Below are 72,089 nucleotides of genomic sequence, written 5' to 3' on the forward strand. Positions count from 1 at the left end.
CCAGTCACTTATTCAAATCTTGCTGGTCTATCATTGAAGGTGATTTTGTCAAAGCTATGCAAAAAAATTTCGTCTCCAACAAGATGCTTGGTGAGGTAAACAGTACATTTTTAACTTTAGTTCCAAAAGTTGATAATCCTATTACTATTGTTGACTTTCGGCCTATTTCCTGCTGCAATGTCATATACAAATGCATTACAAAGACCTTAGCTGTTAGAATGAAACATGTGCTAAAAGATTTTGTTAGTATGAATCAATATGCGTTTATTTATGGCAGATCTATACAAGATAACATTTTACTTGCCATGAAATCATTAGAAACTATCATAGAGGAAATGGGTCTCCCGGATACTCTTTAAAGATTGATATTAGGAAAGCACATGACACGGTTAGCTGGTGTGCCTCAAAAGAATGGGTTTCCCTTATCAGTTTGTCTCTTGGGTGTTTACTTGTATTTCGTCAGCTAAATTTTCCGTTCTTATTAATGGATCTCCGTATGGATACTTTTCTTAAAGTAGGGGTCTTCATAAAGATTGCCCATTTTCTCCCTACTTATTTGTTTTGGTTATGGAAATTCTCAGTCTTTCTCTGCGTAATCAAGTGACTTTGGGGAATTTTGATTTTCATCCAGATGTAAGTTTACTCAACTCACTACTTATGTTTTGCCAATGATGTATTGGTTTTCTTCAAAGGTACTATGAAAGTTGCTACTTCTATAAAATCTGCTTTGGATAATTCTAACAAAATTTTTGGGCTTGAGATGAACTTAAACAAGACTGCTCTTTTCTTTTCTTCTGTTGATAGTTATGTTTTGGATCATATTAGGCGGTGCTTGGATTTTAGTATGGGAGAGTTACGGATATCTGGGGGTACCTCTTCTTTCATCTATAATATCTTTTAATGATTGTTTGCCTTTGATTTCTAAGGTCACTAAACGAGTAAAGTTATGGAAATCTAAGCGCTTATCATATGGTGGTATATTACTTTTGATTAAGGTGGTGCTGAGTGGCATGATTTTTTTTTTTATATCTTGTTTCATTTTACCAAAGCGAGCTATAAAGGAACTAAACTCTATCTGTAAAATTTTTCTTTGGGATGGTGCTGAAATGGGGAACAAATATCATCCCATTAGTTGGAATGTAGTTTGCCACCCTTATGATGAAGGGGGTCTAGGGGTTAGGGATGTGGAAATCACTAATGCTGCCGCCAATTTATGACATATGTGGGACTTGGTTAGTGGTAAAGTTACTGCTTGGACTGAATGGATTCATGCGAACATCATCAAGAACATAAATTTCAGGTCTCTTAATGTTTCCCAAGATGCTTCTTGGTGTTGGAGGAGGGTTTTGGAGCAACGTGAAATGGCTAGAGATTTTTTCATGCATATTATTGAAAGTGAGGAAAATACTAATTTCGTAACTAACTTGTGACACCCAAAAGGTAAATTAGTTGATTTGGTTAGATGCAATTGATGAGCTATGTTATAGTTATGACTGTAAAGTGGCAGATTTTCTAGATGGTGATGATAGGTATTCCCTTGATACTATGAAGGAGGATCTGCAACATACTATTTTGAATCTTAAAGGGGTGGATTTTGATCTGTCTAATCCAGATTTGGTTATTTGGAAGCCTAGCAGTTCTGGGGAGTATACTATGAAAGACACTTAAAGAGCTCTAACTGGAGATAGGGATGATGTTCAGTGGAAGAGTCTTGTGTGGTTTAAATCCCATATACCAACACATTATTTTATCTTTTGGTTATGTCTGCATGCTATGCTGAAGACAATGGATAAGATGGTGAAGTAGGGACTATTACAAGATGCTACATGTGTGTTGTGTGAGGAAGAGCCTGAAACTGAAGATCATCTATTTCACTCTTGCTCCTTTTCTGCTGGAATTTGGTTGAGCTTGCTTCTAAAAATGGGATTTATAGATGTACTTGCAGTAGCTAGAATGATGAAATCAATTTGTGTGTGCAAGCTTTTGTTGGTCTTTCTTTTATTTCTAAAGCGAAGAAACTTATTCTCAAAAACTTTATCTATTACTTGTGGAGAGAAATAAATTCTAGAGTCTTTGCTAGCAAATACTCTTTTGCTGGCCAAGTTAGCTTCTCAATTCTAGAGGATGTAAGGATCAGAGTAAGTTCTATTCAGGGCAAGGTGGAAGATAATACCTATTCTAGAAGCTTTATGGACAGACTCAGATTTAATTGTCAATTTATTCCTCCTTCTATAATTATATATTGTTGTTGGGTTTTTCCAGACCCCGATGTGATTATGATGAATATTGATGGGTCAAAGAAGCTTCTTTCAGGTGTTGGGGTGTATTCTAAGGAGTAGTTCTGGTATTGTTTTGGCTGCAACAAAAGGTGGCGGTCCTCCTATTTATGAAAATGCGCATGAATTGCAAGGAGTGGCGTTGGGTTTGAACCTAGATATTGCGAAAAGAATGAAGAGGATTCACTTGGCTATGGACTCTATGTTTATCTATAATTTGCTTGTGCAGAAAAATTGTAAACCCCCCTGAAGTTTGATTCAGATATGGCGAAGGGCGTAGAAGCTAAGAACTTGGTTTGATGTTCTGAATATTTCTCATGTCTTTCGTGAGACTAATAGAGCTTCTGATAATCTAGCAAGCTTTCATCCCCCTATTAAATGGGTTAATGTCAGTGTGGAGAAATTTTCTCCGGAGTTGTGTGCTATAATTAGGGAAAATAGGGTGGGGGAATTGTATACACGTAGTTAGTTTTTTTTTTTCTTTTTGTTTTGAAGTTCTTGTTCCCTAGGGTGGATGGGAGATCCCTTTAACCCCAACTGTCTGATCAAAACAAAAAGCTTCCAACCATAATCCTGGCCTCTGATAATTAATTTGTTTTGTTTTATTTGAATTACATTAATTTTAAAATTAAATTTATAAAATATTCAGGGCTTAGATTTAAACAGACAAACAAAAATAAAAACTTGTAGAATTTACTCCATGCTTGAATTCATATTCTCTGACAAAGAATTATAGTGGGAATTTCCTGATATAGCTGGAAACTATTCGTAGCCAGTAGCGGATCCACATGTTGCTTGGGGGTGGCCCCAAGATTTTCAAAACCTCGTATAACTACACTGTTTGCACAAATTTTCTAACTTCGTGTATCTGGCCCCTCCAAAACAATTACTTAGCAAAGATTTCTATGTTACACGTTAATTATTTTCCTAACTTCCTTTTCAAATTTAGGATTTGTCGGTTTTTAGATTTGTTTATCAACTTGAGTTTAACTTTACGTTTAAGCAGAATATCTTAAGCAGAATACCAGTCCCCTTATGCCTTGTGTTTAAAATCAATACAAATCGAATATTCATTTTAGCATTAAACCTAAATCGAATCCTAATACAAAATCAATCATAACAACTATTCATGGTATCATTTTTCGCTATGTGTATCGACAAAACTTGTTTTTTTTTAAAGAAAACTTAGGCAGAGCCTAAGGATTTGGATTGCTAATAATGCAAGTGTGGTCATTGTTTAGACAAACATTAGACCCACTGCTAAGGTTCTTACAAGTTATAGCCAAATTCGAATCTTGGAGATTTTGGGTTCTATGTAACAGTTTAAGACCCAGTAAAACAAAAGTTACAGGTTTGATATGTAATAGGGATTCTTCATTCGATGTCTGTTTTTCCTTGTGGTAGTTTCTACTGAATCTTCCTTTGATTGCTTGGATGTAGAGAGTGTTGAAGTGCTCCAGGATTTCACTTGTTTCAGCATGTATTTCTATGTTCATGTGCTGCTTTTGATCTGCCCATTGAAAGGCTAAGTCTGCTCCTCCTGTGGCTCCTTATGCTCCCCACTGTCCTGTGTGTCCTCTGCTATCAACATAGTTGCCTGCAAAATCAGTAATAGTTAGGGCAGAGAAAAACTGATAAGTGTTGGGGTCCTGAATAGTACAGATTTTGATTAAGAAACCAAACCTCTGCTTGTGTTGTTGGATCCCAACATGAGTTCCAGGAGTAGCTATGTGAGATTCATTCTCAATGATATGCCCCTGAGTATTCAAGGCATGGCAATCTAACTTGTGAATTCTGTTATAATCACAGAGATGTTGTTGAATGCTGAGAGTAGTATTCTTAGCATTTGGAGAGATGTTTTGGAAAACTAGATCACATATAGCCTTCCAAATGAACCAACAAGTGGTTGCATAGATGCAGACATTATGACTGATGTTTGCATTGTGAAACCAGTCATTAAACCAGTCCATGAAAACAGTATGGTGATCAAATAAGCCATGATTTCCACCTAACATTTGCTGCCAGACTTCAGTGGCTGTAGGGAAGTTGAGGAACATGTGTGTCATAGTTTCCTCCCCACAGTTGCATAATTTGCATATGGGATCAATATAGTGGAGAATGCTTGCAGTTTTGGCATTAGTTGGCAGAATTTCATGAGCACATTTCCAGAGAAAATTTTTGACAGCAGGTGCCACTTCCAAATTCCATATAGCTCTCCAGTCTCTTATTGTTTGATCTTTTCTATAGAGATTCTCTATTTTGGCTTTGTATAAAGCTTTAACAGAAAATTTTCCTGTGATGTTGAGATTCCAGTGAATATTGTCTTCTTCTATGGGGTGAATATCAAGATTAATGATGACTTGAGCAGTGTCAGAGCTAAATATTTGTTGTATGATCTGAATATTCCATTCCCTTTGATCTGTCATTAGGTGAGCTAGCAGTTGGATATCATTGGGGCAGTTTGCAGGTTTGATGAGTTTGTCAGTTGAAGTAGGTATCCAGAAGTCCTCCCAAATTTTTATTGTGTTGCCATTTCCTATTCTCCATTCACAGTGTTGCTGAATGTTCTGAATACCTTCTAAAACCCCTTTCCATATCCAGGAGTCTCCATCTTTAGATTTGGTGTTCATGCTGAGAACATTTCTTCCCATTAAATATTTGGCATCCATCAGTTGGTACCAGAGAGAATCCTTGTCCTGCTCCAATCCCCATCCTATTTTTTGTTATCATGGCACTGTTGAAAAGCTCCATATTCATAAAACCTAATCCACCAAGCTCCTTAGGTTTGCAAATGGCTGTCCAGGCTTTTGGGTAGTAGCCTGTGTGGTTTTCCAAGTTCTTTCCCCAGAAGAAATCTCTTTGTAGTTTGTTCATATCTTGACAGGTTTGCTTTGGAATTCTGAAACAATTCATTTGATAGATGCTCGCTGTAGAGGTGACAGATTTTATTATAACTTCTCTTCCAGCTGGGTTCAGTGGGGAATTCTTCCATCTAGACAAGTCTTTCTTCATCTTATCCACTCCTGGTTTGAAAGATTGGATCTTGTTTCTATGGGTAAATAAAGGAGAGCCTCGATACTTGTCATTTGTAGGAAGAATTTGAACTCCAAGCATCTTGCAGATAATAGGCATAAGAGCTGGATCAGTGTCCTTGCTGAAGAAGACTCCTGATTTGCTGAAGTTGTGAGTTGGCCAGAAGTATATCCAAAAATGTTGAGGATATCCTTGAGATTCTGTGCTTCAATAGTGTTTTCCCTACAGAAAACCATACGATCATCAACAAAGAGGAGATGATTTATGGATGGGGCATTTCTACAAACTTTTTCTCCAGAGATGAGACCCAAATCTTCAGCATGAGATAAGGTTCTGGATAGTGCCTCCATGCAGAAAATAAACAGGTAAGGAGACAGGGGGTCTCCTTGCCTGAGTCCTCTAGTAGGTTAAAGAATTTGTCAGGGGAGCCATTTAGAAGGACAACAATAGAAGTAGTGGATATGCATTGCATAATCTTGTTGCTCCATTCAGAGTTGAAGCCAATTTTGACCATAATTGTATGAAGAAACTTCCAGTCCACTCTGTCAAAGGCTTTAGCCATATCAATCTTGATCCCCATACTTCCTTTGTTGCCTTTAAGACCTCTTCTGGTTCTCATGTGATGAATAATTTCATGGGCAATGGCTATATTATCAGCTATTTGTCTTCCAGGTATGAAGGCAGATTGGTAGGGAGATATGATTTTGTTAAGATATGGTTTCATTCTTTGGGCTAGCAGTTTGAATATGATTTTGTAAGTGGTGTTGCAGAGGCTAATGGGTCTGAAATGGCTGGGACTAGTAGGGTTATCAATTGGGTATCAAGGATATGAAGGTTGAGTTCATTTCTTTGAGAAGGTATCCTGACTTGAAGAAATGTTGGACCATTTTAACTAGGTCCTCTCCTATAATGTCCCAATTCGCTTGGAAGAAGTTAGGTGGGAAGCCATCTGGTCCTGGAGCTTTATCTTTGGCCATGCTGAAGAGAATAGCTCTGACCTCACTATCTTCAAGAATTTTATTGAGATTTTTGTTATCTTCAGTGGTTATGACTGTAGGAATGAGGTTAAGGATTTCAGTATTCATATAAGGGGATTCTAAAGTATCCATTTTTGAGAAGTGGTTGGTGAAGCATTGCTTTATGTCTTGGTAGTTTTCAATCCAGTTTCCAGAACTATCTTGGATGGTATCTATCTTGTTCCTTCTTAATCTGCTTTTTGTAGTTCTGTGGAAATAACTTGTATTCTTATCTCCCAATTTGATATATTGGTCTCTGCTTTTGATTTTCCAAAAATTTTCTTCAATGTCTTTCCATTCTCTGAGAATTTTCATTGCAGTTTGTAAGGCTTTACTTCTGTCCTGATTGAAGTAGTTTTCTTGTAGCCAATGCAGATGTTGCTTACATTCTTCAATGTTTGTCTTTATGTTTCCATTAACTTCTTTGTTCCAGATTTTGAGTTTCAGCTTGACCTCTTTGAGTTTTCTAGCAATTAGAAAAGCGCTAGAACCAGATAAGTTCCTCTGCCAACATTCAAAAATGATATCCTTACAATCCTTATGGTCTAGCCAAGGACCAAAGAACTTGAAAGGGATTTTACCAGTACTCCAGTGAGGATTAGTGTTAAGCAAAATGGGATGGTGATCAGAGCCAATAGATAAAAGATTAGTGATAGTAGAGTTTGGATATAGGAGGAGCCAGGACTCAGTGGCTAATCCTCTATCCGATCTCTGCTCAGTGAGAGCAGGCCCACTTCTCTTATTTGTCCAAGTGAAAGGGCAGCCAGTGCTGCCTAAATCATTTAGATCCAAATCAATAATCTTGTTACTAAAAATATTAGCTTCAGCATTTTCCAGTGGTTGGGTACTGTATTTTTCAAAATCATGTAAGATAAAGTTGAAATCACCAATAACCAACCAAGGGAGGGAGTTTTTGGAAGCAGTATACTCCAAACTTTCCAAGAATTTAGTTTACACTGAGTATTATTAGAATTACCATAGTAACCAGTGAAGAGCCAGGGAGGGCCACTAGTAGGATGTATTTTAGCATTGATATGGTTAAATGAACAGTCTAGAATTTCAACATCAATATTGTTCTTCCATATCATTGCTAATCCACCAGCAGTACCACTAGACCCTCCAGGATTAACATGCCAAAATTTTTGGATATTAATCTGTTTCATAGAATTTAAAGTTTACCATGTTTCTGCTTGGTTTCAGATATGAAGCAGATATCAGGATTAAATTTGGTCAGCATATCATTAAGATATTTCTCAGTATATTTTTGCCATAGACCTTGGCAGTTTCAGGCTATTGAAGTAAAGAATTGCCAAAAATAGGATACATGGGGGTATTTAGAGGTTAGTCTCCTAGCTATAGGATCATAGTAGATTATGATGTAACAGTATGAGGAAAGAAAATGTTGGTTGCAGTTTAATCCAAGATAGAATATAGAGAAGGAAATTACCTCAGGGGTTGGTGTTGATGAGCCAGAAGCACCATTAGTCATAAGGGGAATGCTTGAGTCCAGAGGTTCAACATAGTTTTCTGGGTAGTCCTTGAATCTTTTGTTGTTGTCAGTTTCATTGGTTTCCATAGGCTCTGCACCCTGAGTTGATTGCTTCCTTTTTGGCATGACTTTCTGCTTGTCCAAATCCTTAATACTGTCATTATCAGAGGGTGAATCTTCTTCAGTGAAGACGTGAATTGTCTTTCTAGCTTTCCAAGCCTTCTTTTTGAACTGGACAGTTTCAACATCCATTCTTTCCTTGATTTGAGCTAGAGTTATGATGGTTTGGGAAGGGATGATTGGAAAGATACCAGTGGTGTCCAGAGTTTGGTTAACATTAATGTTTGAAGGATTTTTAGCTCTAGCTGCTTCCTTGATCTTTGTTTTATCTTGGTGATTCCTGTAGTTGGTGGAGATTTTCCTTGAGAGCTCAATCTTTCTGTGCCTTATTTGGCTGGCAATGACATCCGGATGTGGGGAGTTGGGATCAGCTCTAGCAGAGGCTCCAAAAGTGAGGTGTTTTGAAGATGAGGGAGCAAATTTAACAATTTTTTTTTTCCAATTCTTTCTGTTTTGCATTCCTCATCTTGATTTCAAAGACTTAAGCAGCATCAGCATCAGAGTATCCTCTATGAATGACATTTCTTCCTTCTTGAACGGATTTTTGGTAGGCAGTTTGGGGTGGTGGGAGAGATTGAGGTGTTTGCAGGATTTTGTGATTTGGATAGTGGGATTTTGAACGTGTGGGTGGGATGGGGAAGGGTGGGGATAGATGATCTAATATTCTACAAAATTTGCAGAATTTGATTACATTGAGAGCATAAGCAAACTCCAGCCAATGAGAGATAGTTGGGGTTTCAAAAGCTTCAATACCAAACTTCAAAGGTTTGGTAACATCAATGGTAAGTTTAACTTCTATTTTTTTTTTCAAATATGTCTCTTCCATAAGGTTTCTTGGCAGTTTGAAAAACTCCAACAGGTTGTAGAATATTTTGGATATCTGGTATCATGTGTGGTGGGATTCTTTTGATGAGCAGCCAAACCATTACCTTAGTAAATCGTTCTTCATGAATTAAGTCTGGGCCTCCAAGGGGGACACCAACAAGAACCATAAGCTTGTCAAAAACTCCTCTGGTGCCTCCATTCCTCAGTGTTGAGTAATCATCTTCATGAGTGAGTCTGAGGATGAAAAAATTCCTTCTTCTATTCCAAATATCTAGTTCAACTCTATCATTAAATTCCCAGTTGTTGATGAATGTACTGATTCTGGATGTTTCATAACAGATATTGCTGCAGAGTTTTCCAATAAAACACCATTTTCAATCTAAAGGTTGCTTGGCTCTAATGTTGTCAGCGTTTAAGAAAACCTTACGATAAAGATCTACTTCAGGAATATTGAGGGTCTTGTTCATCTGATCAACAAGAATTTCAATGGTTGGGTTGGAGGGATTTGATGAGGAAGCCATTTGTGGGTAGTAAACGAATAAGAACCAATAGGTATATTTACCAAAGTGTATTCTAACTAGGCAGGGCCAGCTGTGGTAGTGTGGGGCATCCACCCAAGCTTTAATTTGAAAATGATTCTTGCAAATGTCAGTAATGTTGGTCTTTGGAACATAGATGTGGGTTGTACTCAAGTTAGTCCAAACTGGTTTTGATAAGTACTGATCTGTTAGTGTGGACATCACTTTGTAGTTCAGTTGGTGATAGCTGTTGCTGGCTCTCGTGACTAATGGGTTCTGGCTCATGTACCTGCATACAAGGACAATAAAATTGTTATTTAAAGTGCTTAGAGTCTTACCTTGTCCTTCCCATTGGGGGTAGTAGATGGTAATTGTGTAGTCTTCATAATGACTGAGAACGACTTGTCTAGCTGAATTTTGAAATGTTGACGCAAGTTGGATTTGTTCTTTGTCTTTGATGAAGAGGTTGTCTTTGAATTGGTCCTTGGTATTGCAGTTGAAGTGGTCCTTGTACTTGCGGCTGGAAGGATTTGAGTGGTTAAAAGTGTCTGAGTCATTTCGAAAATCTTGTATTTGAGTGGTTAAAAGTGTCTGAGTCATTTCGAAAGTTTGAGGTAGTTTTTGTATATGGGCTTGTCGGGTGGGAATGTTGCAGATCCATTTACTCAAAATCTGACCCTTTGACGTGAAAAGAGAATTCTTGCCAGGTGTCTGTTGCCGCTTTGCATGAGCCAATGGTGGTTCTTTGCTTGTAGTAGGCCAAATAATGATGCCAGTAGGCTTGATCATGCGCCTCAAGTTGCAAGACCGGAAGTTAATGATGCAAGTCTGGTAACTCCCGAGGATTTTTGATGGTTGTGATTGAGAGGATGTTGCTCTTCTTAAGTTGATTAAAACCGCTGAGATGATAATTTCAATCAGTTTTTTGATCAGTTTTCGCTGAGAGAAAAAAAGTGTTCTTGTGTAATCCTTCTGTTAAACAACATTTCTAGAGTAATATCCGCGTTGAAATCTCCAGGCACAGGGAAGATGGATGCAAATATGCGACCCCAGAGAGATGAGCATGAGAAGCAGAGAGTTGCCGTAGTCGAGCCTCAGATAGAGCAGACTGTTGAAATCCCTCAGATAAAGCAGGTAAAATTCTTTGTAAATCAAGCAGTTCTTGGGTGAGGTTTTAACTTCCATGCATTTAATCAATTTGAGTGCTATTTGCGGCCTGATAATTGAATTTTGTAGGTTGAAACTGCAAGGATAAGTGAAGGTTTTTCTGGTTATAACATGCATGAATTGCATTATACTTCTGATGCAATGTATGGGAGAGCAGGTTCTGGTGGTAGGGTATCTGGTTTTAGAGGTGGGAGAGCAGGCAATGGGGAAAGGGCTGTGTATGCAACTGCCAGGCGAGGGAGACCACCGCAAAAGGTCGAGCAAGGCCGAATTCAGAATGGAGAACTTGTGGGTGTAAAAGATGGGTGGGTTGTTTTTGCTCTGCACCCCACAAGGGGCCGCCGGTGATAAAGGAAGGCATTGTATTGGTAAATGATGAGAGGATTGTCTGTGGGGGGACTCAGCAGGGCTTCTTTTTTGCTCATATACCCGATCCTTCCAAGGATCAGATTCGGATCAAAGCTACAATGCCACCTGAACCAGGTCAGATCACATTTCCCAATTTGTTCATTCTTGCTCCCACTCTCAGGAAGATGGCTCAGGATGTGGCCGAGGTGTCTCAGACTGGTGCTGGAGAAGTCACACATCCGCTTGAAGTTCCTCGAGATGAGCATGTAACTCCTGGAGTTGATTATAGGATTGTGGGTCAAATCTACAGATCTGCAAAGGCTAGTGCAATGCGAGGTGAGGAGCCCCATCTTCCTGTGTTGCCGGCTGATGACACTTTGCCTCCTAAAGCAGATGCAAGGGAAGTAGAGAGGGTGTATAAGGCAGTGATGGCCATAGCTGTGAGAGATGTTGCACTTGAGTCTGGGGGGCCAAAAACAGACTAAACATGTAGGATTTGGCAAGCTGTACATGCTGAATTTAGTAGTACCATACATTCTGAAATCTTTTCTTTTAGTTTGATGCCGAAAAAAATGATGATATCTTGTTTATGGAAATGTTTTATGCATACTTTGGTAATTTGTAGTACTATGTTTAAGTTTTTATTTCTATTTAAAGAAAAAGTAGTGCAATGTAGCTGATTCCTAGTTAAAAGCATGTTAAGAAAGAATCAATTTTCCCAATAGAGAAGATCATGAGTGCTAACAAGGTTCAAGAAATAGTCAGGTTTAAGGAACTTGGTAGGACTAGCAGGCAATAGAGAGCATATGCTTTTGGTAAATTGTAGAAAGATCAAATTAGGAGTAGTGAGTAGAGAAACAAACAGAAAGAGAGTCAAGTACTCACCTCCAGGAAGTTTAGCCAAAATAGCCAAGATAGTACACTGAGACATACCAGGGGAAGGAGGTGTAGAAATCCAGCTGATTCCCCAATGAGCTTTGCAACTAGAGAACCTCAGACTAGCTGGTTGAGATTTCTGTCTCAAAAAAACTACTTCCTTTTCTAGGATAAAAATCTGGCTTTGAGAGCTTGAACAAGGTAATTTAAGTCTAGGCAATGGGAGTTTAGTGGCAAGTTGTTTTTGATAAGAATTTTCCAGTAAGACTGAAATATGCTGAGTTAGGCTAGATTGGGTATGAGTTTTTGTAAAAGAACCCAGAAAAGCTTTTGTGACATAATAATCATGAGATATTCCAGAATGGCATTTGATGGTTTGGGCATTCATTCCTGTGTGATTCTTAGGATTGTAAGTTATGAATTCAGCGATTTGTGTGTTGCAAGTGATTTTTGAGCTTTTTGTGATTTCAGTGGAATTTGTGATTTGTGTTGTGTAATTGATGCAATTGCAGTTGCAAATGTGAGACTTGTGAGTAGTGTTCATGTATTGTTCTTGAGATTAGATGAGAAGTATCATTTGCAGAGAAAGATTGGAGGTTTCCGGCAAATTTTTTGGGATCGGCGGTTAGAGAGAGTCGTTAAAGAGACGTTGGAAGAATGAAACAGAAAAGAAACTGTAGGAGATAGCCGTTGCCGAGAAGGGAGAAAGCTCAGGTGAAGGGGAGAGAGAGGAGAAAGGGGAGAGCCGTATCACCTTTCCTTACTCCATAAATGATGATTCAGTTCTTTTTAGCTTAGATTCGATTGTAAATAATTTTATTCTTACAAGCTAATTTTCATTGGCCCCTCCAACATTTGAATTCTAGCTCCGCCACGGTCCGTAACCCTCTCCACCCTATAGCCTTCTAAAAAGCGTTGTTTGCAAATGTCCCTCATTTTGATTACACAAAATTGGTTAAAAAGATCAAAGTCAACAATTCCTGGGTGAAAAAGACATGTAAAATTTGATACTGTTTAAATGGACGAGAATGTAAAAATAGTCAGGATGTAAACAGTTTCATCCTACCCATTTTTAAATACTTTTTCTTATTTTTAATTTACATAAGGATACATCCAGTTTCATCCTCGCTTTTTTTTTTAAGTTTAAGCCAATATGAATCCAGTTTCATTTTTGCTAGTTTTATGGTATCCATTTCACCCATATTAATTTTTACTCGTCCATTAGAACCATGTTTTAAAAATATTACCCATTTTCAGTTTTGATTAACGGTTGCAAAGTACAAACAGGTGCTTCTGGTTTGAGATGTGGCCATCTATGATGGAGCCTTCCTTACCTATTGGATCAGGACGGTGACGACGGTCTACATGCACCACACTTAATGGGCCAAGGAAATGTGAGTGAATCCATAACACAAAATTGATCAATTAATCCAATAACTACAATTCTTTGGTGAAAAGGACATGTAAAATTTGATACTGTTCAAATGGACGAGAATGTAAAAATAATCAGGATGTAAACAGTTTCATTCTACCCGTTTTCAAATACTTTTATTTATTTTTAATTTACATCAGGATGCATCCAGTCTCATCCTCGCTCTTTTCAAAGTTTAAGCCAGGATGAATCCGGTTTCATTCTTGCTATTTTTTTGGTGTCCATTTCACCCACACTAATTTTTACTCGTCCATTAAAACAATGTTTTAAAAATATTTGGACAACTGACCCATTTTCCGAATCCATAACTAATGGCATGGGTGGCTAATGCCTAATGGCTATAAACTCTTAGTTGCAACTTGCAAGAAGATTTTTCATTTTTACTTGTGGTTGTGAACCATGGCCGAGTTACTATCAGTTTCGTTTGAATTTAAAGTATTTGCCGTATAACTGAATCCATCCTGGACTTCTGAGTCGCTTCGTTTTACTTTTCAAGGGAATAACAATACCAAAGAAAATTAATGGAGAAATTGAAACTTCATCCATTCTTAATTTCTTCTCTTCTGAGAATTGCCATGTTATTTCATCTCCACATACTCTTTTTCCATGATACAAGAAGTTGACATCCAGGCCTTTATAAATATAGAGTTCAATGCTCGAACTCAAAAGCATATGTCACATATTAGCAAAACCTTAATTATAAGCCAAAAGTTTTATTATTTTCTGCTGTTTCTTTTTTTTTTTTTGGGAAAAGATGAAACATAAAGATGTTATCGAACGAGTATTCGTTTACTTAGACGCAGACGGAGATGGCATGATATCGTTCGTGGAGTTGCGAAGATATATCGCGGCAGTAAGGGGCGAAATGGTTGAGGTGGACGAGATAGTGAAGTTGTTGGATATAGACGGAGATGGATGTTTAGAATTGGATGATTTTGTAAAGTTAATGGATGGATCAGAGGAAGAAGAGAAGATGATAACAGAGTTGAAAGAAGCTTTTGAGATGTATCTAATGGATGGGTATGAATGTATTACACCTAAGAGTCTGAGAAAAATGCTGAATCAACTTGGTGAATCGAAGAGTATTGAAGAATGTAGGGTTATGATTAGTCAGTTTGATCTGAATGGCGATGGTGAACTTAACTTTGATGAATTTAAGGTTATGATGTTGTGATATGCTTCGTACATGTAAACTTTGTTTCCGAAATATGCCAGAGGTTTTGTTGCTATGCTTTTCTTAGTAGCGAATCGGCTACGAAGGGAAAATGTTTAGACCAGTGTTTTGTAATGTTGTAGTATTGTCGACTTTTTAGCTTGTCAGTGTACTTTTCCCCCGTCTTAATATACAACCTTTTTTCCTGAAAGAAAACTCGCGTCTTTGTCCGAATTACGGCAGTTGCGATTTACGAATTTTCTAAGGCAGTTTTTTTTTTTTTTTTTTTTTTTTTTTTTTTGTGTGTTGTTGTTGACACGATCAGCTGGGTTAAGGGAATCCAAATCACAAAAAAAAAAAAGGAAAACAGAAAGGAAAAAGCGCAGCCAACCAAACTCAAGCCTACTTCCTTCTGATAAAGTTAACCTGGTTCTTATTAGCCGCAAGGATCTCCTTGAAATCAAGAGAGAACTCTTCATTTCTAATCGTCTCCCAAACAGAATTAGGATGCTTACTAGCCAAATAATCTGCTGCCTTGTTGGTCTCACGATAGCAGTGTGAAACTCTTCAGGATCTAAACTGCGCTCTAAGTCTTTTCACCCTTCTCCAAGTCTGCAACATCTTCCAGGGAGGTTCAACCTCAGGGTTCGTGAGAAGGTATAAAAGCAACCATTCAATCAATAGCAACATGGATGTTAAGGACCCCTCGCTTCACTGCCATCTTCAAACCAACTCCACTCCTTGAAGTTCATGGGCCATTACAGAATTAGGAAAATAACCACCACAAGCTGCATCTAAGACATCCCCATTAGAAATACGCAGGATAGCACCAAAACCCCCAGACTCATCTCTCAAAGACCCATCAGAGTTCATCATGACCTCATCAATTGAAGGAGCTAACCAAGTGCAGTAAATAAGATCAACCCTGATGAACTGACAATCAACTTTCCACCTTTCCATGAACCATCTGACATTATGGTTCTCAACTTCTTTATGAATTTTAGCTGTCATCTTAAGGCGAATATCCTGAACAATAATCATACTTACTTGCTCAATAGAATTAGACTGAGTTCTGAACACCCTATTGTTCCTCTCTCTCCAAATGTGATACACAAACCCAATAAAAGCAAGCTTTTTAATAGTGGTCATGCAAGAAGAACCCCTGAAGTTATCACTGCACCAAGCTATCTCCTCATCCCATGTAGGATTTAAATCTCTAACATAACCAAGCTTTAATAACATCCCTCTCCAAATTATAGAAGAGAAGGCACAATTATGAAATAAATGATCTTCAGTCTCAGTTTATTCTCCACACAAAATGCAGGAAGCATCTTGAACAATACCCCACCTAGCTAATTTGCTTCTAGTCTTAAGTTTCTTTTGAATAGCAAGCCAAGCTAAAAAAAAGTGCCTAGGGATGTGACTTTTAAACCAAATGAGAGATTTCCAGGGGGAATTATCCTTATGATTACTAATCGCATTATAAGTTTCTCTGGTAGAGAACTTACCTGTTGGGCTAGGAGTCCAGACTAGTAAATCCTCCTCCTCTAAGTTGAATTCACCACCAGAAGGAGAACATCAAAATTATCATCATTCACAGCTGGAAAAGTCCATTCCCCTTCACTTACAAAATCAGCAACCATAGAATTATGAGTAGCTCCAATATCAGAGAGAACTGCAGGATCAACCCAATCAATCAATCTTCCTTTAGGGTGCCATCTATCATCAATAAAGCTACCATGAGTACCATTTCCAAGAACCACTCCAATCATCTGCTTAGCTATATCTCTATTATCAAGTATACGTCTCCAGCACCAAGAGCAGTCTTGTGGAACACTTATATCCAATTTTTTTTTTCTTTTATTAAGTTAGCATGTACCCACTCAGTCCATATAGTCTTCTTATGAAACACAATATCCCAAATATGCCTTAAGTTGGCAGCCACATTGGTTTGCTCTAAGTCTTTTACACTAAGACCACCTTCATCATAAGAGTAACAAATATTGTTCTAACTCACAGGACTATACTTCTTCCCTAATTCAGGCCCACTCCACAAGAATCTTTTAAACATTGAATTAATTTCTTTAATAGCTCTTTTTCGGAAGAATAAAGCAGGAGAGCCAGAAAAAAACCATACCACTCAATACAACTTTAATCAAGAGAAGTCTTCCAGGATATGCAAGATATTTGGACTTCCAAGAGTGTATACGAGCTCTTATCTTGTTAATAAGAGGAATACAATCCTTGTAAGATAACCTGGTTGAAAGGAGAGGTACTCCCAGGTATCTAACAGGAAGTTCCCCAACAGTGCAGTCCAGAATTTGAAGGATATTGTAAAGAGTATCCCCATAAACAGCTGAATGAAACAATGATGTCTTCTGCCTATTTATTTGAAGACCAGAGCATAAGCTAAAAAAGTGAAGGGAAGTTTTAAGACTAGAAGAAGCATCACAAGATCCCTTGAAGAAGACCAGAAGATCATCCGCAAAACATAAATGTGTCAATTTGGTCAGCTTGCATCTTGGATGAAACCCATATTTACGCATTTGGACTTGTTGAAGAAGAGTGGAACTGAAAATTTCCATAACTAGCACAAACAAATAAGGAGAGAGAGGACAACCTTGTCTAAGTCCTCCCTTAGCTCCGAAAAACCATAAGGGGAACCATTGATAATAATGGAAAACTTAGAAGTAGAAATGCAAAATCGAAATCCAATCAATAAATTGAGAAGGGAAACCCATTCTTTTTAGGACAAATAGAATGGCATCCAACTAACCGTATCATAAGCTTTCCTAAGATCAATCTTAAGGGCTCACCTAAGAGAGCCTTGAGGTCTATGATAATTTCTTACAATTTCATGGGCCAAAAGAATATTATCTTGGATAGCTCTCCCTGAGATGAAATACGATTGATTGGAACTAATCAATCCATCTAATATCTTCCTCATTCTAAGGGCAATAATCTTGGTAATGCATTTATAAATTACATTACAACAAGATATAGGCCTAAAATCCTCAACAACAATAGGATTGTCTTTCTTGGCAATAAGAGTAATAAAAGTGTTGTTTACCTTTTTCAAAAGCTTGGTCTTGTTGAAAATTTTTTGAATAGCCGCGACGAAGTTATCACCAACCACTGACCAGCTAGCTTTGAAAAAGTGGCTGGAAAAACCGTCCAGCCTGGAGCTTTGCTCGAGCCAATGGAAGCAAGAGCCAAGAAAATCTCCTCCCTGGACACACTTTTAATCAAGTCAGGCACATCACATTGCTGGATACAACTAACAAATTCCACACCCTTAAAAACATCTTCATTAACAGCATCACCAGGTTTATCAAACAACTCAGAATAATAATTTACACACTCCAAAGCAATTTCCCTATCCTCTTCAAGCTTAATATTGTCACTATTAGTAAGAGATAAGATGTTGTTGCGAGACCTCCTTTCCTTCAAAGAGTTATGATAAAAAGAAGTATTTGAATCTCCAAGGTCTAACCATTTGATTCTAGACTTTTGTTTTGCCTCCGATTCCTCATACTTGACAAGCTTGGCATATTCTTGAACATAAGCTCTTTCTCTCCTAGCAAGATCCTGATTTAGAGGATCAGATTGAAGTAGGAACTGAGAACCATCCATATCTTCTTTGGCTTTAAGAACAAGAGAAGAAATACACTTCTAAGGCAGCTAACACAACTGTACACAATGGGATAAACGGAAATATCAAAGACCAATATGTTACTAGGTCTTGACACGTTTCCGACACAAATAAATGTCTTGAGAACAAAACACTTAATTTTTGCTCAAAATGTGATACGGAACTTTCCATGTGATCTGAATCTGCTAAATAGCGTAAAATCCATCTCTTGAGCTAAAATTAGTCATATGATCATAAGTCGCATGTTAGAATGATACTCCCTCAGTCCCACTATTAGGTGACCTAGTTTAAGTTTGCACAATTTTTAAGACAAGCAAAGAAAAGAGTATTTTTAAACATTTTTTACAATTATACCCTTATGGATAATAACTAGTGAAATTTAGAAATGATTTATCTCTCAAATTACTCCACGGATGTTCGCAAACTTCATACCATTGAAAAGCATTTTAAAACACCTGCATAAAGAATATAAACATGCCTATCAAATTATGCATATTTCTTATATTTTCTATAATTAACTAAAAGGATAATTTCAGAAATATCTCCTTGTTTAGTGATATAGGTCACTTATTAGTGGGACAAAATCTAAAATCAAATAGGAAACTTAATAGTGGGACGGAGGGAGTATTTGTCATGTGATTTGAAATCTTCTGGAACTACCATAGAAATGCATTTTTTTTACCTGGCTTGATTGGGGTATACCCAATTTTAAAGGGACTCTTTTTAAGGGTTTTAGGGGGAGTCCTAATGGATAAGTTACAAAACTACCCTTACCCTTTAAAAACCTATTACCCTAAATCACTTTTAATCTTTTCATTTCATCTTCTTCTTCTCTTCTTCTTCTCCTCCACAACCATACCGGCTCCATCACCCCCACCACCATCAAAACTCGTCGATTAATTCATTGAAATCGTCGATTCGAAAACTCAGATTAATCTTCATCAATGGATCCACCACGGCGAAAGAGAACTCGTATGAAAGAAGCTAATCGAAAACCCAATGAGTATAACTCTGGAATTGCAAGTTTGGTTCAAAAGAAAGTGAAGAAAAAACCGTCGAAGAAGGAGAATTCGCAGCCGCTGAAACACGAGAAATGGTGCGCTTAAGAAAGTAAGGGCTTACTTAAACTCACTCTAGTACTTCGATTTCATGTTTGCATGTTAAATTAGGTCAGAAAAATTGAAATTGTGGATTGACATTTGCGATGCCGACAAGGTATTATGTTATCGACCTTGCCGGATTTTCATAGTTAGGGTTTGGCCGGCAGGCTCTTAGGTTGAAGAGCTTGCCAGCTATTGGATACCCGTAACTGGTACTTGTAGGGCCGACAAGTTATTCAACCTTAGACCCTGCCGATGACAGTTTTTTTTTAGCCGGGTTGGTTATAATTTTTTACCTTGCCGACCGTATTTCAAGTTTTTTGTGTCTCCTGATGCCTTGAATTTTTAAAAACGGAATGATATTTGGATAAAACCATGCCTGTTGTTAGTTGGCCGACAATGTATGGGTAATGAACCTTGCCGACTGGTTTGGTGAAAAATCCTTGGTTCTACTGTGTTCATATTTGTCATAAGCCGGCAGGTTATGTGAATAATACCCGGCCGGCTGCGCTTTATCCAGCATGTAATTTGGATATCGACCCTTTCGGCCGTTGTTCCGCCGGTTAGGTTATATATGTCGACCCTGCCGACCTGTAATTTTTTTTTTCTTAATTGTTCTTGTTCAGGTTGGAAAAGGCAAAGAAGAAAGCTATGGAAGCTTTAGTCCTCCTTCAAGACCTCCTCGTGTTGGTGAAAAAAAAACTATTGACTTCAAGATATCGAGGGGCATACGTTGTGCCGGGAACGGTCAAGATCCGTGTACTGAATGATTCTCAACCACCATCGGAACCCAGTGATTCAGACGATACTCCAGATGAAGACCAATCAATTCCATCTGGTAGAAGAGGTGATGATGATGATGTTGATGAAAGAACTCCGGCTGCTGGAGGAGGTAACAATGATGATGATGATGGTGATGAAGAAATGCCTAATGTTGGAGGAGGTAATGATGATGATGATAATGATGATGATGATGGTAATGGAGATAAAGATAAGGATATCGAGGATGAAATTGTTGAAGAGGCAGTGGAAGAAGAAGAAGAAGAAGAAGATGGAGAACAAACTCTAGCTATTTTTCAACCCACCGAAGCTTCAACTTCAACTAAAACTGGAAAGAAGAAGAGGGTGATCACTAAACCAGCTAATTCCCACATGCCTCCCTCTCACTTGATGGTTACACTGAAAAAAGGTGAGCGTCCAAGGGGGACCCCAAGAGATGGTGGAAATGTTCTTTTTGGATACAAAGACTCATGGGCATATACGATCCATAATACTATCATAAGTAATCTCAATCCGTCTTTGTTTTTTATTCAAGTCTGTATATATCTTAAATTTGCGTCAAGTGTTTGTATTTCTTTTCATTTTGTTTTTTTGGTATTTAGGATCACAAGCATGTCGTCCGTCTCATGAGGCGCCAAGCTTCATGTTCAGTGACTAAGACTTGGGATCTTGAGGATGAATGTGAGGAGGTGAAAGTGATTGTCAAGAAATCCGGGTTGTGGCCTGTGGTGGAGAGATCGAATATTGAGCATGATATAGTTACTGTATCTGCATTCTGTGAGAGGTTCTACGGAGAGACTGATACAATGTTATTCCCATTCGTTGAGATGGAGATAACTCCCGATGATGCTCATCAAATTCTAGGCCTCGAGGTTGAGGGAAAAGCAGTCAGTGAGGGCTTCGATGATGATTTTTCACTCAAGGATATTTACAAATTGAGCCAGAAATTGTTCCGTTGGAATCAGATTGAGACAAAGTCTATACTTGAGAACAAAGATGGTCGTCTAAGCAAGAAGTTTAATCTGAAGAAGTCGAGGGACACATTATTTGACACCAAGAAAATATTTGATAAGGAAGGAAGGGTGAACCCGGTGCGAATCAATGCTACCGCGTAAGGTTATTTGCTATACGTCCTGGGCAAATGTATCTTCCCCGACAGTTCTGGAAACTTGGTCGACGCCAGTTATATGCAACTATTGGATCCCTTAGATAAGATGCATGAGTATTCTTGGGGTACTGCGGTGGTCGCCTTCTTGAACAATGAGTTGACAAAGTGTTCTAGGGCACTCACTGCACAAGTTAACAGAAACACATGTCTCTTCCAGGTAATTTTATTGTCTATATCATTAATATTTGCAAAATTCTCGTAAGATAAGATTCTTACTAAACTTTGTGTTTGCATAGGTTTGGATATATGAGCACTTTCCTTCTTTGGTGAAAGCCAACTCCTACATCAAAGTGGATGCGAATGTTGCGGTTGATAAGCCAAGAGCGCAAAGGTACAGTTTTAAGGGTACTCAAGATAAGGAAATACCACAAAATCTTATCAAACTCCGAATCGCCATCGACAAATTGACTGCGGATGATGTGTTATTTGATCCATATCGAGATGTTAGAAATCAAGGTTCAATCCAAAGGAGAGATGAAGTTGCGTTATACTATGGACCCTTAGTGACTACGGATGGTGGATATTCAATGTACGATCCACATCGGGTAATGCGACAATTGGGTTACGTCCAAGAAGAACCTCATTTCGATGAAGAAAAGCCGTTCTTTACTGTGAACAGGGCTGAATGCACCACGTCCCAAAAAACTATTAACGTCTCTTACGCTCCAGCACCAACTCAAGAACATTGGAATGAAAGAACAGGTACCCGTAAAATTGATGTGATTTTTTTGGACGAGGTGACCACCGGTAATGAAGCTACTGAGATATACATGGCGTGGTACTCGGATTGGGCTCGTCCTACTGTGATTAGGGAAATGACTGCTGAAGAATTGGCTCGTAAGAGGAAGATGGCATCGAAAAACCCATCAACAAGTCTTAAGTTCTTTGTAAGTATTTTAGAGTTGGTCTTACTATTTCAAGATTACATTATCGAGTCATTCTATTAATTGTTTGTTGTTTAATTGAAAATAGAAGGAGCAGTTGAAGACCTTTGTGAAGGTGTTGTGTTGTGCGAAAGACCGAGGAGAGCCTTTGTCGATTGAAGAGCAAAGCAAACACATTGACTATCATTGCAATATTGACAATGGGGATGCCCATGAATTGTTCAAGCAAGTTGATGCTGAAGTAAATAGGGAAGAAAAATCCAGGAGGGAAGCACAAGCCAAGCTGTATGCTGACAAAAAGAGGGCTCGTAGCGGTCGTGGTGGTGAAGGTAGTAGTAGTGGTAGTGTTCCTAAACGGGGCCGTGGTCGTGATCGTGGTGGTGAATGAATGCTTTCCTAGTTTATTTCTTTATGTTGTGGTGGACAAATGTTTAAGTTAATGGTGTGGACAAATGTTTTTTTTAAGGTTTATGGGACATATTTTCGTATTTTGGACAACAAGTGCTGGATTTCTAGTTGTTGAATGAATGATTTTTAGCTATGTAAAGTTTCAATACTTATGCCGGCATGCTCTTTTTAAGTTACAGTGCCGACCATACCAGGGCCGACATGGTTTTGAACTATTAGACTGCCGTCCCTGTCAACAGAAAATGCCGGCATACCAGGGTCGGAAAGTAATCGGATCAATACCTAGCCTACTGGTATAAAGCCGACAGGGTTTTATGTTATCCACCCTGCCGGCTATTTGTTGCAGAAAATACCTTCTCCTGATGCCTAAAATCATCATAAGGCCGACATGGTTATAAATTATATTCCTTGCCGACCACATCATCGCCGGCACGCTATTGAACAAATACCGTTCCGACGGTTTAACAGAAAATTGTATGAACTCCTGATGCCCAAAAGTCATAAGGTCGGCATGGTAATAAATTTCTTACCCTGTCGGCTAGACATTAGCCGGCATGCTAATGACCAAATACATTTCCGACGGTTACACAGAAAAAAATGATCTCCTAATGCCTAAAATCAGCATAAGGTCGGCATGGTAACAAAATGTAGACCCTGCCGGCCGGACCTAGTCGGCAGACTAGTGAAACAGAAACCTCGCCGGCGGATTCAAAATTCAAATTTTTTGCAAGTACAATTTCATTGATTGACTTGTACTTGGGCACTATAACGGCCAAATTTGGCCACCATGCTATAAATACACTACTTCTCTCAACAAAACAACATACAAATAGTTCCATATACTCTCCAAAGCTCATATTATCATACACTCCATCTAACTCACCCAATACCTTTCTACAAACAACAATGGCATCATTTGATTCAAATGAAGATTTGGAAATCACCAAAGCATGGTATGCGGAAAATCGACTTAGACGTCAATCCTCCGAAAGGGAGAATTCCACAACCTTTTGGACTAGGGTACACAGCAAATTTAGCCAAGAGTTTGGGAATCCTAATGCAAGAAGTGTTCAACAAGTGCACGATAGGCACCTAGTCATTGAAAATGCGATACTTGCTTTTTTAGCTCTCCAACCTCGGATTTTTAACACTCACCCCTTCACCTTGTGTAACACCCGGTATTTTTATTTACCGTTTCGGGTTGTACCCAAATTAGCTAACCATGTGGTGCAGATGGGGTTGATTGAAACTAAAAAGTTAGGGTGCAAGTATAATCACCTAAATATGAGGAAAATCAAAAGACATTTAAAATTAAAATAATTAATAATAAAAATGTGTATTAGGTATTATTATTATTAATGTTAGTATTTATATATAATGTTTTAGAAAAGTTAAGAACTTTGGAAGTTAGAAAAGAAAAGTCTAGGAGAAGAAGATGAGATGGAACTAGAGATTTTTAGAGAAGAAGGATAAAGAAAATCATAGGAGGACCAACAGAATTGAGGTAGAATGCTAGAGCTTTTCTCTTTTGGTGGTTTTCTTCATGTGTTCTCTTGGATGATTTTGTATTGCTAGGTTTCATAAATTTATTCCCGTAACTATGTATATTGGATTGATGATCAGGTTGGTTCTTGTGATAGATAACATAATTGGGTATTACTGGTTAAAATGTGAGAGTAATCTATCGTAAATTTACCGTTGAACATTTCTTGAAATTTGGATAATAGTTTCCGAATTTCTGGACAGTTTGGTTGTGATGTGGTTTTGATATTCTTAGAAAGTCTTAATGATGTTAAAACAATTTGAGGTCTTAACAAAAATTGTAGATAAACATCTTATATTTCATTTTTCTTTGGAATTGCTCCATTTGAGATTAATATGAATTTACTGTGAATATTTTTTCTAATATGATGTTATCTGCCCAGTTTTTTGAATGATCATATAAAATAAATATCTTTTGTTTGAACCGTTGGTTTGGTGTGAATTTTGGATATGTAATATAGGAATGTGTGAAGAATGTCCGTGTAAAGTTTGAAGATGATCAGATAAAGTTATTACCATGGAACATATAATGTAATATGGCTGTAGTTAACTTGTTTGCATAAATGCTTGAGAGGATTCATCTTGTTAAGCCATGGTTGCTTGTGTTTTTTGTGAAAATTATATATAAAAGGAAATGAGTTCATGTTTTATACCGTTATATGGAACATGTTTCATGCTAACGCCGGGTAATGATCCCCGAGAGTTAAATGGGTAATGAATCCCCATGGGAACTTATGTTTCCTGACCATCGATGGCGGCTGTCCGTGCCGATAAACGATAGGTGGTGTACGAACCAAGGTTTTCGTACTATGAATGAAACGGGTAATGATCCCCGACAACAGATGGGTATGATCCCCATAGGAACTTTCGTTCCTGACCATCGATGGAGGTTGTTCGTGCCGATAAACGATAGGTGGGTGTACGAACCAAGATTTTCGTACCGTGAACTCAAGATTTGTTGGTGAGATGTGTTGAAATATAGATTAAATGATTTATTGGAAACATAATTGGTTTTTATGAACTCATGAGTTGAAACTTAAATGGATGAATTGTAAATTGATGTGTTAAATCCCAAATGGATGATTAGTGAACTCATGGTTTCTCTGTGACTATATTAATGCGTGAATATATATGTTGAATCATTGATGAATGATTTGTTGACAATTATCTTGGTGTTGTAAACTCATGGTCTGTTGTGACAATATAAATATTATTAGTGTTATGAACTCATGTGTGAAATCTAATTGCATGAATTGTTGGGAATGTTATTGATGTTATGAACTCATGTCTTGAATATGAATATAGATGATTTGTTGGAAATATTATTGGCTTTGTGAATTCATGATTGGAATCTAAATATGATAATTTATTAGAAACATTATTGGTAAGGTGATTGTCGAATATAACATTGATTCGCTGAAGTCGTAATGTGTTTCTTGGTATATGTTTTTGCTTGATAAAATGATTATGTTTGCGCATCTTTGGAGAATTCGGAATGCATTCCATTGAACTGTTATCTCACTCCAATTGACATCCTTGCATATTTATCAGAGTGGCGCAGCGAAAGCTAAGAATGAGTAGCTTAATGATTATATTGTATTGCTTGAAATGTAATTTGAAATAATATGTTTGTTGAAAATGTTGTTAAAGATGATGATCGAATTTATATGTTTCAATTCATGATAGGAAAGTTAAATTAGTTTGTTGTAATAAATAAATTAGAAGAGTTATATGCATAAGTCTCTTTCTGACCCGTAACGCTTCGAGTTTGGATCTCCATACGATTTTGATCCTGATCCGGAACTCGGGGTGTTACACCTTGTCCATTGAACAATTTGTAAGTATGTTTGTGGTTTATTTTACGTGATCCATGATGTTTAATCTTCCAATGAAACACCACTAACAAATGTAAGTTTGTTTTTGTGTTTTTGTAGCACGAAGTCGTGAAAGCGCGCTACTTGAAGGAAAAGGGGGAAGCATTCGCATTCGATGCAAGCTATCACTTCTTGGCAGAAAGAATCCCGGAGGATAACTCGGACTACTTGGATGCTGTATCGTCTTCGGAGGAGGAAGATTGATGGATTTAGAAGTTTTTGTATAGGTTTTGTGGGTAGACCTCTATGTAAACCCTCACGAGACTATAACTCGTCCACTAGGGTCGCCTAGGGGTTCAAAGGATTGATGCACATGCTAAGTGCATTCGTTTTTCCGTCGACAAGGAGTTGTATTTTATGTTTGAAGTAACCAAAATTGCATGAATAAAGTGAATTGCATCTATTAGAATTCAGTTTTTTTTTTGGGATAACCAAAGTCGGCAAGGTTATAAGATTACTACAGTGCCGACCAAATTCTAGCCGACAAGGTAAGAAAGTTAATAAATGCCGACTAAAAAAAGCCGGCAAGGTAATAAATCAATACCACGCCGACTACCTACGCATTTATAACAGTCTACTGTGTGTCAAAAAATATTACAACCGACATCTTCTTTATTCGTATACCTTGCCGACCATACTAGGTCGGCATTTTCTTCATTCGTCGACCTTGCCAGCCTAGTATGGTCGGCATGATCTTCATTAGTCGACCTTGCCGACCTTTCAAACTTTCAGAACTGAAAGTGTGGATTTTTTCTTTGATTTTAAGTATGATTTCATACAACAGATTTGCAATCACCTTTTAGAAGTGTTTCGGTTGTGTACTTCATTTTCGTTGCAAGAGAAGAGATATTCTCAAAAAAAAAAAAATTCTCATCAAAAATTATCCCACAAAAGTTCAAAAAAAAACAAAATTTCATAACTTCAATTCCTAAGTTTTAATCTATTCAATCAATCTAAACTCAATTAATTAACCTAATCAGAATTTTTAGTGTTAATTAAATAAGGGCATATTAGCCATTTAGAAAATATAAGGTTAAGGGGTGGCTTGGTTTTACTTCATAATGACCAGATTTTGTCTTATTGGGTATACCCCAATTAGTTTGGATATACCCCAATCAAGCCAAGTTTTTTTACCCATTTGCAAAAATAATTAAAACAGTTATTATACTAAAATTTGTTACAAGATCTAACATACGCCCTGCAACCTAAAATATACTAAGTAAAATTTTCCCTTGCAGAGTGGTCGGGGGTTATGAAGGATGGAAGTTCTGAACAAAGCACTATCTCACAAAACTTTAGTGCAACATCATGCATTATAACAAAGTTAATTATGCCAAGTTCTCCGGAGTAAATTTTTTAAAGGTGAATGGTGATCTTATTGGGAAGGATTTGTCCCGGGAGCGCGTGCTCCTTTTGTCACCACTGACATGAGTTGCTAGTTCTTCCTGAGACGGTCATTCCTAGAGGGACAATACGTGTTGGCGTATGAGTGGTGTTTGGTCTTCGGTGCTGGTTGGCCCCCGTTTCACGCAGCGACAACTAGCCCGAATACCTCTTCAGCTCTCTCCTCGGTCACCCGAGAGAAAGAATAGTTTGGTCCCCTGTGCTTAGCTGTCGAAAAGTTATCGACTATTGTTCCTTACAACAGTGAACATGTGAAATCATCCTAGCATATGTCAAAGGAGGGACTCTCTCCTGTGGCTATGCAAGGCAGCATGATCGTGAAAGGGGGCACTCCTCCCTGTAACCCTGCTTGCTCTGGGCAGGGATAAAGTGGGCATGCTATTTTAACGGTCACGAATTCATAAATCCTCCTAAAATGGTGGGACCACTCCCTGTTCCACCCGCGACAAAAAAGGTGCCAAGGACTTGCTACTGTCTCCGACAGGTTGCCCAGGCAGGTGAGCCGGTGTAGAAACTTAACCATATCTTAAAGATAAGATCTTTACGAGAGATTATCTCTGCCCAACCTGGTACTTGCTACTCGAAAATGAGCTTTGGATATTGGATATTGGTGATCTTATTGATTACGTGCTTAGCATCTTTTTTTCTGCCAGGCATTAGCATTGTGCCTTTGGCAATCTTATTGTGAACATCTCGTGGTTCATTCATGATACTGTTAGAAAAATTCTGGAGAGGGAAAGTGTGTAATTTAAGTATAAAACGGGGGAAAAACCACTGTTGTAATTATAAAGTGGGGATCCTTATGAAAGATGGAAATGGGAAGACACCGCTAAAGAAGAATCTTTAAAACTGGCAAAGGTAAACATGTTAAGGCAAAACCCTAACTGTGATTATGCCCCATTTTCAGTGGAACCCTTACTTCCACAAAGGACAGGACCTACCCTTCCTGGGAACAAGCAACTAGTACATGCCATGCCTACAGGTTCGGGGTTCTCAATTTTGTAAGTAACAAAATCCTTCTGTTTCTTTTCTCGAATTTATAGGTCACCAATCTCGTAGGTGACCAAATATGAAAGCATTTATCCACAAATAATTTGAAAGAAATAAAAAGTTCTACAATGTTTGAAAAAGCCTTTGGAGTTTCCATTCCATGGAGGAAGAACCAAGAGCAAAATTCCGCGGTAGAAAATAACATCATTTGTCGATAAATGCTACTATCATTTTACTGTTAGAGCCAGAAAAGTAAGTTCCTTCTTTAAACCAAAATGAAGTACTTGCAGAGATTTAGATTCACAGCCAAGAGTTGAAACTCCTATTTCTTCTGAAAAATCAAAAACACGAAAGAAAGCAGTAGAAAGACTAGCTGGAATAGGATCTTATAGCTGTACAACATTAGATTAATCGTAAAACACAAATGCGGCAATAAGGTGTGGACAATTTATCGCCCAGGCTTATACAGGATGCACAGGCCAAGTTCCAAATTACAATACTGTGCCAATATTTACCATTGAAGCAAGAGTAGCATGGAAGTAATATCAAGATTTCGAGTTACATTTTTATTAGTCCATGAAAACTAGTGGCCTAAGGATAGCCAGAGATCCTAAAGACCCCTGGGGAATAGTGTCACTGTGCTGCACCCTATGCAGTGTTCTAGTCTCTAATTTCCAGCACAACAACTTATTTTTGGTTGTGCCATGTCTAATCCACACAGACAAGCAATTCACTCTTTACAGTTGGCCTTTGCAGTTTAAACTGAAAATTCACTTAATGAAAAGCATAACACAACAATGACAATCTTATTGTACAAAAGTACTGAAAACGGTGTCTCAATCTTTAAGTCTCTTGATTACAAACATATATATTAGAGATATGTAATATATATACATACACAAAGAGAAGAAAACCAAGAAACCCCATGTTTTAGAAATGACACCCTAATGCAGCTTAATTAACACAAACTCTATAACATTACAAGTAAAATCATTCTTATTACGAAGAAGAAAACACCCCTACAACTTTGATACTGAGAGTAAACTAAAGCTAACTTTATCCTAGGCATGATCATTTGAACGTACCTTAACTTGAGATTTAGAAGAACTTCCACTGCTTGAAATATGATCTCCATCGGGTAATTCATCGACTAGTCGTGATAACTTATCAACAATTTCTTTTGCAGTAGGTCTTAGACCTGGTTCATCTTCAACACATTCTCTAGCTAATTTGGCTAAAGTAAGTGCAGTATCAAATGAATAAGCATCTCCCATTGCATGATCCATCCAATCCTTAAGTTCATTATTACAATTACTCGACGCTAGGATGCTCTTAATCTTATTTGAAAGTAGAACACTTCCTTCTCCCTTATCATCAGCTCTTGTTGCAGGTGTTTTGCCAGATAAAACCTCGAGTAAAACTACCCCATATGCAAAAATGTCAATGCTTGACGAAATTATTCCATGTTTTAAGTACTCAGGAGCTAAGTATCCTCTGCTCCATGTTGCTGGATGAGTCAGGAGAGATTTTGAGTCGTCTGCATCGTCTTGAACACATCTAGACATACCAAAATTTCCGATTTTGGCATTGAATTCATCGTCTAGAAGAATGTTTCTACTCTTTATGTTGCGGTGGACATAGCTTGGATTCATAACATGGTGCATGTACCGTAATCCCATAGCTACATCTAGACAGATCTTCATTCTCTGTTTCCATGTCAGGAAACAGTAGCATGAAGCAATGAATTGACTTTTCATTGCTAATCCACCATGAAGCCAATCTTTCAAGGACCCATTTTTAGCATACTCGAAAACAAGAAATGAATCAGGACCGTCTATCAAACACGTACCAAGAAGTCGAAGTATATTAGGATGGTGATGGTATGCATCATGGAAGAGGCCGAACTCCATCTTGGCGATTGCGTCCGGTTGTGTTCGTTTTATGGCCAAATTCTTCCCGCTGAGACGACCATGAAAGGTGAATCCTTCAATTAGATTACTCGGATGGAAATCATCGGTAGCTCTTTGTAGCTCTTCAGTTGAGTATGTTCCTACCCCCATTTTGTGAGGTGTAACATCCATAATTGGCCCATCTAAAGGATCATGAGAGAATTCCGAAACTGTTTTTATTTCACTCTTGGTTCTGATACTCAGGTGGTGAAGCTCAACATCATCATTCCTCTTGCTCAAGTCTTGCAACTTCTGCTTCTTCGACTGAGTTACGAATATTGCTGCACCGACTCCAATAATTGCTACAATTCCGACCACAGCAACTCCGGCGTAAACTCCAACCATGTTGTTCTTTTTCTTCTTCTTGGGCTTCTGCATTGCTGGCTTTACAAATGGCTTGTTCGTAACATTAAGCTTAGCCAACTTGGGAGGTTTTGAGAACCCAATTCCAGGTATGATTGCAGGTTTCTTGGCAAGTGGAATCAAAAGGGTTGAAAGAGGTTCAAGTTTTGTTGGTTTGAAAGGACCTGATCGGCTATTGGCGGAGATTATAGCAGCCGGGGTTACTTTGAATTTAGAGGCCACATTTTGAATTGTGTCACCAACTGCTACAGGATAAGAAAGTAACATTGCTGTTTTTTGTTTTAGCTCCAATTGAGTTGGACAAGCACATCGTAACGGAACCAATACCCGGAGTTTCTCTTTAAGATCCCATGGAGATACACCTTTGTTCTTCTCTTGGATAGCTTTACAAGTTGTTAAACCTTCCAAAGATTCAGCAATTTCATAAAAGCCATCTTTCTTGATGGTTGTTTTAGTAACATCTGACTGAAAGAAACTACCATTGCACTTGCATTCAATTGGGATCAAAATAGCTTGATCTTTTACAAGCAAATCGTTTTTCGGAGTGAAACCATTTGCACCGTCAAGAACTTTCCGATTAAGACTTAAGTAAAAAGTGAGATTGTGAAGGGAAGAGTAACGAGAATTGGCGCGAAATAGTGCAAATGTAGAACAATGCTCTTGTACTGATGCAGGGGCGTTGCAATGGTAACCAGATGCTAGGGGGGATTTTGAATCACAACTTAGTAAGTTTGATTTTGGTAGAGGTTTTGGTAAGATTTTTGGGTGAGGGTGTGCCTGAGCTTTTGGCTGAACAAATGCAGCACAAGAAACACAGTTGATGATGAAGAATAAGAATAAGAATAAGGTTGCTAAGCAAAGTTTAGTACCTAAAAATTCTGCCATGACCAATATAGTAAATATTAATCACACTCTAGCTTCCTCACTGTACTACTACTTCATAGAAAAATTCTTATTCCTTTATTTTCCATTGAATAAGAAAAGAAAAGGAACTGAAACAATGTTTAGGAAATGAGTTGCAAAGAGTACAAAGTAAATGTGGGGATGTTTTTGCTTAAAATATCTAATTAGAGAAGAGACAAACTAAGGTGGTGAAGTAGGAAGATATATACTTAAGAAAGAGAGAGAATGGTGTAATAATATTTTGTAGTCTGTATTGAATCTCTGACTAGAAACAGCTAAGTAAGTGTGTTGTGTTGGGTGCTGGACCATATTCCATGTATGGGATTTGCTTCACTGTGATTGTATCGAATCCAAGTTTTAATTCCATTGGTGTTTGTGGTGGTTGGGTACAGCCAACAGGAGTATCTGTGATCTGCTCTTAAGTACTAGTCTTCTCAACTCTCAAGATTCTCAACTCTCGAATTACTTGTGGAGTGCTACTAGTGTTCATGAGTTGTTCTTTTCAAGTACAAAGAAGAATTCTTGGAGACCTCAAAAAAACCTGTTAAACTTTATGTACCTCTTCATGTATATTAAATGGTTCCCAAGACAATGCATAGTCACCGTAGTTCATTTTTATGGGCACTCTTTAATCTTTTTATAAAAACATTTGCATGTCTTCTAAGAAATAAAGTTGGGCACTCAAGTTACTAAGCCATTTTTTGAGACTATCATTTGATTAGTGTAGAAAATCTGATATCAAAGATTTAATGAACACAAAACGTAACTCAAACAATTCTCTCTATTGATGTAATTCAAACTCATGGCTCAATAGCCTATATATATTGTTTAACAGACTTGACGACTAAAAAAACACTTTCCTAATATAACTTAAACTCTAAACATAGAATTCTTCTAGAAACTCAAAACTCAAAACAAATTCTTAAGCCAAACAAACTCTTTCATAACAAAGTTTCCTAAAACTGGCACCTTCCATATATAAGAAAAATCGTGTTCACACTATAAATGAGTTTCCTAAAACTGGCAACCTTCCGTATATAAGAAAAACCCCGTTCACACTGTAAACCAGTTTCCTAAAACTGGTACCTTCCATATATGAAACATCGTGTTCACACTAACACTATCTTGGTTTAACCTTCAACATCCTCCCTTAAACCAAGATATTCTTTACTAATCATTCCAAGTTTTCCACGCAAGTAGATGAAAGTGTTAGACTTCAAAGACTTGGTGAAAATATCAGCTATTTGATTCTCACTTTCACAAAACTCCACAACTATTTCTTTGTTACTGACAAGCTCTCTAATGTAATGATACTTGATGTCAATGTGCTGACTCCTTCCATGAAGCACTAGATTCTTTGTTAATGAAATTGAAGACTTATTATCACAAATTATTGTTGTAGGTGTTACTTTCTCATGGAAAAAAGATTTCAGCATCATTCTCAACCATACAGCTTGTGTAGCACAATTGCCAGCAACAATATATTCAGCTTCTGTTGTAGACAATACAACAACCTGTTGCTTCTTTGATGACCAAGAGAAAAATCTTGTTCCTAAATGGAACGCATAACCTGAAGTACTCTTTCTTCCTTCTGTATCTCCAGCCCAATCACTATCTGTATAACCAACTAACTTTGGTTCTTCTGAAACTGTGTAAAGAATTTACATACTTGTTGTACCTTTAACATACTTCAAAATACGTTTTGCAGCTTGTAAGTGTGACTGTCTTGGTGATTCCATAAACCTACTAACCAATCCAACTGCATACATAATATCTGGTCTTGTAGCAGTTAAGTATGTGAGACATCCAACCAGACACTTAAAGTCAGTAGGATCTCCTCTACTGGTGTTAAAATAGGATTGCAATTATCCATCTTGAACCTCTTCAGTATCCCATCTGCATATCTCTGCTGATTAATAAAGATACCTCTTTCTGTTTGTTGTACTTCAATACCAAGAAAATATGACATTAATCCCAAATCTGTCATCTCAAACTCCTTCACCATATCCTCCCTGAATTCATTGATCATCTGTGAACTATTACCAGTAAATATAAGATCATCCACATATAAACAAACTATAATATGATTGCCAAGAGAATCAGCTTTCAAATACAGTGTATGTTCATATGGACATCTTGTAAAACCTTTCTCAATGAAGTATGAATCTATTCTTGTATACCAAGCACGTGGTGCTTGTTTTAGACCATACAAAGCTTTATTTAGCTTGTATACTTGATTCTCCTTCCCCTCCATAACATAACCTGCAGGTTGTTCAACATAAACTTCTTCTTCTAGTACACCATTTAAGAATGCACTCTTCACATCCATCTGAAAAATCTTCCAATGCTTCTGAGAAGCTAAAGCAATGATCATACGTATTGTATCTAATCTTGCAACTGGTGCAAACACTTCTGAGTAATTTATTCCTTGTTTTTGTCTATATCCTTTAGCAACTAATCTTGCTTTCAATCTTTCTACTTCACCATTTGACTTGTATTTTGTCTTGTAAACCCACTTAAATCCTATTGCTTTCTTTCCTTGTGGAAGTTCAGTAAGATCCCATGTATTATTCTTCTCAATAGATTTTAATTCTGCATCCATGGCTTGTATCCATCCTTGTTCCTTAGAAGCTTCTTCATAAGCTACAGGATCACAATCTCCAAACAATGCAAAGTTAATCACTTCATCATCAGTATTATCATCATCTCTTGTTAACACATAATCATTCATGCGCACTGGTGTAACAATATTTCTTCTTGGTCTTGTATTTTCTTCTTGTTGTGGTGCAGCATCAATTCTAACTTCTTCTTGATGTTCTACAACATGATTCTGAGTTCTTACTTCTTCTTCAACTGTAACTGGTACTGTTCTGACAGTTTCTTTTGCTCAACAGCCTATATATATTGTTTAACAGACTTGACGACTAAGAAAACACTTTCCTAATATAACTCAAACTCTAAACATCGAATTCTTCTAGAAACTTAAAACTATAAACAAATTCTTAAGCCAAACAAACTCTTCCATAACAAAGTTTCCTAAAACTGGCACCTTCCATATATAAGAAAAACCGTGTTCACACTATAAATTAAATGAGTTTCCTAAAACTGGCAACCTTCCGTATATAAAAAAACCCGTTCACACTATAAACTAGTTTCCTAAAATTGGTACATTCCATATATGAAACATCGTGTTCACACTAACGCTATCTTGGTTTAACCCTCGACAAAGAGTCCATGAAAATAGCAACACTGGCATCTCGCATCTCATGCATGTCTGTGACCTACATATATGTTTCTTTGAATCATCCACGGTATGGTTAGCACTCGTTGACACTAACAATTAGGGCTGTTCATGGTCGGTTTTGGTTCGGTTTCTAGCCAAACCAAAACCGAAACCAATACTATCGGTTTATAAAAATCTAAACCAAACCAATCCATTAACCATTGGTTCGGTTTCCAAATGGTTATAGATGGTTTCGGTTTGTCCCAGTGGTTTTTGGTTAACCAATAATTTTATATATCAAACCAAAAGAAAAATTGCACAAATTAACAGACAAAAAAATCGTGCCGATAGTATTGGTTTACACAAACAGATAATTTTTTTTTATCAAGAATAGTTAAAGCTTACTCTATATCTAGAGATCAAAAGAAGATATATACTCCCTCTGTTTTTGAAAGACCGTCCTCTATTCCATTTTGGTATGTTTCAAAAATGTGTCCAGCTTTTGTTTATAGTCATATTTTTCAAATGAACTCTATAACATACCCTTAAGTTTTTTATATTCATAATTTCTATTTTAATGAGACCCAATATAGAATATTAATGAAATCTGTATAATTAAGGAAAAAAATATATCCTTTTGAAGACAAATATATGTATGGTTCCAAATTAAATTTTTTATTAAGGTTATACTGCATAAGTATACAATCTTTATTGATACTGTTTCTATAAATCGATATGTTTTAGTTTCCTTTTTTTTTTTTTTTTTCTATTTACAATCCCAATACAATTTTTGGTAATTTTTACTACTAACATATTTATTGAAATAAATTAGGCAAGTAATTAACGGTGGGAATGTAAACTACCATAGTCTCCTTAATCTCTTGACAAAGTCAAACCGGACTGTCTTTTGGAAACGGAGGGAGTATAATATATCTTAATTTAGTTATTGACAAACAAAAAAGAAGGAAGACGGGATGAAGAAAGTCTAGTAGCAGTAATGGCTGAGAGAAGGAGAAAGAGAAAGAGGGAGAGTATTATAATGAAATATTGGAATTAGGGTTTCTATTTATCCTTTACATCAATGGGTAGAATCTAATACTTGTACATCAACGGTAGAAACTAGGTTTAAAAATTAATCGGTTTTCCAATGATTTTTGGTTCGGTTTTAGAAGTTAAACCAAATCAAAACCAACACTATCGGTTTTCCACTTTCTACACCATAACCAATCCATTAGTAAATGGTTCGGTTTGGTTTCTTCCTAATTGGTCTGGTGTGGTCCGATTCCAACGGAAAACCGAAACCATATTCGGCCCTACTAACAATAAATGTCACAGCACAGGTTCACATAGGCGGAGTTTGTTAAGATTACAGTTTCAGGGCTGGGAATGGGAGTTAGGACCCACCAATTCATGGGTCCATTTCCAATTCGTCTTATCTTTTGCATGGAATTCGTTAAATAGATGTGGAAATGCACAGATGCATTTGAATTCATGGTTTGTAAAGAAACCTATTATAGGGCTCCAAGATTTTGGTTTTAAGGCTCACAAAATGACCAAAAAACGGATCATGAAATAGTAAATTCAAAACCCCCTATCTCATATTAATTAATGTTAATGATTAGGTTAACTAAATAACGTAAAATTAGTGATAAGAATAGTAATAAGATTAGACTAATCATTTGATTTTAAAGTTTATATTTGAAATCAAAATCACGGGATTTTTTTTTTTTTCAAAAATAAAGTTACGGTTAGGTTTCCCAACCGTATACAAAACCAGGGTGGGAAACCCAACCGTATACAAAAGTTAGTTGAACACTTACCGTTGGGAGTTCATATTTTCCCAACCGTATATAAAACCAGGGAAACTTACGGTTGGGTTTTCCAACCGTATACAAAAGTTAGATGAGCACTTACGGTTGGGAGTTCATATTTTCCCAACCGTAGAAAATTTATACGGTGAGAAAATCAATGTTTTCCACCGTAAATCAATCCTATGGTTGGGAAACCTAATATTTTCCAATCGTATCCAGTTCTGAAACTGATTTTTCAATCTCTAATTTGATCAAATCTAACCTATTCATCAGATCAAAAGCATTAAAAAGGGATTGAGTTTTCGGTTCTTACCAAATTAAAATTATTAATTGATGATTAATCGTCGTTGAAGTAAAAAAAAAAAGGGCGATGGAGGAGGAGAAGAAGAGAGGAAGAAGAAGAGACAGGTGAGTTCAGGTTTAGTGTTTTTTTCTTCTTTTTTCCCGATAGAATTTAGTTTAGGTTTTGTTTTTGATTTAATTAGATTTAGATTTGGTAATTATTTAGGTTTCCAAAGGATGTTTTTGTATTATTGATAACAAAATAGGTCCTCCATGTCCACATTTAGGATACTTGAATCCATAGGAGCCCACAAAACCAAACCCTTGGAATCCCTATAATAGATTTATTTGTAAAACTGCTGATATATATGTTATCTATGACAATGTAATTCTGTTGCACCATATGCTTTTAACTTTTGACGCGCAAAAGAACATGCGAAATTGCGAATAACAAATTCACATGTTGCATAACAAGAATTCGGAGATGGACATATTGGAGTTGAAAGGAAAAGGATAAAATAAATATGCCGATGCACCCTAAAGATGAAGCACAAAAGCAGACCTAAAATGTGTACGTCTTGATTAGGGTCAGGTTTAGCTCTGGACAGTCTCCCAAGTAAATTGACATCTACCAAAAGAATAGCACTACAAATTTACCTTTACATTATCCTATTATCTCTATTCCTACACTTATATCTCATGTATGCCAGTGATTCAGTCGCCACCAATTCGATGACCTTACGGTCCTTACTCATGTGATGCTAATGTTTACCAAATCATGAACCTGGCAAGATCATTGTTTTTTCAAAGTCCGAACCGTAGTTGCATTTGTCAGTGTTATTCTAGTATAGTGGTAAAGTAGTTGGAATGATGATACTAATGATAAGTCCGAAATTCTTCAGCATAATGTGAGCATTTTTGCTTAGATATTTGGGTTTGTAGGTAGCGCATCTCTTCTTATATAAAAAAGAGGTTTTATAAAGAAAAATAAGAAAAACTGTTGACTTTCTTTCTCCTAAAAAATAAAGAATCCTATTATTGGGGCTGTAGGGGGCTAGGAATTTGGGGGCTTAAATTACTAATTGGAATCAAAACTTTATAGGGGAGACCAGATTTATGTAAAAGTTCAAAAATACTCTCACTCTCCTATTTCTTCTTCTTCTCCTTACTTTCTTCTTCTTCTTCTTCTTCTTCTTCTTCCATTCTTCGTTTGAAACGATTAATCGTCGATTCAAAAAATTTCGTCGTCGATTAAATTCATTGTATAAAACCATGAAACCTAAGGAAAATCTAGGTCAATCTTCATCGAATCCACCTCCTTCTGAAGCAGAGAAACCAACTTCATCAAATGAAGATGAAACTGAAGATTAAGAAGAAGTGAATGAAGGAGATGCACCAGCCGCCGAGACTCCTGCTTGACAGCAATAATGTATGAATTGACAAACCCACTCTTTATTTAAGCGTTTTATTAATTATTCAGTTGGTTTCGAAAATTTTAGGTCTGAAAAAACAGTTTATGAAAATGCTTACGGCTGGGAGTTCTAGTATTCCCAGCCGTAAATAGGCCTCACAGTTGGGATCTATTATTTTCCTAGCCGTGTATATGTTTTTCAGTTGGGATGTCTAAGAACTGCCAGTCGTTTGTAATCTTCACGGTTGGGATTTATAAGAACTCCCAGCCGTAACGGAGTCGATCCGTACGAGATTGAGAAAACCTATCCGCAACAAGTTGTATACGGCTAGGTTGTTCTTAACCGTATATTGTCCTGTGTTTGAATTATTTTCAGCGGTAGTGTTTATGTCTCGGTATTTCTAACCGTACTATTGTTTCCCAACCGTTATATTTAATTTCCTAGCCGATTTTATTACGGCTTGTTTTTTCCTAGTCGTATGAGTTACTGTGCTGAATGTTAAACCAGGTATATTTTCACGTATAGGTTTTCCTATCCGTAATAGGAGTAACCAAGCCGCTAATTATGTTTCCTAGACGTTATTTGTTTTACGTTTAGGTCGATTACTTAATTTCCCATCCGTAATTGTGTTTGCGTCTGAGATTTTTTTAGACGTTTTCTGTGTTACGGCTTGGTTATGTCAAAATTTCCCAACCGTTTTTGCTTATATACTTTTGGTTTTTGGTTTTGTTTGTCTTTGAATAGAGAAAAAGAAAAGAAGAAGAAAAGATCACAAGAAGTAACACCTCGTAGTGACCCGACTCCACAACCTCGTCACACAAAACCATTGGGTGCAAACGCAAGGAATGCAAGTGGAGTTGTGACTGGTAGAGAAAGTGAAGTTGGAGGTGATGTAGTTAGAGATGCAACTGCTTTAGGTAGTCAAGTTGTAGTTTCCACAGGTGGAGGAAATGAAGTTGGAGTTAGTGGAGGAAGTGAAGTTGGAGTTGGTGTTACTGGAGGAACTGAAGTTAGAGTTGGTGGAGGAAGTGAAGTTGGAGTTGCTTTTACTGGAGGAACTGAAGTTAGAGTTGGTGTAGGAAGTGAAGTTGGAGTTTCTATTACTGGAGGAAGTGAAGTTGCAGTTGGTGGAGGAAATGAAGGTGTACTTGTTGTTACTGGAGGAATTGAAGTTGGCACTTCTAGTGATGCTGCTATTGATAAAGGTAAATTCGTAGTTGAGGAGGACAAGAAAGAGGGAAAGAAGAAGTATCCACCGAAAGAAACGGCAAGACAAATCATTGATGCTATGGTGCCTTTACCTCCCAAGAAGAATGGGAGACCTCGGGGTGTGCCAAGAGATTGTTCCATCTTGATTGGTTACTCGTCTTCAGGGGATGCTAGGGTTTGTGGCACAAAGGTAATTAATCAAATTACATATATGTTATTTTCATTTTATTATGGATTATTAATTATAACAACCAATTTTTTTTTTTTTTTGTAGTTCCCGGATAAAGCGGTCCCTAAAATAAAGCACCAACAAGGAAGGTTTTGGCCGTTTGAACAATGAGCATCCAGATGAGGTAGCTTTGGTAAAAGTTTCGGGGTTATCTAGTACTTTGTCTATTTATTATTTTCATTGTTTGGTTATGGATTTGGATGAATGAATTCTGTAACTTTGCATGTATGAACGAATGTTAGTCTTCCCATTTTTCTAATCTAAGAAAACTGAAGAAAAAAAATCAAGATTTACTAATTTTCTGTGCACTTTCGGCTAGACTGATGCTTCACATAACCTAACCGAAAATGCATATAACTCTTGTCAAATAAACTTGCACAATATTTCGGTTAGAAATTCCCGTCCGTTAACAGGGAAACGGTTAGGAAAAGCAACCGTTATGTAGTTACGGTTAGGAACTACCTAGCCGTATGTTACTCCGGTAACTCAAAAAAAAGAGTCTTGGTTGCGGCTACATATCCGTGCCGTGTATCGTATTTGCGGTTAGAACTCCAAACCGTAATTCTGACATAAATTTTCAACTCTAGTTTACGGCTTGGTCGACCTTTCAAGTTCCTTATCGTATATGCAGAACGGTTAGGAACACCATCCGTAATCAGTTTTATGGTTGGAATTACCTAGTTGTATATCGCTCTGATAACCCAAAAAGAAAATGGCTCATGGTTACGGCTAGATATCCAGGCCGTAATTCTGAAAGTAATTAACAACTATTATTTATGGCCAGAAATACCTAACCGTAAATCTGACACACCACAAACCCTTCAGGTTGATACAGAATTACGACTGGGTCTACCTTGCGTTTTCCTAGCCGTAAATACCTATAATTTTGAATACCACATCATATCGGCTAATTTTTTTGAATTTTGAAAAATAGATCCATTTGAAGACTGATCTATAGAAGGTTTTAGCTGTTCAACCACTTATTTAAACTTGAAATAACCGCACCTCCATATAACCACCCATTCCAAATCAAAATCACACCTTCTACATCAATAATCTCCACCAAAACTCCTACAAACTCAATGCAATGTACTCAAAGGATAAACCTAACTTTACTTTGGAAGAAGACTTATCTCTTTGCAAAAATTTTGTACTATGCTATCCAAAGAGGGGAGAAGAACGAAGGAAACGTGGTCTACCAAGTCAATCGTATTGGAGTAAGATTTATGAGAATTTTTGTAGTGAAACAAGTAACACTAACAACCGCGATGGGGTTGAATTGTATCTTTGATTTTCAGACATACGCAAAAAAAGTGGAAGAATATATGGCTTTACGTCGTATGTGCAAGCAACTTCGACTTAGAGGTGAGACTGATGGAGAAGTCATACCTCAAGCTAAGAAGGAATGGAGAAAATGGAAAGTTTATAATTTCAACTTGAAAGCTCAATTCGGCATCATCAAAGACTTCTTGATACATCGAAAGGGATGTTATTAAAACCAACTTTGTAATGAGGATCTATTAAGTATGTAATGGGTTTTATTGTGGCCTAATTAATGAAAGTATTACTAATTTTCAATCGTAGTATGTATTCATGTTGAAAATCAAAATTTTCAGCTTACATATTCATTTACGGACGGGAAATATATGTTATCCCAACCGTAAAACAGACTCAGGAGATTCTGGGTAGAATAACAGCTAGAAGTTCTTAACTTCCCATCCGTTTTTCTTGTTCAGACTGAGAATTCATCATATCCTAACCGTAATCTCTTATTTACGGCTGGGTCGACACAATTTCCCAGCCGTAACAAGTAAAATTTTCATATTTTTCTCTGATTTTTAACGGATTTGAATCGATAAAATTGATGTTGGGAGTTGATTACAAGGTTATCCCGAGTTTTTTGACGAAGGGTTTCATCATTTTTCTTCAAATGTTTTCAAAAAAGATTCACCAGAATCACCATTTTTCCTTCTTCAAAATCGAAATCAAAATCAAGGAAAATCAAGTTTTGATTTCCAAAAACTTAATCATTTGATTAGTCTAATCCATTCACTAATACTGATTAGTTAGCTCAATCAATTTAACTAGTACTAATCATATTATGGGTAGATTGGGTATTACATAAAATACTAGGATAAGGGGCTCTATACATTGTTATTTCATGACCTCATAAGTCCCCAAAATCCCAACCGTTTTACATCCCCAGTAATAGGATTCAAAATAAATCGGGTGAAAACAAACGCTCTCAAAGACTAGTGTTTAGCTTAAGTCACAATTTTATCGGTAAGAGCTCGTAATAGAAAACCGTCCTACTGTGCCAAATCACATTAGGTCAAATATGGATCCAAGTACCAAAAGACAAGTGTAAACAAACTCCAAAGAAATCCAACATTTTTAAGCATGATCACTTTGCACATGACACCACGTGATAACCATGCTAAACAAACTAAAAGACAAATGTAAAAAATATGTAGCTACACCAAAAGACTTGGGGCTCATCAAACTAATCCTTGTTGGTTTTGATAATACAAAATCAGAAGAGATATATTTATCTAGGATCAATAAACTCTGTTTTGGCAACGAAATTAACTTAACCTACTCTCCCTAAATCAAAGTTTATTATGATTATTAGCCTCGAATTTAACACATAATCTTTTATAGTCTATTTTGTTAAACCCAAAACCTTAAATACGACTGGCGTAAATTCGCCGTAGATGATTAACTTCCAATAAGGATTTGGGATCTGATCTTGTCTACTAGTTAATTAAGATAAGTTTAACACAGAATTAGAGAAAAAATTTGTTTGTGTTAATTAACTTTTAGTCGTTTGGATCCCTTAAAGTACAAATTTCAAACAGTACCTCCCAACTTCGACCCTTGTCAAGTGCGGGAGCATGTTTGCTTGTTTCACTCTTAGGTTTTTCTTGTTTCACTTTTTTTTTTCACAAACGGCATTGACAACCATTAAGTGGTCTGATAGTTCTCATGCTTCCCTCCAACTACGGAGGTCAGGATTCGAACCCTTGTAATTGCTAAAATTCCTAAATGAATGGGATGTGGGAGTAATCTAAGGACCAATGTACAAAACTATTTAAAAAAAAAAAACGACATTGAAAATTACTACTCCCTCCGTCCCGTTTTGTACGAATGTATTAGATCCCATGTTACTTAAAAGGTTTTTTTATTTTTTTCCAACAATTTCATAATTTATCCTTACTTTGAAATCATATACAAAATTAAAATATGATAGAGAGCTTAACTTCCAAAATGAAATTCTTAAATAATCCACTAGGTTCCAAATTCATACTAGTATATAAGAATTAAAAACTAAAGACTTAAGTATTTTAAGAGGTATCAATGAGTGTAGATTTGAAAAATTTGTAGTCTCTTTCATTATCCTTAATTTGCCTGAAGACACCTAAACATTTATCTATACTAGAACAGAGGGAGTAATATTCTATATATTAGTTTTTACTCTTCGGTTTCCAGAAAAAAGTTAGTATTTGACTAGCGATAGTAAAAAGTTTACAGGTAGTTTTCGGAAAAGAGTTGGTATTTGATTAGCAACTGTAAAAAGATTACAAGATGTAAGTAATGTATAAACCCAAGAAAGAAAAGAAAAAAGAAAAAAAATCATAGGTTTGGCGTATCAGCCTACACATATTTGTATATGTTGATAACGATCCAAGATCCTTAATTGAAATGTAGTCAAGATTATTAGCTTTGTATCAACCGATATGGACCAGAGAGTTTGTACGTTTCCTCATCAATTTCAAAATTAAAGATTTTTTTTAAGGTTACACAATTGACTAAGTAGGTTACATAGTTCACAGGGATTTTACAACAGACTTAAAGTATTTTTCAGACAAACAACATACATAGGCCAAACACATAACATTATAGTTACAAACCCATTCCAAAGAAAAGTTTCCTACAATTTCATACCAACTCCTTAGTAACAGTACAGGTTTAAATGGCCTGATTTGGATAGAGAGGAGCACATCCAAACCACATAACAGGTCTACAAACAGTAGAGAAGTTAGGATCTATAGATCCAACCATTTTTCAAGGGTTTTTTCCATAATCATAGTAACACAAGTGACACTGATATACTAGGATCCATAGGTCCCACCAATTGTCAAGAGTTTTTTGAAAAATAAAGTAACATAAGTGACAAATAAAATCGAAATCAGTGATCTTTAGGCGGAATCGGTCGAAATCGTTCGGAGTCTTCATCGGAAACGGTATGTGTTTAACTGTTGCTGGTGTCTTAGGAGTTGATATTGTTGCTGGTGTCTTTGGAGGTGATGTTCGTGCTGCTAGAGTTTCTAATATTTTTGAAGATGTTGTTGCTGATGTTATCTTGATTAACTTCATAAGGTGAAAAAGCAAATCCATATGAAAAAAAACCCTTTCAAAAGCTCTTAAATCTGAACCCTAAAACGAAACAAGTAAAAATAGAAAGATCTAAACCAAAGAAGCAAAGGAGATGAAAAAAGAACATACCTGCTCAGATCTGCTCCAATGGAGCAAATCTGAGCAGTTAACAACTTTAGGGTTTTGGTGTTTTCGTCGGAAGTTGGAAATTTTTTAGGAGGAGGGAGAGTAGTTTAAGTGGGGACCAAATATGAGATTAGATATTTCTATTGAGGCATATGCTTTTTATTTGAGGCCTATCATTTACTTACACCAACCTAGAGAACGGGGTATGGAGTGTCTAGAATGCGTAAAAATACTAAATTGGCATCTATACAAACCTGAATAATTCTAATTATCTAAAACAAATACAAAAACCTTAATCATTTCTATTAACAAACTTTTATCAAGTCTTTTTTTTTTTTTCCAATTTCCATCAAATCAAAATCAAAAACTAACACACAATTGATAGACGCATTTATGTGTCTATTTTGATCTCAATTGTATATATTGTTAGTGCTCGATTTTGTACTTATTTGGTTATTTTATGTCTTTGTAGGTACTTTTGGAGAAATAAACATGTGCGGAGAAATTGACTTGAAAAGTGGAATTTGCACCCCCGGGAGAAAATTACTATTGGCACCCAGAAGATGTACTAAAGGCACGTCTCTGGAAGTGTGTTGGAGACGTCCCAGAAAAGTTATATTTACACCCCAGAAAAGTAATATTTCCACCCTAGGTCATGTGCTAAAAGGAACCCATTCTTGGCTAAGGGGCACCCTATATATTATTTACCCCCACCTCCTATTCGCACCCCATCAGTGGTTAGGGGAACATCACTTTCTTCCCCGTTTAAATCAAGTTTTGGCGGGAAAAAGAATTATTCAGCAGCCTGAATTTCAGGCGAGAAAATGATGAAGATTTTGTCGGACTTTTACATGGATATGGACTGGTATCAAGTTGTGGAGACTAAACAGGGTTGGTATGGAAGTTGGTTGCGTTAAAAAGGGAATTCTCATCTTATTTTCGAAGAAACCTGGGAGGATGAAAAACTCGGGTATCTGTTGATTGAGTTGGAGAGGCGTGAGACTTTGGAGGAGTTTTAATCGGAGTGCCTTAATTATTTGGATTAGGAATGTGCTTTTGATACGAAAAAAGGAAAGAAGATTTCTCTTCATCTCGACAAATCAGGAAGGCAAGAATATATCAGAGTTTTGGTTTATATTTAGAATTTACGTGTATTGGACGTGTAAATGTCATGCCACAGCTGAGCATTCCACTGCCACCAACAGAACCAAGTCTTGCCGCAATACACAGTCAACAACTTCCACCGGATGCAAGTCTTCAGCTGAGTCCGAGTCTTATGTATTCATATTTGTTGTAACAAAGATGTAACTAGAAGAAAACTACCCTGTAATCTCGTCATTGTTGTTAACTTAGATTGAATTCTTCTATGTATGTACTCATATAAATAAGTAATCAATGAAATCAAAGTTTGTCCAATTGTGAGACTTCAAACCTATCTAGATTTAGTTTTAAGATGGTATCCTTGTAGATCCTAGGAACCATAATTTTTTTTCAATCTTCCGCTTCATCTCTGTCTATCCCCTTTATCTAGATTTTAATCATGCCTGAATCAGATCAATCCATCCCCAAGTCTCCAGTTCACAACACAAACCATGCCGAGACCAACAATTCACGAATCCTTGATCCATATGTTATACATCCGTCTGATAATCAAGCTACTGTCATGTTCTCTCCGTTGCTGCAAGTTGATAACTATGGTGCCTGGGTTCGAGGAATTACCAAGGCATTGAATGCCAAAGGAAAGCTGGAATTTGTCGATGTCTCCTTACCACCTCCAGAAGATGATATCACCCATCGCTGCTGGAAACGTTGTGAAGACCTAGTGGGAAGTTGGATCCTCAATTCAGTCCACCCAGACATCCGTGCAAGTTGTCTCTATGCAGCTTCATCATACGCCATCTGGAAGGACTTACATGTACGGTTTTGTGTATCAAACGCACCAATCCTTTTTCGTTTGAAATCAGCAATTGCTTCCATCAGGAAGGAATCCATGCCTGTCTCTCTTTACTACACAAAGATTAAAACACTTTGGGATCAATATGATTCCCCGGTTGCTTCTACGGAAGCATGTATCCGTGGTGCTGGTAAGCACATGATGGAATGATTAGAGCGAGATCGTGCCATGGATTTTTTACAGGGTCTCCATGTCAGGTTCTCAAATCTCCGCAGTCAAATCCTGACTATGGAACCATTTCCCACTGCACTGCGTATCTTCAACCTAGTCCAGCAGGAGGAAGAACAACAAAACATAACCGCGACACCAGTTCCACCTGTTGTTGCAGCTGCTCTTAGTACAAATCGATATTTTCCATCCACTTCTCGTCCTCCAGTCAGTCAGAACAAACGTCAGCGTCCACATTGCGATTATTGTAACAGACATGGACATGTTCGAGACAAATGCTACCGCCTCCATGGTTTTCCTACTACCAACAGCTCCCTGCCTGCAACCAACAATACCCTTCCAATAGCTGTTGCCGCTACAGCCGTTCCAAGCGATTCATTGCCCATTCAACCAACACTTCCATCCCTGTCTTCAGATAAATATGCACGCCTCCTGGCTCTCATCAATCCTGCCTCTGATTCTTCCCAGCTGGAACCTCGTGCAAACTTCGCACGTATGATGTTAAACACATCATTTGTTGATCCTTGGTTTGTAGACAGTGGTGCTACACACCACATTTGTAATTCTTTGCAATATTTCACTTCGTATATGCCTGTCAAAACTTTAATCCAAATGCAATTACCGGATGGTTCATTCTCCGTTGTTAAACACATTGGCGAAGTTGTCTTCTCGCCAACTCTTAAACTTCCGAATGTGCATCACATTCCAGATTTCAAATTTAATCTTATTTCTGTGAGTCAATTGACTCGTCAATCAAATTGTATCGCTTATTTCTTTGATAATGTTTGTTTCTTTCAGGACCGAGTCACGAAACAAGTGATTGGTCAGGCTGATTATCTCTCCGGCCTATATCATCTACAAGTTCAACAACAAATTCCAATGACGCACAACACCTTATGCAATACAACATCATTAGATGTTTGGCATTGCCGGCTAGGTCATCCTAGCTTAGAACGATTTAAATTTTTATGTAAAACTTTTGATTGCATTCATTCCAGTTCTTCTAGTTTTTGTGATGTTTGCCCTCTTGCAAAACAGATTCGTTTATTATTTAATAAAAATTCTATTTCATCTACACGTTGTTTTGAATTAATCCATTGTGATATTTGGGGACCATTCTCAACCCCTTCTCTTACTGGTGCACGTTATTTCTTAACCATTGTGGACGATTTTTCCCGTTGCACATGGGTTTACCTTATGACAACAAAGAGTGAAACATTTAAGTTCATCAAATATTTCACTGTTTTCGTTGCCACCCAATACTCACGGCATATTACTTGTATTTCCACAGATAACTCTATACCCTATTTATGTATATTAAAACGAGTACAATCTGATAATGAGACTGAGTTTTTATCTCGTGAAATACAAACTTGGTTTGCTGAAAAAGGAATTCATCATCAATGCAGTTGTATATCCACTCCTCAGCAGAATGGAGTGGTAGAGCGTAAGCATCGTCACTTACTTAATGTAGCTAGAGCGTTACGATTTCAGGCAAATTTGCCTATCACTTACTGGGGTGAATGCATCTTAACAACAACTTATTTAATTGATAAGATGCCTACTCCAATTATTTCACACAAAACTCCCCATGAAATTCTATTGGGGCAGTCACCAAATTATCGAAACTTGCGAGTTTTTGGTTGCTTGTGTTATGCTCGAAACACAAAGATTTCCTCTAAATTTGATCCCGGGGCAATTCCTGGCGTTTTTCTTGGTTATCCTAATAATCACAAAGGATATATTATCTTGAATATTGAAACCAAAATTACCTTTGTATCAAGGGATGTCATTTTTCATGAGCATTGTTTTCCTTTTAAAGACGCTAAACTCCCTACTAATGATTTTCTGGCTACTTCTCCACCATAAACTGTGTACTACGATGACCCTGCAGATTCACTACAGATTCATCTTCCGCTTACAGCTAATCCTTCCTCACCTGCACAACATGCGTCTCTAGCTGATACTTCAACAACAACAATTCCGTCAACAGTCTCATCTTCTCCTGATATTACAACCACAGTTCTGGCAGACGTCAGTTCTGTTCCATCGACTTCAATATCACCCTCTCCTGATGTTAGCTCAACAACACCATATGCAACTGCTACAGTTGACACTGCAAATGCTGACAGTCAACCTCTCCGGCGTTCTTCTCGACAAAGCCATCGACCATCTCATCTCAATGACTACATTTGTTCGGTTCAAAATTGTAAGTCAACTTCACTTTATCCTATTACAAATTACATATCTTTTGATAAGTTTACTCCGCAACATCATGCGTTTCTTTCCTCCGTAATCACTAACAATGTACCTAGAAATTTTACGGAAGTTATAAAAATACCGGATTGGGGTGATGCCGTTATAAACGAACATACTGCTCTAAAAGATAATAATACTTTCACTACTACCCTCTTCCTCCTGGCAAAACAGCCATTGGATGTAAATGGGTATTGAAAATCAAATACCAGCCGGATGGCACAATAGAACTTCGTAAATCACGCCTTGTTGCTAAAGGATATACACAAAAAGAAGGAATTGATTATCACGACATCTTTGCTCCAGTTGCAAAGTTAGTATCTGTTCGTGTCTTATTATCTATTGCCGCCATTAACAATTGGCCTCTCCATCAATTGGATGTTAATAATGGCTTTTTGCAAGGCGCTCTTAACGAAGAAATCTACATGAAACTCCCACCATGATTTCAGAAAAAGGGAGATACTCGTGTTTATAAGCTTAACAAATCCTTATATGGCCTAAAATAGGCTTCTCGTCAATGGTTTGCTAAATTTTATGCAGCCTTACTTGATGAAGGATTCACTCAGTCTCGAGCTGATTATTCCCTCTTCATTAAACATTACGATAATGTTTCCATTTTTGTTCTGGTTTATGTTGATGACATTGTTATTACAGGTAATAGTGACTCAGCAATTCAAGACCTAAAACAAAAACTTGAATCAAATTTTTCTCTTAAAAACCTTGGGAGTTTACAATATTTCTTGGGCATTGAAGTTTCTCGCTCTCCCAAAGGTATTTTTCTTTGTCAATGTAAATATATTCTTGACATTGTTCATGATTCTGGTCTTTTGGGTGCTAAAGTTGCTCCTTCACCTATGGAACAACATCTTAAGCTTTTACCAGGTTCAGGTGATCCTCTTCCTGATCCTAGTATTTATCGTCGATTGATTGGTCAACTTCTTTATCTTCAGGTCACACGTCCTGATATCACCTACTCAGTCAATTATCTAAGTCAGTTTATGCAACAACCATGTTCTGGTCACTTAGATGTTGCACATCGTGTAGTTCTCTATCTCAAGGGAACTGTTAGTCATGGTATTTTTCTTTCTGCAACTAGCTCCTTATCTCTTGATGGTTATACAGATTCTGATTGGGCAGGATTCCCAATTACTAGACGATCAACCACAAAATATTTCACCATGTTAAGAAATAGTCCAATTTCTTGGAAATCCAAGAAACAACCAAAAATCTCTTTATCTTCTGCTGAGGCAGAATATCGTGCTCTAGCAAGATTAACTTCTGAACTTCAATGGTTGCACTATTTGTTCACTGATCTTCATATTAATATACCAAAGCCTATTCCGGTCTATTGTGATAATCAGACTGCTTTTCATATCTCTGAAAATCCAGTTTTTCATGAACGAACTAAACATATCGAAATTGATTGTTACTTTGTTCGCGAAAAACTCTTATCTGGTCTTATTAAACCAACTCATCTTTCATCTGCAGCTCAATTAGCTGATCTCTTTACCAAGCCACAGGGAGTGGATCATTTTAAACGCCTTGTCAGCAAGTTGGGCGTTCGGTCTCATGCTCCTCCCGCTCCAACTTGAGGGGGTATTGGACGTGTAAATGTCATGCCACAGTTGCGCAGTCCACTTCCACCAACAGAACCAAGTCTTTCCGCAATACACAGTCAACAACTTCCACCAGATGCAAGTCTTCAGCTGAGTCCGAGTCTTATGTATTCATATTTGCTGTAACAAAGATGTAACTAGAAGAAATCTACCTTGTAATCTCGTCATTGTTGTTAACTTAGATTGAATTCTTCTCTGTATGTACTCATATAAATAAGTAATCAATGAAATCAAATTCTGTACAATTGTGAGACTTCAAACCTTTCTAGATTTAGTTTTAAGAACGTGAGTAGGGGAACATAAATCTCACATGACTTTATCTATCTAGTTTAAAAAATCCTGGACGCGGAAAGGAGAGAAAAATAAGGAAAAAAATCAACCCCGAAGGATTATTTCCCGTGAAGAGAAGAAAAGAATAATAAGAGATAACTTGGGATAGAATTTATCTTGGAGTTTATAAAAGTCTTGTACGAGTCTCACAGAAGGGTTATCGGGAGTTTAGGGGCAGTAGTTGAGGCTGCAGATCCGAGAAGAAAAAGTTGCAGAGATTATCCTCTACTGCTGTGAAGAAGGCAAGCTGAAGAACATAAGACGGAAGAGGTGTGTTGCAGAAGCAGGCGTATATTCAACTGCAACGACGCCAAAAGGAGAACAGCTTAGGTTACAGGTGAAGTCATAGAATATAAGGAAAAACCTGTCATTCTGAACAATCTGGAGTCACCTCATCAGGTCTACTATAGATTTAGTTAGTTGTGCTTCATTTTTGCTCTAGAAATTCTCTTTTGGGTCCCTTCTGTTTTTTTTTTTTGTCAACCTTTCCGGTAGTATTCTTTTTGTACTTCTGAATTTTCTTTGGTGATTAATGAGAATTATTAATTGAGAAAGAAAAAGATTTATGTAGGCATATCCTATAACCCGAGTTGAAATGTCCACTTTTCTGGCGATGACTTATGGCGCGGTAATGGATATGCCACAATTCTGGCCATAGCTTGCCAAGTTGAGTTTGGCAGTGCCATGGACTTAGACGATTGATCTGGGATGATTGTAACTAAGCCATTATTCCATTCTTATCTTAGCTGAGGCGCTTTGAGATGCAACAACTGTATTATGGCCTTAGCCATAGCTAGATACGGTATTATGGGATATGCAGTATATGCTATGGGCTTGCCTATGCATAGAAAATGTTCCATGATATTTATGCCACTGATTTTGACTTAATCATCGGGTGGCCATAATTTAGGGTTTGATCTGTGGCAATATGCTATACCCAAATTTAGAGTACAATGTCATTCCAGTATATATTGAATACGATAGCGCCAATATGGCATGTTCAAGGAACTCGTCAGTGGGAGTTTGCAACTTGACACGATACTCGATATGTCTATGTATTAATATAATACTTTCAATAGGATTTTGTACAGGCAGAGACCATCTTAAGGGTAGTCGTCACCTGCATCAGTGGCAACCTGAGGATAATATTGCTCTATACTAGCAGTCAATTCATCTAAGAGATGTCCAATCAATATAATAGAGTACTAGTAATGAAATACTCCTCTCATATATGTACGTTATGCGACGACCAAACCGAAGGTTGGATATGCATTACTGATTCTCTTGCGGAATATAAGTTGTAGATACAAATCCTTAATCCTGTTGCTGGGTCAGGGATACATCACACTTATGCAACCAGGGCATTGCAATTTTATCATTTATGTCATTGTCAAAAACTCACCATTAACAGGCGTTAAAAATCAAGTGGCGTTGTGGACCAGGAATAACGCAAGGATTTGGTACTAACCTATTGTGGTATTAAGATTCACCTATTATGCTGAAATCTAGAATACTACCTAATATTTGGTCTTAGTTGTAGTAGGTAAGACTAGGTCTTAATGTAACCATTGGCATATCATGGCATGGCGTGGCCTATTCTAGCGCTGAGATTTGGCATGGCGTGGCCTATTTTGGCGCTGAGATTTGGCACGCCATGGCCTAAAATGGCATTAGTATCGGCCTAGCAAGATGTGGCCTTATAAGTGGCGTAACATGCTCAGAGACACCCACGGTGATTGAGACCAAAATAAGTGGATCTCATCTTAGCCATGGATGTATAAGGCACATGTACATCGCTGTAACATGTTTGTGGTCAACCATGGAGGTTAGGCAAACATATATTTGGTGGGGGCTTGATATTGACCGGTTAGGGTGCAACTTGGCCATCGCCAATTATACGGAATTAGGGTTTGGCCATAGTTCTATCATGGACTTTGGAATAACCGTGGAGTATTTATTTTAACTTATATACGAGAGTTGAGAGTTTCGCTAATGATTAAATTTACATAACCATTATAGCCAATTATCAGGTCAAAGGATAGACTTGGCCGGCTATAGCCAGTTATCAGGTCAAAGGATATTGACCATGCCTTTATTCCAACTTGAGTAGCTAGAGATAAGATGAGATTAGCTTATCTGGAGCGGAGTCGAGATCAGCTGGAGCTAAGCTGAGATCAAGTCTTTTAAGCCGTTGATTGGTCGTGACCCTTTAATAATATATTAGGGTTTCATAAACTTGGACACCACTCGTTTGTGACATGGGAGTAATATTGACTATGACATGGACTTGGTCATAGCTGGCCAAGGTCCCAAAGGGTCGTGGTATATGTGCCATGGACTTGGTCATAACTGGCCAATGAGCCATGATCTTTATTGAAAACACTGGGGTACCAAAATACACCACCAACTTTTTCGTAGGCAATCTGTATGGACAAACTCAACATAAATCCGAGAGTTATAACTCAATCAAGGAAAGTTTCTAGAGTTATATCTCTATCTCTCTTGTGGTTAGAACGTTTACATAATGAATTCATGAACCTAATTATAAAGAGAGTTCTTGGACGGTACCAAACACCAATGTCCAAGGATCAATTAAGTCGTATCCAACAAAACTAGGTCAGACGTATCTACTCTGATTGATCAAAGCACAACCTGTGATATTTCAATTATAAAGATAAACAATATAGTGCGGGAAAAAAAAAGACACCGGAAATTTTGTTAACGAGGAAACCACAAATGCAGAAAACCATGTAACCTAGTACAGATTGAACACCAAACTGTATTAAGCCGCTACAGACACTAGTCTAAGACCAATTAACTTCGTCTGAAATGTAGTTGAGATCAAACTCAATCTCACACTGTTTCAAGTACAGTCGCGCTCCGATAGGCGGCTACACCAGTAACAAAGACAAAAGAGGAAGTCTGTTGTTACGAAGGATTAGTTTGCTAGAAAGGCAAACTTCGTGTATTTATAGACAAGGAAGTTTGGACACCAAGGAATTTCCAAAACCGAAAATATTCTCAAGATATTCATAAATGCACAGATTCGGTTTTCATAATTCCTGGAAATGCTCTGTCCAAAAATAACAATCGAAATATCTTGGAAAATATAATTAGTAAATGCACATTACTAATTCTGTAATTTCCATACAAATGAAATTAATAACCTTAATTAAAATATTCTTAACTTATTTGTGTTTCGATCCTGGGATTCTCTTCCCTTAGCCATTAAGGAATATCTTTGAACAGTTATAGAAATAAACATTCTCAGCACGTGTTGGAAGTTTGTTGACATCTTAACTTTGTAAGTTCTCTTTCACACTTACAACCTTGAAACTGATTTTCCACACTTCCAAACAAGTTTAGAATTGGTTCATCTGACTTTCAAGAACTATTTGATTGATCAAACCAACATTCAATCACAATCATGGGTTTACGGTTCTACCAAAACAAGTTTCGGTTCTACCTCCATGTGAGTACTACGCATAGTCACACTAGCTTCCCAAAAGATTCGGTTGACTAGGTACTAGGATCGGTTCCCCACAGGATCGGTTCCGCTTTTTGCTATAAACCTTGCTGCACCCCATACAAGGATTGGTTCCCCTTGATGTACTGCACCCCTTACAAGGATAGGTTCCCTTTCCCTTACAAGGATCGGTTCCCTTTCCCCAAGGCAGACATAATCCGATCATACCAAGGTGATCACTTAAGATTGGTTTTACTAATAAAAGTTATACCAATACAAAAGTTGGGTCTTTGTGAATAGTTCTACCAAAAACACAACAAGTTATGAGCGGTTCTACTTTATCACACATATTGGTTGTTCATAATATATGCAATGAATAACAAAACCAATAACACCTGACAATTTCCTTTTCGGTTCACAAAACAAGTTTATGAACCTACTTCCTTAGAACACATGTAAACATTGTTCCTAGGATGAAATCCTCACCTCATACTCATACATAATCACAATTGCATTCAAATGATTATGGCGATGTCTTATCTACAAAGTTTAATTGTTAAGCAATAAACCTCGTATTGTATTCCTTAATACTATGTCTATATAGAGTTCAAATATGCTTCGCAGTTATGTTTTCAATATGCACGACTTGAAAGATACGTTAGGGAATGAAGCAGTTCAAGTCAAATATCACTAACCTCAAGTGGAAGGATGATTGTTGTCGTTGTAGCTCCTTGCTTATTCACATCTTCAAGTCTTCGCAATACTTGTAATGTCTCATATCCTAATACTTTCAAGCTAACCTATACAAAGTTTAACTCTAATACATAATCAAGCGACTCTTAACATGAGTTTTGATTCACAAAAATATGACAACCAAACTTGACATACCAACGCTTGGTGGGTTCAACCAAGCCATGCTCTAACAAAGATAACTGGACCTGGATTCATGAATCCCAATGAAATCTTTGATAGTCGCTAAACCCTAAAAGGGTTTCTGGAGATGACGACTCTAGATACAACTAGGGATGTCAACGGTAGCTATCGAAACGGATAATTGCTATACCGTATCCGTTACCGTTAATTTTATCGGATATCCGTTATCCGATAAAATCCGACGGAATTAAAATTTGTATTCGCTATCCGTTTCGTTAAGAGTAACGGATATTCGATAATATCCTTTAATTATCCGTTTCCAATAATAAATTAAAAAACAGTTAAAGTGTTGAAATGAATCGGGAAAAAATCAAATCTTCTTTGATTTCGTTAAAGTGTTGAAATGAATCGGGAAAAAATCAAATCTTCTTTGAGACTCAGAATGGAAACCAGTCGCTTTACTCTCTGTCTCTGAGTTAGAGTCTCAGTCTTAGACTCTCAGTTTCTATAATTTCTTATAGTTTACCCTGATAGTCAATAGGGTTACGGGTATATGTATATTACATATATACCCTCACTATCGGATACAGATAATTATCCGTCGGATACTAACACAACCGAATCCGTTACATTAATAGGTGATTATCCGATATGATTATCCGACACCGATACCGATATCCGAAACTTCGGATAATATCCTAACGATTCAAACGAACTCGAACGGATAGCGGATATTCGGGTATCCATTGACAGCCCTAGATACAACTGGGACACACCAAAAAGTAGTGTTAGGATTCAAAGATCCCAATTGCCAAGACTTTCCCTTTTATAGACATTCAAAGCATATGTTGCTTTAGGCTTAAGCTAAGATAGCTTTGAAACCAAGCAAACAATATTCACCGTTAGATGACTTTGAATCTTATTCACATAAACAAGATATACACTCTGGTTAGGTAAACCGTAACCAGACCATGTACAAAGACTATGTCCGATATGGTTATCCGAAACTAGACGGTTTGAACTTAAAAGCTTAACACTCATTTTCATGAACACAAAGACATTCATCTTGAGTCACAATTATGTGATCAAATGGGTCTATTGTTTTAATAGAGAATTTATCAAATGAAAATCATCTCATAAAAATAATTTAATCGCATAATCGAGATAGTTGGTAAATGCACAAACTACAAATACATGAGTCATTCGTGAATCGGCTGAGTCATAGTACGCGGACCGGTTTGAAAATTTATGAGTAAAGCCGAGCTCCAGAGTTGACAGAACTTTTTCAGTTCAGGTATCGGTTTGCAAACTTAGGAGCAAAACTGAGTTCCGGAGTTGACAACACTTTTTCAGTTTGCAAACTGGTTTGGAAACCTTAAGACTTTACCGGTTCCGGAGTTCGCAGAACCTTTTTAGTTTCCGTACCGGTTTCGGTACTAAACTGGTTCAGGAATTAATATAGAAATGTACTGGTTCATATAAGGGTTGAATACTTAAACCCGGTTCCCTTACCACAGTTCCAAAATGGAATGTATACAAATATACATACCTATCCGGATCACGAAACAAACGGATTTTCCCATGATGTGCATATGAATATGCGTATCACAGAAATCTGTAAGTCGATATATAGCTACTCCGCTACGTGTACGAGTACATGTAATACGGCTTCAGACATATAACAGTTTTCTTAGTTTGTAAGACTGATAACACTGTCTTGTATCCCGAATATAGTAGTTCTATATTTCTCTAAATCAATTCGAAACATTCCCGAATAACATCAAAGACACATATCATTGTTCCAGGATATTTTCGAATGATAGACTTGAATCATGATTTGGTTCCGAACAATAAATTGTTCTCCACGAAATTCATCAAGTATGAACAAATGTTCATTAAGCTTAGTCATTATATTTCGAGAAATTCGTAAATTAAATAATTAGTTCTCGACTCGAAATTCTTGTGTATGCAAGCTAGTCTAATGAGTTATGCGACAAACATCTCAAGTATAGAAAAGTGAATAGAACTTGAGAAATAGGTGGTTCAGTCTTCACTTACCTTTTGTTGATAAAGTTCTCCAGAAGCTTCGGTTGATCTTCGCCTTCAAACGGTAGAACGCAAATGATGACTGGTTCGTTTCTCAACTACCTCTATCCTAGAACGAGACGTAACTAATTGTAGACTAGAAGTCAAGATATAGTTTTGAAAACTAAATTTGACAACGAGCTTGAGATAGCAACACTTGTGAGTTCGACCGAGCAATGCTCTAACATTTGTGCCACTGATTATGACCTAATTATTGTGTGGCCATAATTTAGGGTTTGTCTTATAGCAATGTGATATACCCAAAATTAGAATATAATGATATTCTAGTATGAATATGAATACGATAACGCCAATATAGTATGTTCAAGGAACTCGTCCGTGGGAGTTTGCGACTTGAGACGATACCCGATATGACTATGTATTAAATACAATACTTTCATTAGCATGTTAATTCAAGAATAACGTCAAATCCCATTCTGAATATAAACTTAATATTAATAATACATTCTATGTGGCATAAAAGGTACATATACCGGCGCACATGAAATAACGAGGTTTCCACTGGGGAAAGCCCTGAAATTTGGCGCACATATACACATTTATAATATCTACAGGACTACCAAGTCCCTTAATTGAATATGCATTATTGATTCTCTTGCGGAATACAAATTATCATTGTAAATTTTTAATCCTGATGAGTCAAGGATTTTTATACTTTACTTATGCAACTAGGGAAAGGCTATTTTTACCATGTACTCCCTTGTCAAAAACTCGCCATCCACAATAGGGTTTATGCTCCAATAAATATCAATGCCAAATATCCAATGCAGAGCAATATAAATATCAAGACCATACATGTTAAACATACCGAATGCAGATCACCTGATGCAATTATTCCCATTCCCTTAGAAATTAAAAGTATGTTTTACTTTGCTTTGTACGCAACTGATGAAATGAAATCCTACACATAATCGATAACATGAAACACTACATCATCAAAATCTACAACATCAAATTCTCACATACTTGATGAAACCAAATCCGTCGTCTTCAAAATTTTCTGCCAACCAGGAAATCCGAAAATTCTCTCTTCAAATATTTCATCCATCCTAAAGCTTTGGTACTTATTTTTGGGGCAATTATCCATGATATCTATTAGTGTACCAGTACAATTGTCTACGCTCATAGCTATCTACATGCTAACATTTCGGAAACAAACAAGCCAACAAGAAATACTAGATTTCTTTCATTACTCCATGAAACTTAATACGATCTAGAGTAAGAAGAAGAGAAAGAGAACCGCAAACATGCAAGTCATTAAAAAAAACAATGACTGAAAACGTGGGGTGGGGTGGACAACAACCACGCCCAACTATTTTTTTCGGAAATCTGTATGGACTAAACTCCAATATAATTCGGAGAGCACCAACTTAATGAGACTCAATCAAGAAAGATGTCAAAGAGCTTTATCTCTTTCTCAACACAATCAATAAAACAAACAGATAGAAATCCGTGAACCTCATCGCTATCCGAGTGTCAATCAAGTTCTATCTGACAAACAAGGTTGGATTTATCAACTGTGATTGAAAAAATCCCAACATGTGATATGTCAATTATATAAAGAAAATATAATGTGGAAAAGAAATAACACAGACACCATAAATTTTGTTAACGAGTAAACCGCAAACGCAGAAAAACCCCGGGACCTAGTCCATACTTGAACACCACATTGTATTAAACCGCTACAGACTCTCATCTACAACAAGTTAACTTCAGACTGGAATGTAGTTGATCCCTAAACAAGTTTCACACTGATTAAAGTACAATTGCGTTCGTTACGCCTTTTGAATCTCGCAAGACTCTGCGCACTTTATTCCCCTAGCTGGCGTCCTTCACAACCTAGAATTCACTATGACCCAAAGTCGAAGACATATAAACAAATCCGTCCCTCACAGATAAGTATATTCTATTTATTGTATCCGTCTTAAGATAAAGATCAAGGTGAACATGAAACTCAACTAATAATCCGGTCTTATACTCCCGAAGAGCAGCCTAGAAATATTAGTCACCTTACAATAACCTAACTGATTAACAGAAGAAGTTATTGAGGAATCACAAGAGTCTGAGACGAAGAAACTGTTGTGATTACTTTTTATATCTTACCTATCGGAGATAAATCTTGAAAAAATCTTAGAGAAGATTAAAATCAACACGATATAAAAAGTAAGATCGAGATATGCAACTATAGAGAAAATAGTTGGACCTGGATTCACGAATCCCAAGCGAAGTCTTTAAGTCGTTAAACCTAATAATGGTTTTCAGAAGAACTGAAAACCTAGGTTAATGGGGAATAGACTCTAGTTTGCAACTAGGACACACGAGAGTGTCGGGACTAGGTTTCCCAGATGCTAGAGATTCTCCTTATATAGTCTTTCAAATCATGGTTGCTTACAATCAAAGCTAAGATAGCTCAGTAGCAAATCAATTACTATCCACCATTAGATGAACTCCTGATTTAAGATTCAAGCTAAGTTTGCTTAGAAAATAAGCAATCAATATCCACCGTTAGATGGTTTAGCTTGATACACACAAATGAAATATACTTATATTTAGATATGGATGAACCGTGCATAAACGTGTATAACAAGTTGGCCCAATAACAGTTAACCGAAGTTAGCCATATGAACACTTTTAGCTTAGCTATATTCATCTAACACTTCTAGACCAAATATTATAATGAATCAATCATAATAGATAATAAAATGTATCTAAATTTGTTTTAAGAGAGTTGTTCAAATGCTCACTATCTCATAGAAATATCCATGAAGCATTTGAAACATATTCAGCTTGGTTTGTAAGTGTACAAAGTACTTATATAAGAACTAATTCATGAACATAATGCCACGGTTTGTAAACCAAGTTTGCATACCTTAGTATATTAAAAATCCAGGGACTTCAGTTCGCAAACAAACCCGAGTTCATGAGTGTAGACAATAGGTAACATACATAGTATGTGAACGAGTTGTCATACTTACCAATTTTAGAACCTAACCACTGAGTTCGCAAACCGAGTTCGCGAACTACCGTTACGGACCTTGCTTAATCTTGACATTCACAAACACTATTAGCAAACCACAGTTCCATAACTATCACAGATAAACTCGTTTGCAGATACAGTTCGCAAACAAGAGTTCCAGACCTTAACTAGCAATTCACAATTCGCATGCTGGGTAAGCATATTGTGTTGTATCCAGACATTGGTAGTAGTTCTAAAACTCTCATTCAATCAATTTGAAACATCCTTAGAAGATGAAAATGGTAATCTTACACACACCACTAGCTTCAAGTAATTTTCAAATGATTATTCGATCAATATGAAACATCTCGAGTTAACATCAAATGATTGTCTCACACAGATCATGTAAGATGTTAAAGGTAATTTTCTCATGATTTTCTTGACTTAATATTTAGTTTCCAACAAATGAAGCACTCTAAGCTTAAAACTAGTATTTTAAGAATTATATAAACAAGATAAACTCGACTCGGAATTTTAAATGTGTATAACACAAAGTATATATAGATATACGACTTAGTCTCATTAGTATATAAAATTGAATAGACTTCTGAGTGATAGATAAGTTTTAGTCTCCACATACCTTTTGTCAACGAAGTTCCTCCAAAGTCTTCAGTAGATCTTCTTCTTCGATTGGTGAACGCTGTGAAGTCTAATGCTCAATTACGCACTTCTATCCTAATATGAGACATAACTATAAGTAGACTAGAAATCAAGATATACTATTGATCAACTAAACTTGAAAAAAAAGCTTGAGATAACAATGCTTGCAAGTTCGACCGAGCAGTGCTCTAACAATAATAAGTACAATAATCACGGATTCAACGTAGTTCAATAATATGCACAATGTATGTATATTATTTAATCCACCAAACGACTATGACCTCTTTATTTTTTATAGAAATTCCAAATAAGAATTACACATCTGACTGACTAATCAACCCACTGGATCAAACAATGTGACTGAACACGAGAAACTCTCACAAACGCTCTATAAATCCAAAATAGTATCTTCGCCCATACGAGATAATATTTCCAACATTATCTACTACAACGAGATGATCTTCCCTGTACAGCCTGACATAAATTATCATGGACGCCTTATGCTGCTCAACACTAATAATTTACTCCAGCACCGCCAAGATGATCTTCTCCTCACAGTTGATGTTTTACCAATATCTTCGTGCGAATACTCCATAATGACATATTTATCAACATCGATAAGTACTCCATAAACACCATAATGATGCACTCCTTCCACCATTAATGGTATCTCACACATACCACACCAAGAGGTTGGATGAACCTCACACATCTTTGTCGATAATTCTATTGAGGATTCCGTGACTAAACACATATTCTAGACCTCATTATATAGGAGTGACAAAGTTGATTTCCAAGAATTAATCTCGTTGGATTAGGAAACCGTCACAATTAGAAAACCATTATCAATTTTGGTAACCCATATAATTTTGGGAATTGACCCAAACTAGGAAACCCAATGTTTCCTTAAAAAAGGTTGAGAATCGTCTAGGTCTGAGGAAAACCCTAAACGATATCGATACTAGTAATATTAAAACAACTAACAAGATTTTAGTCCCGGATTACCATATGGTCACCCTTCGAGGACACATAGTGATAAAAGGCTAGGTTTTCTTGAACGCAACCAAGTATACTCTCTATACATGTTCTTTGGCCTTGTATGCTTCCAAGCATATCTCAGAAATCAACAAACTTGTTTATCCTTTGTCCTTTCCAAAACTTTATGTCTAGTACCACATGCCATCACTTGGATTATGCGCTTTATCATAGATCCTACTGATTTGTTTACTTTCTCTCGCGTTGGCCTACGCTCCAACTCCAACTTCAATCGTATATTAATACCCAAATATAAACTGAAATTCCCCTTACCAATTCCCTGAATTGAGCTTGAATTTCCTTTAAATCATTTGCGCCTATGTGTATGCACGTAATGATTCTTCTCCAAATGATCATACCGATCGTTTCCGTAGTCTTTTGCCTTTAAACTTCGACTTTAGTTGCACCACACAGACTCGACATTCTTCTCCAATCGCCTATGCCAAAACATGGCATGCCTTAAGGTATGCACACAATGTTTCCATACCACTCTGGTATGCACTACAACCTATAGTATTTGCTGCACTTTGCAAACATCGGGAATTTCACTAGATTTGGCCTTCAAATCATATTGCAAACTTTTCCTTCTCAGACTTGCACTGTTATAACAACATGATTGAAATGCATGACTTTGGTATAGTCATGACTTAGGATTACCTGAGACATCCCACCGTCACTTGGACAAGGTATCCTCTTCACTCGCCTTTGAAACCAACATGCCTCACTGTTCTTCCAAATTTCTACGCTTTAATATAATGGAAAAACATCATGTTCTTCCAAGTTATGAGTCAATATTGACTCATTTTACTTGATGGACTGACATCTTCATTCTTGCTGCATTACTCCATGCCGTCTGCACCAATATGTTGTCGCATTTCAACATAACCCTCTTCAACAAACTCATCTATGCCACCAATTCTATTTGCTTCTTTCACTTTCAGCGTCTTCTATTGCATACTTTGGCTTAATATGCTATGAAACATCTTCCCACGTGAACTAGCTTTACTTTGAGCTAAAGAGACAAGAACGTCCGTCTCAAATACCGTCATTCACTACTACCTTACATAAATAGACTACATTCCAACACCAAGGTCCACACGACCCAAAACCGAAAGTATACTCAAACTTAAGCAAATACTCGCACCAACTAATTGCAAACTTGTGAGATCCTATTATAATCCTTGCAATACTGACTTTACCTTCGCATTTAAGCAACAAATACGGAAGCGAGAAAACACCTACTGTATCCAATATTCCAAATCACGTATTACCACATGTATTCTTTTAACTATCAATATTCTTATGCAACTCTCATAATGAAGCACAATATAATTGACACTTAGTTGAATAATCGTTCAAACTGAGGCTTTCATGTTGCTTTAGCTTTCATGAAGATTGCTCTAAGAATGACCACATACCATTCTTATGCATCACCATTACTTGTCCTTTCCTCTCCATGCATCTACAGTTCGACCTAACTTGCGTTCTACACACATCATGCATCTTGGTCGTGCCCCAATCTCATTTAATGCATGTCACTGTTGCATATTTTCCATGCTAATTAGCACCGAGTTTTGACACAAAGTTGTGCACCTTTGCTCAGCTGGATTAAACTAACTTGGTGATTCTGAGCATCACCATAGAGCTCAATAAAGTCATATCCATCAATGACTTTTACGGAAAATCTCAAACAAGGCTATAATCCTTGAAAATGAGGCACCCACTGCCTACGTTCCTTGAAGTAAGAACACCACATTTTTTTTCACCTGGTTACTCTTGTCTTTCCCCTACTCCAAAATCAGCTTAGTAACAACAATTATTTATTTGCAGTTGAAAAGAACATCCACTTGTGGTTATGATTGAATGCAGATATTTGGACACCCTTATCCAAGCATTTTCGAAAAAGCAGGGGTCTAACAACCACACCCAATATTTCGTTTAGGCAATCTGTATGTACTAACTTCAATAATTCCAATAGAATCAACTAGACAGTCAGACTCAATCAAGGAAAATATATCCAAGAGTTATATCTCTTTTTCTCAATGTAATCAACAAATCAAACAAATAGAAATCAACAAGCCTGATTATTATGAGAAACAACTTGAACGATACCAAAGACTAATGTTCAAGTGTCAATCAATTTCAATCAACAACCAAAGGTTGAATTTACGAATCGATTGAACTACGCACAACCTGTGATATTTCAATTATATAAACAAATATAATGCGGAAAATAAATAACATAGACACCAGAAGTTTTGTTGACAAGGAAACCGCAAATGCAGAAAAAACCCGAGACCTAGTCCACATTTGAACACCATACTGTATTAAGCCGCTACAGACTCTAGCCAACTACAAGTTAACTTCGGACTGAATGTAGTTGAGCCCTAACCAATCTCACACTGATTAAGGTACAGTCGTGTTCCTTATGCCTCTGAATCCCAACAGGACTCTGCGCACTTGATTCCCTTAGCTGATCTCACCCACAACTAAGAGTTACTGCGACCATAATTGGAAGACTTGATAAAAAAATCTGTCTCCCACAGAAAAGTTTATTTTAATAGATTAATCTGTCTCCCAAAAAAATACCTACGAAGTTTGTTCCATCTTTTGATAAATCAAGGTGAACATGAACCAATTGATAACCCAGTCTTATATTCCTAAAGAACAACTTAGAAATATCAATCACCTCACAATAACTTAACTATATGGTAGTAGAACAAGTTATTGTGAAATCACAAAGAATGAGACAAAGAGATTTGTGATTACTTTTTATATCTAACCTATCGGAGATAAATCTCGAGCAAATCTTAAAGAAGATAGTACTCAATACGATAAAACAAGTAAGATCAGAACACACAACTACAGAGAAAATAGTTGGGTCTGGCTTCAGAATCCCAATAAAGTCTTTAAGTCGTTAACCTATAATGGTTTTAGGAAAAACCTAGGTTAAAGGAGAATCGACTCTAGTCGCAATTACTATCACACAGGAGGTGTGGGGATTAGGTTTCCCAGTTGCTAGAGTTCTCCCTTACATAGTCTTCAAATCAGGGTTTCATAACTTTGGAACAAAGCAATCAATGTTTACCGTTAGATGAAACCTGATTTAAGATTCAAGCTAATATCTTCCACCGTTAGATGGTCTTAGCTTGTTACATACAAATGAAATATACCTTCATTTAGATATGGGTAACCGTACCTAAGCGTGTATATTGAGTTGGCTCAATAACAGTTAACCGAAGTTATCCATATGAACATTTTTGTATTAACCATGTTTATCTTAACACTTCTAGATCAATTGATAATCAAATGAATCTAATTGTGTTACTCATAGAGTTGTTCAATTGTTTATATTCTCATAGAAGTATACAAGACACAATTGAAGCAAAATCAGATTGATTCAAAAGAATTAGTTCATGAACATTTTAGCTACGGTTTCCAAAGATTGCATTTCTTAATATATAAATGTATTTGTTCATGAGTACGAACTCGTACTTAACCGATTTAGAACTTGAACCACTTAAGTTTGCAAACGGGTACGCAAACTAAAGTTCTGGACATTGGTCACAAGCCGACAGTTTGCAAACGGGTACGCAAACTTTAGCTCCGGACCGAAATCAGTTGAAACCGTTTGCGAACGGGTACGCAAACTTGGTTCCCGGACTTCAATAGTTAAATCAGTTTGCAAATGGGTATGCAAGCTTGAGTACCCTGACTTAAACAATTGAATAAGTTTGTGAACGGGTATGCAAACTTAACTTCCGGTCCTGAATTCCATCAAAACAGTTCACACACTTAGTACACAAACCGTAATGTATCCATACATGGGTTTTAGCTCTTAACTCCCATTTCAATCATTGAAACATTCTTAGAAGACGACAATAACTGTCTCACACAAACTATTAGCGTATAAGCAATTTTCAAGTGATCGAATGATCAATACGAAATATTTCCGAGTCTACATCAAATGACTGTCTCACACAAATCATGTAAGATGTTACCAGGTGAGTTTCACATGATCATCTTTTGACTTTCGTCAAGAATAATGATGAACGTAGTTAAAGCCAAAAGCTTTCCAACACTTATTTCGAGAAAGATATAAATGAGTTAAACTCAGCTCGAAATATCAAATGTGTTTAATGTAAAGCCTATATAGCTATACGACTTTTGTCTTAATAGGAGATAAAATAGAATATAGTTCTGAGTGATAGATGAGTTCAAGCATCCACATACCTTTTGTTGATGAAGTTCCACAAGCTCCCCTTAGTAGTTCTTCGTCTTCAATTGATGAACGCCATGAAATCTAAAGCCCAACTACACATTTTATCCTAATCCGAAACATAGCTATAAGTAGACTAGAAATCAAGACTTATAGTTTTGAAAACTAAACTTGAAAAACAAGATTGAGATAGCAACGGTTGTGAGTTCGACCGAGCATTGCTCTAACAATATCGACACAACTTTCATAAACCAGGTGCAAGCACACTGCTTGTGTGCATCTACTATCAATGAAAATTACTTTGCAAACGCAAGACCATGGTGTATCTGTTTTTCCTAACTTGCATTTCTTTCTTCAACATTTTCTTAAGCTTTATGCTAGATAAGAATTGGTCATCCAATTCTTCTTTCATGGCATCACATTTCCAAGAAAACGCCGGTTCACTACTAGACTTTGCATTACCACCAAGGTACATGCATTCAAGAGAGTTACTAAAATCTTCCATTAAACTGGCTGCAATGAAACACCTTCAATTCTATCGCATAGACTAGTTCTCAATTCTCTTTGCCACTGCAAAGGCCACTGTTAGAGCATAGCTCGGTTGAACCCACCAAACATTGGTATGTCAAGTTGGTTGTCATATTTTAGTATCAAAACTCATCTAGAATCGCTTGATTAAATACTAGAGTCAACTTCGTTCAGGTTAGATTATAAAGTCTAGGAATGTTGAGACATGCAAATATTACTCTGAAGACCTGCAGAATGAGAAGAAGTAACGACTACAACGACGACAATATCCTTCCACTTGAGGTTAGCAATATTGACCTGAACTTGTTTCCATTCCTAACGTATCTTTCAAGTCGTGCTATATTTAAAACATAACATGCGAAGCTTGTATATAAATAATACTCTAGTAGATAGAAATGATCATAATAGTATGGTCATAGTATTAAGGAATTATATTACGAAGTATAACCCTTATCTTTTGAACTTCGTAGATATGACATCGACATTACTTGTATATAGTTTTGTGATTATGTGTATGGGTTTATGATGAAGATTCCATCCTAGGAAACGATGTTTTACATTTTTTTAAAGGAAGTAGGTTCGTGAACTTGTTTTATGAATTGAAAGGGAAATCAATAGGTATATTGGTCCGGCTATTGATTGCATATTGTTTGGATGACCAATATGTGTGAGTTGGTGGAACCGATCTTAACTCGGGTTATGTATCTTGGTATAACTGATCACAATACCTAGACTTATGATTGATATGACTGGTTCTGGTAATTGGTGTAGCCGATCCTAAGTGATCACCATGAAATGATATGATTGATCCTTGTAATTGGTGTGGTCGACCATAAGAGGTTGTGGGACCGATCCTTGTGACTGGTATGACCGATCCTAGTGACTGGTATGACCGATCCTAGTGGCTGGTATGAAGTAGGTATCATGTTTAGGTAGAACCGATCCATGTGATTAGTATAACTTATCCAAACCCATGTATGTGACTTGGTATGACCGATCACAACTAACCATTGTGACTTGGTATGACCGATCACATAGTAGTCTTGGAATTTTGGTAGAACCAATTCTAAACTTGTTTGGAAGTGTGGTAGAACCAATTCCAAGATGCAAATCCATTTTTCCATGAATTACATATTTTCTTCATGAACTTGTGCAGTTTCGGAATTAGGATTTGCTGTATAAAGATGTCAACATACTTTGAACATGAGCATTAACTATTATCATTTATTGTTCAAAGATATTCCTTGGTACTCAACTTGATCTTGTACCGAAATAAATTGAGAATCTTTTAATTAAGGTTTTTGGTTTTATATGCTTTAATTACCATCAATTAATGCATAACTCTAGATAATAAAAATTAGTAATGTGCATTTACTAATTGGAGATTTTCTATGAGAGATTTCGGAAAAATATTGGACTACCTTTATTGGAATTAGGAAAACCGAATTTGGGCATTCATTGCATATCCTAAGAATAATTTCGGTTTTGGAAATTCCTTGGTGTCCAAACAACCTTGGTCTATAAATACCTAAGTTTGCATTTCTATCAAACTATCCTAAGAGCCAGAAAAACTTCATTTCTTGTTGTTTCTCGTGGAGCCGTATATTCGGAGAGGAAAGTATCCTAATTAGATGAAATCTCTTACGACCGCTCGTTTAAAGACTTCTGTGGGATCAAGAATCTCTACGAGTACCGTTGGTGAGAAACTATATTAATTGAAGTGTTATTAGTTTTCTATTATTGATTGACTAACGGTTGTTGAAACTTTGATTGCACCTAGTTTTTTTATTCTTGAGAATCTTCTCTCCTAATATAAGATTCACTCAGACTAGATCAAAGTACCGACAAGATATTTAGAAGTGTTGTTAGATTCAAATGTATCTTTTGATAATCCATTGTTAATAGACTCCGTTCTATGTGTGATTGATCACAAGAAGATTCAAGTTTTGTTGTGTAGGTTTTGAAGAAAATAGAAGATTTGAAGACAAAAAAGAATTCTTATTAGTTTTCGTATCTTGTGGATCTAGTGCACAAACCTTGATCGGCTAGGATCCAACTAGAATCGGTTTATCTTTGATGGATCTAATCGATTAGTTGTGTGAGATCGACAACTCTCTATATTTTCTCTTTAAGATGTATATCGATTGAGTGTGAATCTAAACTTGATTATTTCGATGATCATTGAGTATATTGATCTAACCAGACAAAAGGGTTTATTAGATTAAACATAAGATTCTTTGTCAAAAACCCACATATGTTCTAGCAAAATTGATTACAATGGTTACCAAACAGATTCTTCCTTTACTGTTCAGAATACGATCCAAAGGACTTGCTATTCACGTGCGTGACTCTAGAAGTTGAAGGCAAAGGGATACTGTGGGAACTAAGTAGATAGGGGTAGTCTGCTTGGTCTCAACTATACGAAGTTGGTATTATATTTTGTATGTCGGTTTAATTATGAGAGTATTGAAAACTGGACTAGGTCCCGGGGTTTTTATTTATCCTCGGTTTCCTCGTTAACAAAATCTTGGCATGTCTTTTACTTTGTTTTCTACATTATAATTAAGTAAAATACACAAGTACGTTAACTCCGTAATATTTGATATTGATCCTATAGAGTTTTCGTTACTACCGAACCTATTATCAAGTACACACTTTGTTGTCATATCGTCTGAATCTTGTATCCATAGTCAATCACACAAGTGATATTGTTGTTGTATTGTCTCGATCTCGTATCCATAGACGATCACATGAAGTGTGAACCGAATCTGTTGTATTGTCTCGACTCTGTCCATAGACGATCACATTCGTTAAAGGAGTTACAGGTTGATAAATAAAAGATTGTGGTATATTTGGGTACCCTCGTCTTTTCATCCATAAACATCTTTGAGTCAGGAATTTTCACAAAATTCCCATTACTACTTGTAATGCACACGATAGTGATAACAATACAAAGATATACATTCCAAATGCTTAATATTCACATAATTGTGAGAAACATGGAGTTTAACTTCTGACTTGCACCATAGATGTCAGCATACTCTTCAGTTTTGTCATGCAATAACTTGAAAACCCAGTTTCCAATGTTTCTCGCAAGTTCGTCTGACACTTTGGGCAAAAATTGAGACACCTTTGTCTTGAACTTTCATGCATGTTGCTGCCTCAAGATTCAAAGTTCTTTCCAATTGATTTTTAAACACAAGATCAACTTTTTCAAGTCTTCATACTAACGAAATCCAAACAATTCATCACTGAATTAGACAAACAAATGACACCAACTTGAGTAAAATAGAGAAAAATTAATAAAGGTGTCTCCAAACACAACTATGATACTAGCTGTCACATGCCCAGTTTGCGGCCTACAATTTTCCATGGGACATAGATGGAAATACTCTATGGTACAGTGATCAACTTCAACTAAAAGTACTCAGGCTTGCGCACACTTACATCAAAGTATGCATCTGCCTTCACTCATATGGCTTTACGCAATTGAAGTCTTTCTTCTTATTTTCTCTAACTCTTTATACACCCATAAGCGTAAGAGGTTTGCCATGCATCAATCCAATTGACCAACTCACAAAATTAATCCCATTGACTCACAAAATCAACAATATTATAGAAACAAATACATAATGCAACAAACTCATTTTATTACATCAAAGGAAGATTACAAAACTCGTCCATCGCATGGACTAAACATGTCATCACTTATCTCAGTGATGTCTCATTCTCTCAAACATGAGACTAACTCTCCTCTTTGTAAACCTACTGATTTACAATGCCTCTCACTTTATTTATACAATAGTTACAATAGCCAGAACCGTGCATAACCGGAACCGTGCATAACCGAATGCACAAGCCTTGGACACCCAAGTGTCCGAGGGGTAGTTTCGATAACCACCTACAATGCTTTTTAACTGCTAACTTTTGTTTTGCCAAGCCAATTGATGCTACACTTGTCCTTGGTGGTTAAGGAATGCGTAAATCAGTTATCAAACCACTTTATAACCATCTCAAACTAACTCCTTGCTATGGAATGCGTGATGCACATACAACTTGTAACTGGAAGCCTGAGCCAATACACAACCAATGATGGTGTTATACTTGTCTTGGCCGGAGCCAATGCACATCCATCATGGCACGACAATTATCCTGACCATGTACTTAACTCATATTGACGCCAACATCCGAGTAAAGTCATATCAATCATGCCTTGATATGTTGCTTGGGTCAGCTATATACTTTAGGTGCATTACTTGCATTATTTTTTCCAAACAATTGACAACAATGTCGCATTTGGAAATGCCACTGTTGCATATGCATTGTCCAAGCCTTAGCCAATGCTTGGGCCAAAGCCTAAGTCATTCCATGAGCTGGGCTAACTATGAATCAAGGATATGCAACAATATCGCATAATATTGCATGTGTCAAATAGATTTTCTTGTCTCAGACATGTTGGTGATGCATCGTCGGACTTGTAAGTTTTATCGGCCAGGCCACTGACTGCAGTGTAGATCCATGATGATGCTTCATTGACTAGGACATTAACACTAGCCTACTAGCGAACCTCATGAGGGACCTGCCAAGGGATCCAAAGAGGATATGGGACTCGAACCTGGTACCTCATGGAGCGCATCAAATATTTGAGGAACGGGGATGACCAACTGAGCTAGTTACCCATTTTTAAAAATTTTCTAAACTTAAATTTGGAATACAAAGCACGCGTGGAAATGAGGTAAATAGGAAAATAACATATGTTGTTTTATTGTTCAGTGAAAATGAGGTAAATAGGAAAAATAACACACGTTGCTTTGTTATTCGTTGTAGCATAGAGAAACAACATTTAAGGAAATAGATATCCTAAAAGCATCTCTAGTAGTTTCAAAAATTATTTATTTTTTACGCCCCATAGGAGACCTAAAATTAAAGAAATTCATTGTCTAGTAATGAGATCCTACGAGATAGAAGTGATTTTACGACCAATAAAGAGCCTAAGAGAAAAGTCTTAACTATAATTTTGGTGGTTATACCTATAAGAGCATTTCCAAAAGTAGGTGCTAAAAATATTATGTGGAGGTCTTATTTAGTCGTTAGAATGGTTCGAATCTGACCAGTTGTAACATCAACTACATCTATTCTAATACATGACAAATTTCAAGTTTGACATCCGCATCCATCCAACATCCAACTGATTTGCATCCATTGCGTGCGGATGATCAAATGAATTCTTTTTAATAATCAATATTTTAAATAGAGAAACAAAATTATTAAAAATGACATGAATTCTCATAAACCCTACATAACAATATATATATATATATATATATATATATATATATATATATATATATGAGTGTCGTAGATAATACCTCCAAAACAACAAACGAAAATTAAGTAATTTGGATCCCACAAGTTTCAGCCATATCTGGTCCATAAAATGTGTTAGATCACTACTCGGTCGAACTCGCAACCGTTTCTATCTCAAGCTTGTTTGTCAAATTTAGTTGCCAAAACTATAAGTCTTGATTTCTGGTCTACTTATAGCTAAGTCTCGGATTAGGATAATAAGTGTATTTGAGCATTAGACTTCACGACGTTTATCGATTGGAGACTAAGAACTATTAAGGAGAGCTTGTGGAACTTCATCAACAAAATTTATGTTGAGACTTGAACTCATCTATCACTCAAAAGTCTATCTACTCTATCTCCTATTTGAGACAAAAGTCGTATAGCTATATATACTTCGATTATACACATTTGATATTTCGAGCTGATTTTAACTCGCTTACATATTTCTCGAAATATGTGTTGGTAAGCTTTCGCTTTAACCAAGTTCATCTTATATTCTTGACGAAAGTCAAAAGATGATCATGTGAAAATCGCCTGGTAATATCTTACATGATTTGTGTGAGACAATCATTTGATGTAGACTCTGAATGTTTAGTATTGATCATTCGATCACTTGACAATTGCTTTGAAGCTA

At 36.9% G+C, this 72,089-nt stretch overlaps 3 protein-coding genes and 1 long non-coding RNA gene across 4 annotated transcripts; 3 read left to right on the plus strand and 1 right to left on the minus strand.

Annotated features, from left to right (window-relative positions):
• Positions 1-13,604: 13,604 nt before the first annotated feature.
• On the plus strand, positions 13,605-14,469 carry LOC113298099 (calcium-binding protein CML39-like). Its single transcript, XM_026546770.1, has one exon. The coding sequence runs from the start codon at positions 13,855-13,857 to the stop codon at positions 14,272-14,274; it is 420 nt and encodes a 139-aa protein (XP_026402555.1). The 5' UTR covers positions 13,605-13,854; the 3' UTR covers positions 14,275-14,469.
• A 9,155-nt stretch (positions 14,470-23,624) lies between these two features.
• On the plus strand, positions 23,625-26,070 carry LOC113294457. The gene is made up of 2 exons (XR_003332660.1): positions 23,625-23,749; positions 25,722-26,070. It is a non-coding gene; the product is annotated as an uncharacterized LOC113294457 (long non-coding RNA).
• Positions 26,071-28,887: 2,817 nt separating this feature from the next.
• On the minus strand, positions 28,888-31,444 carry LOC113298100 (protein LYK2-like). Its single transcript, XM_026546771.1, has one exon. The coding sequence runs from the start codon at positions 31,250-31,252 to the stop codon at positions 29,117-29,119; it is 2,136 nt and encodes a 711-aa protein (XP_026402556.1). The 5' UTR covers positions 31,253-31,444; the 3' UTR covers positions 28,888-29,116.
• Positions 31,445-45,479: 14,035 nt separating this feature from the next.
• Positions 45,480-46,043, plus strand: LOC113295068. Its single transcript, XM_026543426.1, has one exon. The coding sequence runs from the start codon at positions 45,480-45,482 to the stop codon at positions 46,041-46,043; it is 564 nt and encodes a 187-aa protein (XP_026399211.1).
• Positions 46,044-72,089: the final 26,046 nt, after the last annotated feature.

The sequence above is a fragment of the Papaver somniferum genome, chromosome 7 (assembly GCF_003573695.1).
Source record: "Papaver somniferum cultivar HN1 chromosome 7, ASM357369v1, whole genome shotgun sequence".
In the NCBI taxonomy this organism is placed as follows: Eukaryota; Viridiplantae; Streptophyta; class Magnoliopsida; order Ranunculales; family Papaveraceae; genus Papaver; species Papaver somniferum.

Excerpts from the sequence above, each read along its gene's own strand:
- LOC113298099 (XM_026546770.1), top strand. The coding sequence starts at position 13,855 with ATGAAACATAAAGATGTTATCGAACGAGTATTCGTTTACTTAGACGCA.
- LOC113298100 (XM_026546771.1), bottom strand. The coding sequence starts at position 31,252 with ATGGCAGAATTTTTAGGTACTAAACTTTGCTTAGCAACCTTATTCTTA.
- LOC113295068 (XM_026543426.1), top strand. The coding sequence starts at position 45,480 with ATGCCTGAATCAGATCAATCCATCCCCAAGTCTCCAGTTCACAACACA.